Below are 72,089 nucleotides of genomic sequence, written 5' to 3'. Positions count from 1 at the left end.
TATCAGCCCATTCCAAATTACCAAACACCCACACCCTCTTACCAAACTCCACCGCTCACTTATCAATCACCTCCCACATATCAACCCACTTCACCCAAATACTCCCAACCAGCACATGTTTACCAAGCCTACAACACCCAACCATCCCACTATCAATCACCGCCGTCAAAACTTCCCTAGACCTCGACCAAATTTCGACCGTAGACCTCCCAAACAGTAACCGCCATTTCTGAACCAATTGACCAGCTGTACGAAAGACTCAAAGCTGCTGGTTATGTCACCCCTATCCTGCTATAACCCCTGAAAACCCTTCCCAATGGGTCAACCCAAATAAAACCTGTGCATACCATTCTGGCATGAAAGGGCATACCACTGATGAATGCCGCTCCCTGAAAGATAAGATCCAGGCTTTGATTGATAACAAGACCTTCGTGGCAAAGGAGCCTACTCCGAATGTCCGCAATAACCCTATACCAGACCACAAGGGTGGAGGTGTTCACATGATTGAAATAGAGGATGATTGGGATCCCAAGGGATCAATCGGTTTGGTCGCAGAAGGTGACGATCCAAATAAACCAACAGTCACCCTTAATCCGATTGTAGTCCAGATTCAGCCTTCTGGAGGCGACGAGGTGAACATGTCACCACTTGAGTTTGAAACACCAACCTCTGCGAAGACGCCAACACCAATTGAGGTCGAGTTTGGGTCCCCAAAGGCACCTGTACCATTTGAAGTTGCTATATTACCTCCCAAAGCAAGAGTGCCCATTCCGGTAGCAATGACAGCCGTAACACCATTCCACACAAAGACCATACCATGGGACTACACAGCCAAGGCAAGAAGAAAAGGGAAAGCCAAGTTCGGGGAAGCAGTTGCGGCACAGGGTATGACGAGAACCGGTAGGGTTTATACCCCGGAACACTTGGCTAAGTCGAGTAAGCAGACCTCTGGTCGACAAGCCGTAACTGAAACTGGGCCTGATGATCTCTGGAGAAAGATACAAGCGAAGGAATACTCAGTCATTGATCAGCTGAACAAAACACCGGCACAGATTTCTATCCTTGCCTTGTTACAAAGTTCTGATGCACACAAGAATGCCTTGTTAATAGTGCTGAGCGAGGTATATGTACCGAGCAACATCACCGGCGGGGAGATGGCCAACATGGTAGGCCAGGTATTGGAAAGTCACAAGATCACTTTTCATGAAGATGAGCTGCCACCAAAAGGATTGAGTCACAACAAGGCGTTGCATATCACTGCGCAGTGCGAAGATTACTTTATCACCAGGATCCTGGTCGACGGGGGGTCCAGTCTCAACATTTGTCCGTTGGTAACACTCAGGACATTGGGAAAAGGGCTGCATGAAATCAAGGACGGGGCCGTCTATGTCAAAGCTTTCGACGGTTCTCAAAGGTCTACTATTGGGGAGATTAGCTTGTGTTTGCAAATGGGGCCTACTTGGTTTGATGTTGATTTTCAAGTGATAGACGTGTCGGCATCTTACAATCTGTTGTTGGGACAACCATGGATTCATGTCGTTGGGCCGTGGCGTCAACACTACACCAGGCAGTGAAGTTTGAGTGGAACCACCAGGAGGTGATCATTCACGGTGACGGTAGCAATCCCATATACAGTCGCCAGACCATCCCAGCAATTGGAGGAAGAAGAAGGATAGGCGGGGAAACTTACCACCACATCGAACGAGTCAACGCCGTCGATAAGGATAAGTGGTGGGATAACAAAATTGAAAGCATATTGAACTGGAGCGGGTATGAACCTGGCAAAGGACTTGGCAAGAATCTTCAAGGAATTGCTAAGCCTATCAAGCTCAAGAAACACGGCACCACCTTTGGATTGGGGTATGATTATACCTGGAAAGAATTCAACGAATGGTCACCACCTTGGCGCGTCCTTACTATCCATTGGAGTAGCCAATACCCCGTTTGGAGTAGACTTTCCAACCGGCCGAAGTTATCTACGGGTCAGAAGAAGAAGAAGTACTGGCAGCAGTGAGGAATTTGTTCCTGGAAGACGATGATATGGATTGTTGTGTCATTTTCGAGGAGGAGGGGGAGGAAGGCCCTTCCATACAGGCTGTAAGCAGAGGATCACGCCTCGGTAACTAGACTATCAGAACCACCAGAGCCCGGCGAGCCTCGGGGTAGCAAGGCTGAACAAGCATCATGCACTACTTTATTTTACTAGTTTACTTTCCTTTCGCATTTTTATTTTTGCAAGAAAGAGTTCCAATGTTCAAAACATTTATGGAATTTACCAAAGCATTTCAATTCTCTTATAAATCTTACTCTTATTATTCTCTCTCATTACTTCACTTATACAGCATTACTATTACTTATCTTGATGAACCAATGACTGTGACATGCAACGAGACAACGCAACAAACGGACATAGACTCAGAGGAAGATGATATACCGGAAGAGATTGTTAAAGAAGTTGAGAATTTTGAGAACAGACCTAAGTCCAACCTGGACGAGACTGAGATTGATAACCTGGGAGATGCAGAAAACATCAAAGAAACACGAATCAGCGTTAATTTGTCACCATCAGAAAAGAAAGAATACACACAGTTCTAAAAGAGTATGAGGACATATTTGCCTGGTCGTATGATGACATGACTAGGCTGAGTACATCGATTGTGGCACACAAACTGCCAACTGATCCGACTTGTCCACCGGTGAAGCAAAAGCTCAGAAAATTCAAGCCGGATATGAGTTTGAAAATCAAAGAAGAAGTCACCAAGCAGGTCAAAGCTAAAGTCCTCAGGGTAGTGGAATATCCAACATGGTTAGCCAACATTGTGCCAGTACCGAAGAAGGATGGGAAGGTCAGAATCTGTGTCGACTATCGGGATCTCAACCGGGCTAGTCCGAAAGACGATTTCCCCTTGCTGAACATACACATCCTGATTGACAATTGCGCCAAGCATGAGTTGCAATCATTTGTAGATTGTTTCGCGGGTTATCATCAGATCTGGATGGATGAAGAAGATGCTAAGAAAACGGCTTTCATTACGCCGTGAGGGATGTACTGCTACAAGATGATGCCATTCGGGTTAAAGAATGCAGGGGCCACCTACATGAGGGCTATGACTACCATTTTTCACGATATGATACACAAGGAGATCGAAGTATATGTAGATGATGTCATCATCAAGTCCAAGAAAGCCACTGATCACATGGAAGATTTGAGGAAGTTCTTCAATAGACTGCGAAGGTACAACCTGAAACTGAATCCCGCAAAGTGTGCATTCGGGGTTACAGCTAGGAAATTGCTTGGGTTCATCGTGAGTCGCCGAGGGATAGAACTGGATCCATCAAAGATCAAAGCCATTCAAGAATTGCCACCGCCAAAGAACAAGAAGGATGTAATGAGTTTCTTGGGGAGACTTAACTACATCAGCTGGTTCATAGCCCAATCTACGGTTATCTGTGAGCGATCTTCAAAATGTTGAAGAAGGATGCCGCCACCAAATGGACTGATGAATGCCAGAAAGCTTTCGACAGAATCAAGGAATACTTATCAACACCACCAGTCTTGGTTCCGCCTGAGCCAGGTAGACCTTTGCTACTCTACATCGCAGTGTTAGATGGTGCCTTCGGTTGCGTCCTAGGACAACATGATGAAACAGGGAGGAAGGATCAAGCCATTTATTATCTCAGTAAGAAGTTCACCCCGTAAGAAGCCCGGTATTCTTTGTTAGAACGCACCTGTTGTGCTCTAACTTGGGTGGCCCAGAAGCCGAGGCACTACTTCTGTGCCTATACTACATATCTCATATCCAGGATGGATCCTTTGAAGTACATCTTTCAGAAGCCCATGCCCACTGGCAAGCTAGCCAAGTGGAAAATCCTTTTGAGTGAATTCGACATTGTCTACGTGACTCAGAAAGCAATCAAGGGACAGGCGCTAGCAGATTACCTCGCTAAAAACCCTGTAGACGGAGAATACGAACCCCTAAAGACGTATTTTCCTAACGAAGAGGTATCGTTCATAGGAGAAGACATTGCAGAGTCCTATGATGGTTGGAGGATGTTTTTCGACGGAGTAGAAAATTTCAAAGGAGTTGGCATAGGAGCAGTCCTAGTATCAGAAACTGGCCAGCATTACCCAGTGTCTGCCAAGCTCAGGTTCCCCTACACTAACAATATGGCCGAGTACGAAGCCTGCATCTTAGGGCTCAAGATGGCCATTGACATGAACATCCAAGAGTTGCTAGTGATTGGAGATTCAGACTTGCTTATACATCAGGTCCAAGAAGAATGGGCAACCAAGAACTCCAAGATACTCCCATACCTGCATTATGTATAGGAGTTGAGAAAGAGGTTCACAAAGACGGAATTTCAGCATGTTCCTAGAGTCCAGAATGAGTTTGTCGATGCATTGGCTACCCTATCGTCCATGATACAGCACCCAGATACAAACTTCATTGATCCTATTCCTGTGAAAATCCATAATCAGCCAACTTATTGTGCTCATGTCGAAGAAGAAGCAGATGGAAAACCTTGGTTTCACGCATCAAGGAATATGCGGCAAAAGGAGAATATCCAGAGCTTAAAAATACTACTCAGAAGCGCACACTTCAAAGATTGTCCAACAATTTCTTTCACAGCGGAGGAATCATGTATAGGAGGACTCCTGATTTGGGGTTACTAAGGTGTGTCGATGCAAAGGAAGCATCCAAGCTACTAGAAGAAATCCATGCTGGGACCTGCGGTCCACATATGAACGACTTTGTCTTAGACAAGTACTCCGGGCAGGTTATTTTTGGATGACTATGGAGACGGACTGCATCCAGTACGTCCGAAAGTGCCACCGCTGTCACATACATGCCGACATGATAAAGGTACCTCCCAATGAGCTTAATGCAACAAGCTCGCCATGGCCGTTCGCCGCATGGGGAATGGATGTTATCGGACCAATTGAACCTGCCGCATCAAACGGGCACAGGTTTATCCTAGTAGCATTTGATTATTTCACCAAATGGGTTGAAGCAGCATCCTATAGAGCAGTGACTAAGAAAGTCGTGGCAGACTTCATCCGTGACCGTATCGTTTGTCGTTTCGGGATTCCAGAATCAATCATTACTGACAATGGCTCCAACCTCAACAGTGACTTGATGAAATCTATGTGTGAAACCTTCAGGATCAAACACAAGAATTCCACAGCTTACAGGCCCCAAATGAACGGAGCTGTAGAAGCCGCCAATAAGAATATCAAGAAGATAGTAAGGAACATGATAGAAAAGCATAAGCAGTGGCATGAGAAGTTATCATTTGCTTTATTAGGATACCGCACCACAGTCCGCACATCAATTGGTGCAACTCCTTACATGTTGGTTTATGGTACAGAGGCAGTCATTCCCGCCGAAGTAGAAATTCTTTCCCTAAGGATCATACAGGAAGCCGAGCTCGACGATGCAGAGTGGGTAAAAAGTCGTTACGAGCAGTTGGCTCTTATAGATGGAAAGAGAATGAATGCAGTTTGCCATGGTCAGCTATATCAGAACAGAATGTCCAGAGCTTTCAACAAGAGAGTCAAACCAAGACGGTTCACACCGGGGCAGCTGGTGTTAAAGAAGATTTTTACACATCAAGATGAAGCCAAAGGGAAATTCTCTCCCAATTGGCAGGGTCCATACATGGTTCATCGGGTTCTGACAAGAGAAGCCCTTATACTCGCAGAAATGGACGCAGAAGTTTGGCCAAAGCCGATCAATTCAGATGCAGTCAAGCGATACTATGTGTAACCATTTATGATTTCCTTATGTAATTTGAACTACGTCTGACCTGATTCCGGTTTAAGAGGGGATACGTAGGCAGCCTTATGGGTTCGGTCACAATTCAATAAAATTTTCATTTCCCCCGCAATTGGAAACTGGGGCAGAATTTTGAGGAGGACCCTCAAAATTTCGAAGTAACTTCAGCCGATTATCGCAATCGTCGCAAGCAGCCGTCAGAAGTATCAACCCATTAAACTGGGGCAGAATTTTGAGGAGGACCCTCAAAATTCCGTAACGAGAGAGGTTGCAATGTCCTGAACCACGTCACAGTCGTCGGTTCATCTGAAAACTATTTCTTAAATATATACTTATGTCATATCTTTACAAATTCATGCATGTTTATTGTCAAAATTGCTTTGTTCAGCAACGCTACCCCGATGATAGATACCATGTCATCAAATCAGAACCGAACAGGGCGAGCAAAGGTAGCGGGGACACGAACTAGCCTTTCCCCTTTACAAAACTCACGATTTTTCTTTGGATGCAGGCACTCAAGTCGTAAAATCATCAAATATATTATACACTCATACTGTTCAGGAATACAACTCTCAGAACTGTCACACCTATTCACAGTTGCTATCCGCACGCAATATCCCCAGCAGCCACAATATCATAATCAGCTATCAGCTATCAGCTAAGAATTTTATTACTATTCGCCTTTTATCTCTTGCATAAGGCTACCATTCGGCCTTTCGAGACTAAGCACTGTCTCCATCTGCATTTCCTGCATTGCATAAGGCTACCATTTTGCCTTTCGAGACTAAGCACTGTCTCCATCTGCATTTCCTGCATTGCATAAGGCTACCATTATGCCTTCCGAGACTAAGCTCTGTCTCCATCTGCATTTCCTGCATTGCATAAGGCTACCATTCTGCCTTCCGAGACTAAGCTCTATCTCCATCTGCATTTCCTGCATTGCATAAGGCTACCATTCTGCCTTCCGAGACTAAGCTCTATCTCCATCTGCATTCCTGCATTGCACAAGGCTACCATTCTGCCTTTCGAGACTAAGCTATGTCTCCACCTGCATTCCTGCATTGCATAAGGCTACCATTCTGCCTTCCGAGGTTAAACTCTACCTCCATCTGCATGGCTGAAATATCGCCACCTCTATTTACATCTTGCATCGGCTGAAAGATCGCCACCTCTATTTACATCTTGCATCGGCTGAAAGATCGCCACCTTTATTTATGTCTTGCATGGCTGAAAGATCGCCACCTCTATTTACATCTTGCATCGGCTGAAAGATCACCACCTATCACATTGCATGGGCTGAAAGATCGCCAAATTTGTCCAAAGGCGTCATTGTTTGGAGGCACCATTCGCATAGCCCGAGAACGCCATACCATAGCCTGAGGGCCCCTTTTAATCTCTTGCATATCATTATTCAAAGGCATCATCGCTCGGAGGCATCATTCTCATAGCCCGAGAGCATCATTTCATAGCCTGCGAATCCTTTATTATATGCTTCATGGCCCAGGACATCATGGTCTAAGGACGTCATCCTAACCGCCCAAAGACAGCATTCATGGTCCAACGGGAACTTGCATCATGTTTAAATTTATGCACAATATATGCGCATATTGCTTACCTGCAGGTAAATCGGCGAGCAACAGCCATCTCAGCAGGAGCGATCCCGCTCCGGTTCCCGCAGCCTTATTAGACTCTAACCATCCGCCCCGACCCAAACGTTGCATCCGTTCTTGGAAAACCTCCATCGGCATACTCCGCCGACGGATCCTGAACTACATATGGTCTGATTCCTGTAAGACCAGGATATGTAGGCAGCTCAGGAACCAGAGCACGGTCAATCTCTTCAAACCACTTCACTCGGTCAAAATTGGCCATCATTTTTTTACCCAACAACTCTTTCATCCTTCCCGGGTAAAGAGGAGCAGCTGTTGATACCCAATTTTTCCCTGTATATTTTTTTTATATGCAAATACCTTCAAAATAGTATATATATGCATATATAAGCATGTCCAAGTATTTTATTTTTCTAATTTTCAAAAAAGATTTTTAAACCGATTTTTTGCCCTATTTTAGCAATACAAAAGCCAATAAGTGTTCTTCAAATTATCATTTTGGTGATTAATCTATTTTATTCTTATAATTATGCCAATATATAGCTAAGGTAATTTGTACACATTTTTATAAGTCGATTTGGTATTTTTAAGCTAAATTTGCACTAAATTGCAATTCTAGCCTATTTTAAGATTTAAATAGCGTTTATAATTATAAAATTTATTCCAGTATTTTTAATTTAATGATTATATATTATAAATTAGCTTAGTGCCTTCAATTTGTTTCAAAAATCATTTTACTATTTTTTATAAATTAAAAAGGGAAAAGTGGCTATATAGCTGATAGCCTTATTTGTATTTCAATTATAGCCAAAATCAACCACCCCAATAACCCAATTCCAATTTCAAACGGACCAGCCCAAATCCTAATATATAACCCGATCCCTAACCCGTTAATAAAACCCGCCCAGTTTTCTTTTGATCCAGGCCGTTGATCATTTTGATCAACGGCCACGATTCCCCCTTACCATTTTAATTCACCCAAACCCCAACCCTAATTCATTTCCCTCCAGATACGCCGCCTTGAAACCCCTTCGTCTCTCAAACTCTCTCAAATGTTCTCGAAACCCTAATCGTCTTCTACTGTCTTCTACCTCAAGCTCACCGGAATCCATGGCCTCTCAGGCCATGGATGGTTTAAACTCATCTCCCTCTGCTCTTAAACACTTGGTACTCCGAAGGTTTTTGTTCAGATCTTTGCAAACTCAAGGTTCTATGGCCATCTCCGGCCTTGCTCCGGCGTACAATGGTGTTTTGAGCCTGGTTCTGACTTTCCGACCAAGATCGGACCTTTTCCAAGCCTTTCTCATTCTAGGGTTCTTCTCAAACCCTAACTAGTTGAGGTTTTCTCCGATTTTTTCTTAAATCTGTTATAAATCTGTGCTCTACTTGAGTTTTTGAACGATTTCCTCAACTTTTCTTTCAAAAATTACTTCTTTCTGATTTAGGGTTTCCTGAAAATGTTCAAATGTTTCTCTGACTTTTCTTCCTTTTTTTGTGTGTATTTGTCTCTGCTATGTTCATGTTTTCTTTTCTACCACGCATGTTCTTCTACTGTGTTCTTATGTTTTCCTTTTATCACGCATGTTCTTCTACTGTTCTTTCTTCTACTGTATTTCTATGCTATGTTTTCACATGCTTTCCCACTACGTTCTGCTATTTGCCTTCCACTATGACTTGATATGCTTCGCCTACTGTATCCTTCTACCACGTTCTTAAGGGTTTACTGTTTCACCTCTACTTTACCTTGTTTTAAGAAATGTTTAAGCATGTTTTTCTCTACTGTTTCTTCTACTCTCATTGTGTTTCGAATTAGTTTCTTCACTCTGTTAGCTTTGAACTTTCAACTGTACTCTCTTGCTTTCTCATGAGTTTCCGAAAGAAATCTCTGAGCCTGCTGCCTCCTCATCTCTGTATTTGACTCGAGGTAGAAACCCTAGAATTTGGGGTTCCTCCGAGTTTGGTCATATGATTGGATTAGGGTTCTGTTTGAGAACCCTTGACTCTTTCAGACTAACCTCTGAGTCTATGAACTAAGTGTGAATTTCTTTTGTTTGCACACAATTTTGATTCCCCTACACTAGACTCTTCTATGGAATAGCATGACAAATTTCTTCATGTTTAACGCGTCTGTATGCTTTTATATATGACGAATCTTTCTTCGAAAGGGTTTTCTAACATGTGATTGATTTAGAATTCCTTTTAATGAGTCTAATTGATTGTTACTGATTTTCCTTAAGTTAAAATCTTTCCCATCTTTCTGACCTGGTTCATTCATACAAAATCTTCAATTTTTGATTTACTAGCTGTTAATTGATTCCCTTGCCTTATTTGCACAAATCGTGTATTGTCAAGACCTTGTCCTTAAATAAACCTCTATGTATTTACCCCTCTTGTACTGCTTTAAAAAAGTGTTTGATAAATCTCTTTCCTTAATTACTTTTACCCGTTTGAAATCAGAATCCCTTAATTAAAGGAAAACCTTGTGTAATTGATTTTCAAACTATTTTTCTTACCTATTTCTGCTTGCTTTCTACACTATAAATACATGACCCTCTTTAACACAACACGATCAACACACATTACACACTTCAGACACTTATAATCTCATAGTTCTCTTCTAAACTCATAGCATTCTGACTACTTGTTTGCACTTTGGCTTTACAAGACTACTGTTTTCCTTTGCTTGTTTCCTTGAGACTGGTATGTTCTAGTTTTGATTTCAGCATCATCCCATTGTGCTTACTTACAGCCTTTACATCCATGTCTACTTTTGCTGTCTATATGGAGTTAAATGTTAACCAGCATGTTAATTTCCTTTTATCTGTTTCTGTTGTGAATCCCTGCACCCCTGTCTCCCTCTATGTGTTTTGAGTTGTAGTTCAGAACATGGCAATATTCCAGTTATTGTTCATGTTTGGACTTGATCCCTTAGGGGATCCTAACTCCCAAAACAATGTGTTCTAACAGGCTGGTGGGGTGTGCCAGCATTATCAATTGCTGGGTATGACCACTAGCCTGTCTTTGCCACTCCCCTTTTCCCCTTTTCAAAATTCCTTCTATGCACTTACACTCATTCCTAGTTTCTAAGTTCTGCCCCTCCCCCCCCCCTCCTGTGAGCCTTGCCTTGGGACCTTGAGCTCCCTCTGAACTTGGACACTTGAGGGCTGGCCCTTCCACACTGCACTATGACTCAATCCTGCAATATATTTGGGTTTGAGCACTGCCCGGAGTCCATTTGAGGATCTTAGGGAACTCTGACACACCCCAAATGAGAAAGGCTTTGGATCTTGATCTTTGGAGTTGATTTACTTCATGCTTCAAACAGGAAGTCTGAATCAGGCTATCCTTGGTTGTAATTTTAATTGTTTCTGATGTAGTTTTCTTTATTTATTTTTTGTACTGTAATAATTTTATAATAAACCTCTGGGGTGATTAGTGAAAAGGGAAGGGTAACCATGCATGCAAAAGGGTAGATATCATGCTCATAGGGAATTACTACACTTCTGTACTCATGTATCTTGTCTACAGCTTTGCACGTTTGTATACCGCATGTAGATACCATGTCTATAGGGAATTCTGCATTATCACATGTAGATACCATGTCTATTGTTTTCTGCATCATCACATATAGATACCATGCCTATAAGTTAACCAAACATCCAGACTCTACGTATGCACTGGTCACTAGGCAAACCTGTTTATAAGATTAAAACTAACAGTATTCAGATACATGCCCATAGGATTTCTGCACTCTTGCCACGCCCGTAAAAAATGTTTAAAATCAGTAACGCCTAGAGAGCATGCCTATAGGAGCTATCAACCAAAGCTGAACCGTTCGTTCGCTTATAAGTCTAAAATCAGTGGTAGCAATAACGTCTGTAGAATTTATGTTCCTGTAATTGACAATTTCTTTCTTTTAAAATCAGTATACTTCTTTTCTAAAACTAATAGATATCATGCCTATAGGTTTCATTTAACACTTAGGCAAGCTATAAGGTAAACCTATAAATCGAATCAGAATTTATTAACTACAACCAGCAGGCAGGCCTGATTCGGGCTTCTTATCTGAAATATGCAATAGATCAGTCTGCCACAACTTTTAAGTTTAAACAGGCCCTAATCACTACGTGTAAGATATGCTAAACTATCTGTTTCTCTCTGGTTTTTAAGGAGGTTTGTCTAAGCCTTTCTATCTGCTATGTGCTTCTCCCTATATTTTCTATTTATGTGTTTTAATTGTCGCCTTAGCATTTTGTCCTTTGAAACTATAAAGCCTCATACCCCTTCCCTGTAGGATTAGTAGTCCAAGTACCTCCGGGACTGATAGGATTGGGACGGATAGTAGCATGCAATAAGTAACGAAACTATTCCGCGCTTTAATACCTTAACGGGTGGGAAAGGGTAGATATGGATATGATGACCATGCGATAACACCACGTGTATAAACGGTTACCGGGTGTTGCATGGGGTGATCCATATTATTTATAAACCTAGGACTCCCCCCCCCCCTTTACTTGTTTATTTTATTCAAGATTTCAAAAACCGCTTCTTCTCAAATTCCAGCTTCTTCAACTTCTTTTAATTTTAATTACTTACAACAATTATGTGAAAACCCCCTCATATTTGTAATTCTTACTTATTGTTTGCACTTAAAGTCACAATTATAGTATGGCCGGGAACCACACTAGTGGATCTCGAGGGGTGCCTAACACCTTCCCCTCGGGATAATTTCGAGCCCTTACCCAATCTCTGGTTTTCTAAATCAAAGTTCTTCTTAGTGTCCTAATGCACTTAATCATTAGGTGGCGACTCTTCAATTCAAACCCAATTCCCAAAAGGGAACGAGTTGTCCTCCCAAATGTCATAAACCCGATTCCGCGGAGGAAAAAGGGGCATCGACACTGTAGCCTATCCGAAATTAACCCGAGCCCTCGGGGCTCCAAACCAATTATGCACACAAGTCCAATAACCTCATACCAACTCGTTTGCACGATCAAAACACCAAATTAACGCTTAGAACAACGAATTAGACACCAAATCAAATGAAATTTTCAAGAAAACTTTAAAACTTCTATTTTCACAACCGAACATTTGAATCACGCCAAACCAATTCCGTTTCTCACCAAATTTAATAGACAAGTCATAAATATAATAATCTGTACCGGGCTCCGAAACCAAAATACGGACCCGGTATCAATAAGTCCAAACATCAGTAAGTTCTTAAAAATCATTAAACTTTCAAACTTTCAATTTTCGACAAAAAATTAATAACTCAAGCTAGGGACCTCCGACTTTGATTCCGGGCAAACATCCAGGTCCCAAATTAAGATACGGACCCATCGAGGCCATCAAAATACAGATATGAGTCCGTTTACTCAAAACGTTGACCGAAGTCAACTTAAATAAATTTTTAGGGTAAAATTCTTATTTTTATCAGTTTTTAACATATAAGCCTTTTGGAAAAGCACCCGGACCGCGAACACAAATCGAGGAAGGCTAAATGAGGAATTTAAGGCTTCAAAATACAAAATTAGGTTCTAAAACATAAGATGACCTATCGGGTCATCACATTCTCCACCTCTAAAACAATTGTTCGTCCTTGAACGGACATAGAAAAGTACCTGGGCTGGTGAAAAGGTGTGGATATCTACTCCGCATGTCTGACTCGGACTCCCAACTAGCTACCTCGACGGGCTGACCTCTCCGTTGCACTCGAGCTGAAGGATAACTCTTTGACCTCAACTGACAAACCTGCCGGGCTAGAATAGCCACCGGCTCCTCCTCACAAGTTAAATCCTTGTCCAACTGGATAGAGCTGAAATCTAACACATGAGACGGATCACCGTGCTACTTTCGGAGCATGGACACATGGAATACCAGATGAACTACTCACAAACTAGGTGGCAATGCGAGCTTGTAAGCCACATCACCCGCTCTCTGAAGAATCTTAAAAGGTCCGATATACCTAGAGCTCAACTTGCCCTTCTTTCCAAACCTCATTACACTCTTCATGGGTGTTACCCAGAGAAACACTCTCTCTCCGACCATGAATGCAACATCACGAACTCTACGGTCGGCATAACATTTCTGCCTGGACTAAGCTGTACGAAGTTGATCCTGAATAATCTTGACCTTATCCAAGGCATCCTGTACCAATCATGTACCCAATAACCGAGCCTCCCCCGGCTCGAACCATCCAACTGGCGATCGGCACCGCCTACCATATAATGCCTCGTAGGGAGCCATCTGAATACTCGACTGGCAGATATTGTTGTAGGCAAACTCTACAAGCGGAAAAAACTGATCGCAAGAGCCTCCGAAGTCTATAATACAAGCATGGAGCATATCCTCCAATATATGAATAGTGCGCTCGGACTGTCCGTCCGTCTGAGGATGAAATGTTGTGCTCAACTCAACCTGCATGCCCAACTCACGTTGTACTGCCCTCCAGAAATGCAAGGTGAACTGCGTACCTCGATCAGAAATGATAGACACGGGCACACCATGAAGACGAACGATGTCGTGGATATAAATCTCTGCCAACCGCTCTGAAGAATAGGTAACTACCACAGGAATGAAATGTGCTGACTTGGTCAGCTTATCCATAATGACCTAAACTGCATCGAACTTCCTCTGAGTACGTAGGAGTCCAACAACGAAATCCAAAGTGATACACTCCCACTTCCACTCAGGAATCTCTATCTTCTGAAGTAAACCACCAGGTCTCTGATGCTCATACTTTACTTGCTGACAATTTAGACGCCGAGCTACATATGCAACTATATCCCTCTTTATCCTCCTCCACCAATAATTTGCCGCAAGTCCTAATACATCTTGGCAGCACCCGGATGAATAGAATACCGAGTACTGTGGACCTCCTCAAGAATTAACTTACGAAGTCCATCTATATTAGGCACACAAACACGACCCTGCATCCTCAAAACTCCATCATCTCCTACAGTAACCTACTTGGCATCACCGTGCCGCACTGTGTCCCAAAGGACAAGAAAATGAGGGTCATCCTGCCGCTCCCTGATGCGCTCAAACAAGGAAGACCGAGCGACTGTACAAGCTAGAACACGACTGGGCTCAGAAACATCCAACCTCACAAACTGATTGGCCAAAACCTGAACATCTAATGCAAGCGGTCTCTTACCGACTGTAATGTATGCAAGGCTGCCTATACTCACTGACTTTCTACTCAAGACATCAGCCACCATATTGACCTTCCCGGGGTGATACAAGATGGTGATATCATAGTCTTTCAATAGCTCCAACCACCTCCTCTACCTCAAATTGAGCTCCTTCTGTGATACAAGATGGTGATATCATAGTCTTTCAATAGCTCCAACCACCTCCTCTACCTCAAATTGAGCTCCTTCTGTTTGAACAAATACTGCAAGCCCCGATGATCCGTGAATACCTCACATGATACACTGTAAAGATAGTGCCTCCAAATCTTCAGTGCATGAACAATGGCTGCCAACTCTAAGTCATGAATATGGTAATTCTTCTCATGAACCTTTAATTACCACGACGCGTATGCAATCACCTTTCCATCCTGCATCAATACCGCACCAAGTCCAATACGAGATGCATCACAGTATACCGTATAAGATCCTGAACCAGTGGGAAACACCAACATTGGTGTCGTAGTCAAAGCAGTCTTGAGCTTCTGAAAGCTCGCCTCACACTTGTCTGACCATCTGAACAGGGCACCCTTTTTGGTCAACCTGGTCAACAGGGTTGCTATAGATAAAAACCCATCCACGAACCTACGGTAATATCCTGCCAAACCCAAGAAACTCCAGATCTCCGTAGCTGATGTAGGTCTAGGACAGTTCTGAACTGCCTTATTAAGGATCCACCCGAATGCCCTCTATTGATACAATGTGCCCCAAGAAAGCGACTGAGCTCAACCAAAACTCGCATTTTAAAAACTTAGCATATAACTGGTTGTATTTTCAGAGTCTGAAGTATGATCCTAAGATACTGCTCATGCTCCTCTCGACTGCGGGAGTAGATCAAGATATCATCAATAAACACAATCACAAAGGAATCCAGATAGTGCTTGAACACCCGGTTCATCAAATCCATAAATGCTGCTGGGGTATTTGTTAGCCCAAATGACATCACTAGAAACTCATAATGCCCGTACCGAGTCTGAAAAGCTGTCTTAGGGACATCGGATGTCCTAATCCTCAACTGATGGTAGCCAGACCTCAAATCAATTTTTGAAAACACCTTGGCATCCTGAAGCTGATCAAATAAGTCATCAGTCCTCGGCAATGGATACTTGTTCTTGATGGTGACTTGGTTCAACTGCCGATAATCTATGCACATCCTCATGGATCCGTCCTTCTTATTCACGAACAACACAGGCGCACCCCAGGGCGAGACACTAGGTCTAATGAAGCCCTTATCAAGTAAATGTTGCAACTGCTCCTTCAATTCTTTCAACTCTGGCGGGGCCATAAGGTATGGCGGAATAGAATAGGCTGAGTGCCCGGAGCCAAATCAATACAGAAGTCAATATCTCTGTCGAGTGGCATCCCCGATAGATCTGCAGGAAACACCTCTGGAAACTCGCAAACAACTGGTACTGAATCCATGGAAGAAACCTCCGCACTAGAATCACGGACATAAGCCAAATAAGTTAGACACCCCTTCTCGACCATATGTCGAGCCTTCACATAAGAGATAACCTTGTTGGTAGAATGACTAGAAGTCCCTCTCCACTCTAATCAAGGCAACCCTAGCAAGGCTAAGGTCACCATCTTGGCGTGACAATCCAATGTAGCATGATAAGGTGACAGCCAATCCATACCCAAAATGACATCAAAATCAACCATATCGAGAAGTAGAAGATCTATGCTAGTCTCAAGACTCCCAATAGTAACCACACACGGATGATAGACATGATCTACAATAATAGAATCTCCCACAGGTGTGGACACATACATAGGAGTAGTCACAGAATCACGAGGTACAACCAGATGTAAAGCAAAATAGGATGACACATAGGAATAAGTAGAGCCCGGATCAAATAGAACCGAAGCATCTCTATGGCAAACTGAAACAATACTTGTGATGACAGCGTCTGATGACTCAGCCTCAAGCCTGGCTAGGAAAACATAACATCGGGGATGGGAAAGCATAACATCGAACTACATCCCTAGGACGACCTCTATCTAGCTGGCCTCCACCTCTAGCGGCCTAACCTCTACCTCTAGCTTCCCGACACCTACCTCTAGCTGGCTGAGCCGGCGGTAGTGCAACCGGTGCCGGAATCATGGCACGAGAAATCGGTTGTGGCGTGCGGCTCAATAATCTCGGACAAGTCCTCCTAATATGCCCAAAACCACCACACTCATAACATCCATCCTAGTGTTGTTGCTGCTGAAACTGAGACTGGCCCGAACGGTCCGGATGACCACGGTACTAACTCTGAATAGGAGGTGCACTAACAGGAGCTAGCGGTGCACTGTAGACTGGCTACCCAGAATGAGGCACATAAGGACCACGACTCCCTGAAGCACTGTGGGATGCCTGAAGCGCTGACTGATATGGCCTGGGAGGATGGCCCCTACCAAAAGTACCATTGCGATGGGGCACCACTAAAACCTCCGGAATGATGAGGCCTCTTATCAGACTCCTGCTTCTCTCCTGTGAAAGAACATCCCGGATCCGCCTGGCAACACTAGCAGCCGTCTAAAAGAGATCTCACCCCAGTCTCTTTGGCCATCTGTAACTTGATAGGATGAGTGAGTCCCTCAATAAATCTCCTCACCCTCTCTCTCTCGGTAGGAAGTAGAAGAATAGCATGATGGGCTAGATCAACAAAATGGGTCTCATACTGCGGACTGACATACTGCCCTGCTGGAGACGCTCAAACAGCCTGCGGTAACTCTCTTTTAGTGTGATAGGGAGGAACTTCTCAAGAAATAGTTGCGAGAGCTGGTCCCAACTAAGAGCAGGCAAACTAGATGGTCTAGTATATACATAATCCTTCCACCATCCCTTGGCGGAACACGTCATCTAAAACACAGTGAAATCAACCCCATTGATCTCAACTATACCCATGTTCCGGCAGCACCTTATGGCAGTGGTCAAGATAATCCTGTGGATCCTCAGATGGTGCTCTACTGAAGTGATCTAGGAAAAGCTTGGTAAACTTGTCCAATCTCAATAAACCCTTAAAAGACATGGCATGTCCATCACCGGCCTGTGCCGCAACAACTGGCTGAACTAACCCAACTGGCGAGGGTAGCGGGAGTCTGTGCTCCTCCCTCATCCTGAGAGACGGCTGGTGCCATAGGAAATGTACCAGCCTGGGACACACTCTCCATAAGGCCCACCAAACGGACCAAAGTGTCCTGAAGTACTAGGGTGACGATGAACCCCTCCGGGACCTGAGTTGGTCCGACATTCACAGTCTTGGCTGGAACCTCCTCATCAAACTCCACTAGAGGCTCCACCGCTGGTGCTACTGCTCGAGCTCCAGGCTGAGCCCTGCCCTTGCCTCGGCCTCTGGCACGACCTCGGCCTCGACCTCTTCCCCTCGTAGGAGTTGCTGCTAGGGGCTCCAGCTGCTGTCCAGCTAAAGATGCGGTAAATGTTCTCGCCATCTGCGAGCGAAAAAGAATAGAAGGGTTTAATCAGCAATGATAGAATAAAATCGCACGATAGAGAAGAATAAAAGTGAAATTGTTCCTAACTCCATAGCCTCTAGAAGATAAGTACAGACGTCTCTGTACCGATACTCCAGACTCTACTAAGTTGCTCGTGACTCATGAGACATGTAACCTAATGCTCTGATACCAACTTGTCACAACCCAAAATTCCCACCGTCGGGACCGTGATGGGCGCCTAAAATTTCACTTGCTAGGCAAGCCAACGTTAGAACATTTTATCCATTTTTAACAGTTTGAATTAAATAATGAGAAAGAACTGAAATAACTGAAATAATCTAAAGTAATAATGCAGAAGTTAAAACAGCCAAACTTTTAATCCATCCCTGAACCCGGTGTCACAAGTGCACGAGCTGCTAGAGTAATACATACAAGGGTCTGAAATAACATAAAGTTGTCTGAAAAGAAGGTACACAACTAAATAAAATGAAGAGAAGGGGACTCCAGGAGCTGCGGGCGCTGAGCAGCTGTACATCAAGTCTCCGTACACTGTCCAATTCGAGCCCAATGATAACCGCTGCTGGGACCGACTCCAAAATCTGCACAAGAAGTAAAGAGTGTAGTATGAGTACAAGCGACCCCAAGTACTCTGTAAGTGCCGAGCCTAACCCCGACGAAGTAGTGATGAGGCTAAGGCGGGTCACCTACATTACAACCTGTACGCAGAATATAATAATGACAGAAAATGGAAATACGAAACAGGATAAAATAGTCGACTGAAAATAGTAACTACAGCCTCAAGAAATGCACCAGTGTCATCCAGAATTTACCAATCCTTAGCATTTCAAATGAGAATACCGAAAACCAACACAACTCAAGAAATGGAAACACATAGGTTGTTGCGGCGCGCAACCCGATTCCACCGTACAACACAGAATCCTCCCTTATTTCACCGTAGTAACATCAACAACAGAGATAATATTATAAATATTGCGACGCGTAACCCAATCCCACCATATATCAATATCAGCATCATAATTCACCCTTATTTCACCATATCAATCCGCCCTTATTCCACATGTTGCGGCGTGCAACCCGATCCCATCGTACAGTACAAGTTCACCCTTATTCCACCATATTAATCCATTCTTATTCCACCTACTGCGGCTTGCAACCCGATCCCACCATAATAGCACCAAATACTCAATGTGCACAGTCAAATTAACATTTCAAACCACGAAAACCTTTACGATCAATAAATACCAAACTGAACCAGAGAGGGAAACCTTGTACAACACAGGAATCTACATAAGTAATACTACACAGCGAAACCAATCCAGTAATTGACAATTAGAAGGTGCAAGCACGTCAATTTAGGCAAATAGCGGGAATCATGAAACTATGAAAAGAGCTAACACCATTAACAGGAGAAGATATTGATTATCATGCAGCAGTTAAGCATGGAAAGCATTTAGAGCATATAACAGTTAAGACAGGGAAGGAAATAATTAAAGAAAAGCGGAAAATCAGGGAAAAATAATAATTCGGCGACGTATAAGCACTCGTCACCTCGTATATACGCCGCTCACATGAGATTCATAGCACATAGTCCGAGGGTTCCTAATTCCCTAAAATCAAGGTTAGACACAACACTAACCTCACTTCGCAGTCAATTTAGAGCTCTACTGGGGCCTTTTCCCTAGAATCCGCCTCCAAACCACTCGTATCTAGCCACAATTGACTCAATAATTTCAAATATTGCTAAAAGAATCAATTTCAATGCATAAATTTAGAATTTTCAAACTTTCTCACAAAAAGTCAAAAATCGACCCCGGGCCCGCTTGGTCAAAACCCGAGGTTCTGACCAAAATCCATTTATTTATGTAATTTATTTCGAAATCCGACCTCAATTTGAGGTCTAAATTCTAATTTTACAAAAAAATCTCTAATTCTACCCAAACCCCCAATTTCCACCATGAAAATCCTAGATTTTAGGTTGAAAACTCTTGAAATGTAATGGGTAATTGGAAGAAAGTAGGTTAGAATCACTTACCAACAAATTGGGGAAGAAAAACTCTTGGAAAAATCACCTCTAGGGATTTCTAGTTTTTGAAATTTTGGAAGAATGGCAAAATCCCGTAATGGTTCAATTTTTAATCGCTGGGCGTCAGGTATTTATCGCGTTCGCGTGAATCCTGACGCGTTCCCGAAGAGCAATGCCTTAGTGGCTTACGTGATTGCGAGAGGTTACACGTGTTCGCGAAGGATTAGCCCTCCTAACCACCGCGTTCGCGAGACAAGACCCGTGTTCGCGTAGTGTAACCTCAAGTCCCCAGCCAGGCCTGGCTAACGCTACGCGTTCGCTTGACAGGTCGCGTTCGCATAGAGCAAACCCCTCATTGCTCCACGTTCGCGACCATAGTCTCGCGTTCGCGTAGTATAAAATCCTCCCCCAGCCCAGATCCCCTTCGCGATTGCGAGGGTCACTTTGCAATCGCGAAGCACAACGCACCAGATGACAGCTGAAGCACAAAAACCAGATTTCTAAGTTTCAAAAACATCCGTAGTGTATCCGAAATTCACTCGAGCCTCGGGGCTCCAAACCAATTATGCACACAAGTCCAAAAACCTCATACTAACTCGCTCGCGCGATCAAAACACCAAAATAACGCCTAGAACTACGAATCAGACACCAAATCAAATGAAATTTTCAAGAAAACTTTAAAACTTCTATTTTCACAACGAACATCCGAATCACGCCAAACCAACTCCGTTTCTCACCAAATTTGACAGACAAGTCATAAATATAATAATTGACCAGTTCTTAAAATCATTAAACTTTCAAACTTTCAACTTTCGACAAAAAATTAATAACTCGAGCTAGGGACCTCCGAATTCGATTCTTGGCATACGTCCAGGTCTAAAATTACGATACAGGCCCACAGGGACCGTGAAAACACGGATCCGGGTCCGTTTACTCAAAACGTTGACCGAAGTCAACTCAAATGAACTTTTAAGGCAAATTTCTTGTTTTTATCAGTTTTTAACATCTAAGCCTTCCGGAAAAGCACCCGGACCGTGTGCGCAAATCGAGGAAGGCTAAAATGAGGTATTTAAGGCTTGGAAATACAGAATTAGGTCCTAAAACATAAGATGACCTATCAGATCATCACATCACCATATAATATTATTGATAAAAGGTGAGATTACTTAATTTGCTGCTTCGATATTTGATTGAATTTTTATTTTTGATATAAATAATTGAATTAGTTATATCACAATTTTGATATGTATTATTCTTATTACAAATCAATGTAAATGACAATTTCGGTATTGTTAATCCCCTAATACAACATTCAAATGTCATTCTACAAAGCTCTTCATGTCCTTTTGAGGAGGCCAAAGTTAAAACATATTTTATATTATACGTGATATATTTTATTTTTAACGCCAAAAATAAATATTTATAAAAGATTATGCTCATTAATCCACTTTATAAACCCTATAACTTATTGTAAAAATAACAGTGTCTAGCCAGTTTTAGGACTGGTCATTCAAAAATAGCCAGCGTTTACCAAGTCAATGAAAAATAGCCACTATTTTGCTGCAACAGAGACCGGTCCAGCATAATATACTGGAGTTCGGTGCACCTGTGTATGAACTTCCAGCATATTATGCTGGACCGCTATACTTTGCTGGCTCCAGTATAATATACTAGAGACTGGAGCACCGGTGCTCCAAACTCCAGTATATTATGCTGGACCGGTATATTATACCGGAACTCCAGTATATTAGACTGGAGTTCCAGTATAATTTACTGGAACTCCAGTATATTATGCCGGAGTATTTTTCCGGATTTTGAACAGTGTTTTTGTTCAGATTTATCTTTACATAAAAAATGGCTAAATTTCGATTACTTTTGAAACTGAGCTATTTTTGAACGACTACTTGTAAATCTGGCTATTTTTTGAATTTCTCCCTAACTTATTTGCAAACCAAACGATCCAAAATAATTGCTTCAAAGTTTCCTAATCATAATCAATACCATCATCATACCATGCACCCCCCAAGATTTCAATTCTGTACAGAGGAATATGCTGCAGGTTCCATAATAAAAAAACAAAAAAATACAGAAAAGGTTTCTTGCAGACATCCTCAGATAACATGCTGAGTCAGTTCCTTAATCCAAACATTATATACAACTACTAAATCATGTCCAATATATATACATTACACAGACCCAGCTGCTTTTCTCTCTATCTCTATATTCGGTTGTCTTTCTTAATTAAGGTACAATTCTCTCCTTATTTTTATTCTAGAATTGTCTATTTCTCAGTTTTAAATCTATATACAGTTTTTGATAGTTACGTTGATGTTAATGTGAAAGATGTGTATATTATCAATATTCTTTTTCCAGCGAACCCTACCTAGTTTTGGGTAAAGAGTTTCTGAATTTGTTTTGGGTGTGGCATTTTTGTGAAAATAGGGGTTGGATTTGCTTTGAATTTTTTTCCTTTTTAGTAAAGATTGAATCTTATTATGGGGTACTAAACTTTCTTGATAAATTCTTAGAGGGTGCTACCTTATGACTAGTTCAATTAATGATATATGGAGTAGTTATGTTCTCAATTTATTGAGCTTTTTAGTCCTCTTAGAAGATTTTGCATTTGGGGAAACCTGTAATTATCAAGCGAGTTAATTGTTTTTTGACACTTACATCTATGTTCAGGTGGGATAAGTGTGAGTTTTTGAGGCCGCAGGGCTTAGTTCAAGTGGCAAAGGTTGAGGGACTTGTGACTTAGGTCACAGGCCCAAACCATGCACTATTCGAACTAAGCCTGGTATTTATGTGAAGGATAGAGGGGCAAGCCCATTCTACCCGAGTTTCAAAGGTTGCGGTTGGTCCTTAGGGTTGGCCCTAGGCGAATTGCTTAGTCATAAAAAAGTGTGAATTTTAGAGTACTTCTAGTTTTAAGAGAATCTCGAATATGCATTATAAGTCAAGTTACTTACTAATATTGGAATAAATATAAAACCGGATAGAGCTGAATGTATAGAGGATTCATATCAACGATCTAAACTTGTATGGTAATGAGGCGTCTTGATTGAGTTGGGCAAGCATTTTGTGGCAGATAATCCTGTCTCCCCCCCTCTCCCCTTTGTTTTATTTCTCGTGACTAAATGATTTGAAATTGGGACAATGTATGGAATTGTAAGTTAAATACATGTTTTGGTCACAATTATTTGGATTTAAAAGCAACATTCAAATTTAGTTCTCTGTTTTGCAGTTAGTCCCTCGGAACTAAAATCTATTGTCAAGAACTTTTTATCAAGAAAAGTGGCGTGAAATCAAGGCTGCTTAATGGGGTCTGATAGGCAGTCTAGTGGTCTTCTTGATACTCTGAACATGGAGACAGTCAGGACAATCTTAACTCACTCAAATCCTTACCCACACGAGCATTCACGTCATTTTGTAATTGCAGTGGTTGTGGGATGCTTGTTTTTTATATCATCAGATAACTTGCACTCACTTATTCAGAAGTTCAATATCAAGTGGTGGTCTATGTATGCCTGTTTGCTCGGGTTCTTTTACTTCTTTTCGTCTCCATTTATAGGGAAAACAATTAAACCAAGTTATTCTAATTTCAGTCGCTGGTAAGTCATCTATTTCTCTTTCTGTTGTAATAACACATCTGTGAGTAAAATCTAGCTAACTAAAAATGCTTTTGCAGGTATATAGCCTGGATATTATTGGCAGCTATATACCACCTTCCAAGTTTTCAATCTATGGGAGTAGATCTCAGGATGAACCTCTCTTTGTTTCTGACGTTATATGTCTCATCCATTTTGTTTCTTCTTGTTTTCCATGTTATATTTCTCGGGCTTTGGTATCTCGGGCTCGTTGCTCGTGTGGCTGGAAAGAGGCCTGAGATTATGAAAATCTTTCAAAATTGTGCTGTAAGTTTTGAGAATGCATCTTAAGCTAACATAAGGTTACTCCGGTCCTTATCTTATTGCTTCATCATCTTTTAGGTTATAAGTATAGCCTGCTGTGTTTTCTATAGCCACTGTGGGAACCTTGCCATAGTAACGGAAAAGACATTTGACTGGAGGAATTCTATATTGTTTTCGCTGTGGAATAAGCGAGAGGGGAACACATGGCTTGCGAATATCATCCGTATGAATGAATTCAAGGATCAAGTTTGCAAATCTTGGTTTGCTCCAGTTGGGTCTGCTAGTGATTACCCATTCTTGTCCAAATGGGTCATTTACGGAGAGGTATTATCTCTCATAATTTAAGGGTTTTCATACTTTCATGTTGAGAGATGGAGGATCTTATGCTGCTATTTTCCTTTTCACTTTTCAATTTCACCTTTCCAGTTGACTTGCGGCGGCTCATGTGCAGAATCATCAGATGAAATTTCTCCAATCTATTCATTGTGGGCCACTTTTATTGGCCTTTATATGGCAAATTATGTTGTTGAAAGGTCATCAGGGTGAGTAGCTCAATTTTTCGTTCACATGTTAGAACTTCTTTTCTCTTTCCCTGTTGTGGTGTGACCTAGTGGTCCATGAAGTGGTCGAGAAGGTCCCAGGTTTAACTCCAGCTGAGGCAAAACACCCGCGATTTCTTGCCATCTGTCCAAGCCTTGGTGGACAGAGTTATACCCCGTGGAATTAGCTGAGGTGTGTGCAAGCTGGCCCGGACACCACGGTTATCAAAAATAAAAAAGGGGCGTGGGGGTGTGGGTGTCACGACCATTCATAAGGGATTTAGATCTGAGTATAAACCATTTACGGGTATCATTCTGAAAAATGTGCTTCTCTTTTGTGCTAGAATCGGTTAGATAATAGATCCCATGCTGGATTGTATATGCTGTCAAAATCTACCTTCTTGTCAATTAGTTGATGTTCCATAATGGATGAAGAGATAGCTTGTAATCCACTAGGATTAACTGATCTCCCTTACGGGCTATTGTGGATATTCTATCGTTTACAGAGTAAAGATAGTTTTTCCTCGAGTCACTGGCAAATTCAATATGTTGTGCTTATGCAAAAATGCAACTGATCTATCTTCCTAATATAATTTATTAAATCCTGGCTAATATGCTTTAAATATTATACCCGGTTGGTTTCTATAAAGCACAGAAGGTTTAACAGCATATTAAGTATTTTAAAGGCTTAATATAAGCAATTTGTAATTATGACTATAATTTTATCAGTTCTATCAGTTAATTTGCCTGCATGGAGGAGATTGTTAGCAACTTAGCTCCATTGCACTAGCAGCCTTATGTAATATTCCTAGGTCTTTTTTTTAAAAAAAAAAAATTCTAACAGATCAATGTGTAATTATCAACAGATGGGCTCTATCACGCCCTTTATCACTCAAGGAGTTTGAGAAATTGAAGAAAAAGCAGATGAAACCAGAGTTTTTGGATATGGTTCCTTGGTATTCAGGGTATGCTATTTACTTGTATCTGTTTCTGACCCCTTCTTCAAAAAAAAATCCATTTAACTTCCTTATATAACATCATTGTTAACTGGATTACAGGACATCTGCTGATTTATTCAAGACAGTGTTTGACCTCCTGGTCTCGGTAACTGTGTTTGTTGGGCGTTTTGATATGCGCATGATGCAGGTAGGTTATAACGCTCTGACGCCATGCTAAAACATTCAGCCTTCAATGTGAGATTTCTCCTTGTAAAATTTTATAAGATACTTGAATGTGTTGTAAGAACCTCGACTTTTCAAAGGATCAAGGATATGTGTTTCCTCCTAATTTTGGCAAAGCATTTTCTTACGTTTACAAAGCATGATAAGTATATTTAAAATGGATTTTATATTTCCTATAATGAAATGTGCAGGGAGAAGTGTAGATAATTATTCGCTGAATTTAATGATTGTTTAAGAGGATATAAGTAGGTTCACCTTAATATCCTCATCTTTCCTATTGTCAGGCTGCTATGAGCAGGGTTGAAGATGGAGCTAAGCAGGAGGATCTTTTGTATGATCAGTTTAGTGAAGAGGATGGTATCTGGTTTGATTTCATGGCTGATACTGGTGATGGCGGAAACTCTTCCTACACAGTGGCACGCCTTCTTGCTCAACCTTCAATCCAGGTCCAAAATGATGGTTCCATGCTTACACTGCCACGTGGACGCTTGCTTCTTATTGGGGGTGACCTTGCGTAAGCTCAGAGTTTTTATTTCTTTTATTTTTTTTTACATTTTCTTATAACATTAGTGGTTTGTGCACTCTACATGAGTAATTGCATGTAATTTGTTCACAATTTGGCTCATAATAGCACCACCTTATGAGTCAAAGCAGACTTATTACCAACAGTGACTATGTTTAATCGCCATATCATTTGGCTGGATATAATGTGTCCTCTCTTAGATATTTTCTTAATAGCTAGGATTACAATCTCATGCATTTCTGTGGTTTCCACAAATTCTTCCTCAACTGGTGCTTTCTGGAGCGACTTCTGTTATTTATTATTCGGTCCATTGACCAAGTTGCTGAAAGAACTTTCTACAATAGAGCTATTCAGACATGAAAAATAATTGTTGAAGCTGGTGATTTGAGCTTCTAGTGTCAACTTGTTGATCCACCTAATATATATCATGTGTAGGAGCGGCAAACGGGCGGGTCGGGTCGGATATGGTTCGGGTCGAAAACGGGTAATGAAAAAACGGATCAATTATCCGACCCGACCCATATTTGATACGGATAAAAAACGGGTTAACCGGCGGATAATATGGGTTACCCATATTATCCATGACTTCTTGCATGTGATCACTTTTCGGAGAATTCTTAGTCCCCCTAACTTGAGGAACCCCCAATTTGAGGCTTTACAAATGTAAAAGTTAGACCCATTGGTTATCCATTGGTTACTCATTATCCATTTTGTAAATGGATAATATGGTTCTTATCCATATTTGACCCGTTTTTAAAAAGTTCATTATCCAACCCATTTTTTAGTGGATAATATGGGTGGTTAACTGTTTTCTTTGAACCATTTTGCTACCCCTAATCATGTGTGTTTGTGTGTGTCGATATGGTTATGCTTTCTTGTGTATCGTTGCGCTGATGGCCAGCTCGGAAGATTTGTGCTAAAATATTGATATCATCCTCTATCTTGTGTGGCTGTTGTCGCTTGTCAGGTTGATGGACTTCTGTGGTAATGATAAGGTGCTCTGTTGTCTCTGATGATGTTATACAAAGCAAGGTTTATTATGTGCCTACAAATTGCTAGTCAAATTATTGAGTCAGTTCATTTCTTAACTTTAAACCACAATATAAGATACACTTAGCATTTGCGACAAATACGTTATTTACCTAGAATGGATTAACAGAACTACATTAACATGTCAATATTTGATGCTTGAAATTCGTTGTAAAGAACACGCTTAGTGCTGATCCTTATTCTAATATATAGATTCCTTACCTTTTATCAAAAAGAAATTCATTGTGAAGAAATGTCTGAAAATAAGTAGGCATCATCCTCAATGCTGACACCAAGCCCAGGGCAGCCTTTTGAATGTAATGAGTGATTTAGTGTGGAAATAATTTTTTTTCCTCTGCATTGAATGCATAGATGTGCTATCTAATCACGCTTATGAGAAATTACCAAGCAGGACTTTTCTCTCTATAACATCAGTTCTTTGGCATATCAATTTGGCGGAGATGCATTTTGCTTCTCTAAATTTCAGAGCTTAAACTTGGGAGTATAATAGTGTTCTAACTGTGTTAGGTGATACACATTTTTTGGCTTTCCTGTAGGTATCCGAATCCATCAGCTTTTACATATGAGAAGCGCCTTTTTCGTCCCTTTGAATATGCTCTTCAGCCTCCAGTCTGGTATAGGGAAGACCATATCGCCGTTAACAAGCCCGAATTACCTTCCGGCATGACTGAACTCAGGCAGTATGAGGGACCACAATGTTTCGTCATCCCTGGAAATCATGGTTAGTCTAGTTTCTAGGCCTCTGGTCTTATACTTCTGTCTGTATAAGAGGGTTGTAGAGATCTCTTGATGTTAGATCTAGGTTTCAGTCAAGCAGTGTAGCTCATGTAGGGTCTTATTTCTTGTCTTAGTCAAAGTCTTTTTTGTGTACTTTTGCAGACTGGTTTGATGGACTTCAGACTTTCATGAGGTACATTTGTCACAAGAGCTGGTTGGGTGGGTGGTTTATGCCTCAAAAGAAAAGCTATTTTGCCTTGCAGCTCCCCAAAGGGTGGTGGATATTTGGTCTTGATCTTGCTCTCCATTCTGATATTGATGTATACCAGTTCAAGTTCTTCTCAGAGTTAATAACGGACAGGGTATCTTACTTTTACTTTCTAGCCATAGTTGTCGTGTTGCATTTTATGAGTCACCTAAGTCACTGGATATGTTCAAATCTGTCCTACTTGTGCAAATGTAGTTCTTCTTAACTGGATGTAACATTTTTGTGCAGATATTGACTGTTAATTGTTGCAAAACATCCTGGACCACCAGGCTAAAATGGTAAATGATTATGATTGAAAAAACTTCTTATGCTAGATAATGGTTTTCACATTGCTAAAATGAACAATGGTAGATTATGTTGCTCGGACTTTTCAAAAATGTCATCGGGTGTATTGGATCCTCCAAAAGTAGTGTATTTTTGCAGTTGATTGATTATATTTGGTGGATGTTAAAGAGTAGTATTGGAAGATGATATTTCCATGCTTAAATGGCATTGAGTGAAGCAAGATTGGTAAACCAGAATTCTCTTTTACTTGTTCTTCTACCTGTTAATGAATATGGAGGTGAAGCTAGTTAATTGCGCTTTTTTTGCAAATATCGTAAAGCTCAATTGCTACAAAAGGCCCGGTTACTCTGAAGGGATATTCTAAAGCACTATGATCAAGAAAATCTGGTCTATGGTTCCTGCTTCTATTTTGTGGTGCTTATGGACCGAGAGGAATCAAAGATGCTTTGATGGTATTTCAACTGCCAGATGTCAACTTAAGGCTAGATGTTTAGTTTTCCTTTTTAGTTGGGTTAACCATACCCCTGTATATAATCTTGACCTCTTTTTGGAATTTATCAGCTCCATAATCCTCTGATTGTTTTTGTCTACATTATGAGCTGATACTTGTCCTACTTTGTAATTCTGCATCCTCTGGATGCTTTTGTTATTAATATACCACTTACTTCATCAAAAAAAAAAAAGTGGAACAGTAGCCAGATTAATTCACGTGGAGAAGTATGATTTAACATGTGGGGTCTGAGAAAAAGTTATAGTAGATACCTTTGTGCAGATGTTATGGTATCTTGTAAGTGGAATATGTATAAGGATTTGGATTCACCACTCTCACCTATGAGTTAAGCCAAAAAAATAAAGCAGTAGTATTTTGATGAATGCAACCTTAGTAGGAGAGGATCTGCTCAATAAAAGCAAATGTAGATGTTTAAGTGTTAATTTGAAAGAGTTGTTATGCTCTAGTGAGACTTGGAAATCGTGAGAGGAGTTTATATTGTCCCCATGAGCTTATAATTTTGTTCTTGTGGTGAGTGGATTTAGAATTGCTGTAAGATACTCTCAAAGTTTTGGACTTCCCCATGAGACTTATGTGGTAATGCATGTAATATACAAGTTAGGCTGGAAGGTTTCAGATTTTGATCTCCAACCAACATTTCGGAAGCTTGTCCTCGTGAAGGATATCCCTCCCGGTAAACTGCTTTTGCTGATAATAAGTAAAATAGCACTTGCTAGGATGTCAGATGGTAGACTGTGAGTTGAACGATGTTATGGTTTTTCAGTAAACTGTTAATAGGACCTTACATTTCAAAATTCGGTAGCTAAGACCCAGATTGACTATCTACTCCTAAGGAGGTGTGATAGAGGGTTGTGCAAGGATTACAAGGTTATCATAAGTGAGACACTGGCGACCCAATATAGGTTCTTGGTGATGGACGTCCGAATCATGATAAGGAGGAAGAAGAACGTGATTCGGGGTCGTCCGAGGATTAGGTGGGGTGCCTTGACGAAGGATAAAGCTCAGGAGTTAGAGGCGAGGTTGTTGGATATAGGAGTCTGGAGGAGTAGTGGGGACGCGAGCGGTATGTGGAAAATGACGGCGAACTGTATAAGGGAGGTTGCGAGAGAGGTGTTAGGGGTCTCGAAGGGTTACTCGGGCGGTCATAGGGGCGACTGGTGGTGGAACGCCGAGGTCCAGGGAAAGGTGGAAGAAAAGAAAGCGGCATACCGGAGGTTAGTGGAGAGTACAGACGAGGAGTAGAGGAGGATGAACAGAGAAAGATATATACCGGAGGTTAGTGGAGAGTACAGACGAGGAGTAAAGGAAGATGAACAGAGAAAGATATAAGACAACTAGGAAGGTGGCGAAGTTAGCGGTTACGGAGGCCAAGACTGCAGCGTTTGGTCGCCTGTACGAAGAACTGGGGGACAAAGGCGGGGACAAGAAGTTATTCCGGCTTGCTTCTCATGAGATTGGGTGAGGGAATCAGAAAGGGTCTCAAAAACCGGGCGGGCGGGCCTTTGGGCACACGGAAAAATGGAAGTGGGTGGAGGGTGCTTCTCAACTAGAGTTGGGGGTGGGGTCGCTATAGTGGCTAGGGTGAGTCTTCACTATTAAGCCTACGCCCGTCCATTCCTTTCAAGCTTGATCCTTCCCTTAGACTCGTTACCTTGTTCGGGCTTATCATGAATTAGGTCGGGGTAACTAGTGGTTTCAGGATCCCGTGGCTGGCCAAGGCGAGAGAGAGGACAACTCGTGATCTAGACCAAGTGAGGTGCATCAAGGACGATGAAGGCAGAGTGTTGGTAGAAGATGCTCAGATCAAGCGGAAATGGCAGACTTACTTTCACAAATTGCTGAATGACGAAGGGATAGAGATATTGTGCTACGGGAATTGGAACACTTTGAGAGTCATCGAGATTTTAGCTACTGTAGGCGCATTAAGGTCGAGGAGGTCGTGGGGGCTATGCGTAAGATGCGCAGGGGCAGAGCAATCGGGCCCGACGAGATTCCGGTAGAATTATGGAAGTCGGTGGGTAGAGCGGGATTGAAATGGCTAACTGGACTGTTTAATATTATTTTCAGGACAAAAAAGATGCCAGAAGAATGGAGGTAGAGTACGATGATACCGTTGTACAAGAACAATGACGATATCCCGAATTGTAACAACAATAGGGGTATCAAGTTACTAAGTCAGACCATGAAGGTTTGGGAGAGGGTAGTGGAGGTGAGGGTGAGGAGGTCGGCGTCGATATCCGATAACCAGTTTGGGTTCATGCCTGGACGTTCTACTATGGAAGCTATCCATCTTTTTAGGAGGTTGGTTGAACTATACAGGGATAGAAAGAAGGATTTGCACATGGTGTTTATTGACCTAGAAAAAGCATATGACAAGGTCCCTAAGGAAGTTCTTTGGAGATGCCTGGAGGTGAAAGGTGTTCCGGTTGCTTATATTAGGGTGATTAAAGACATGTATGATGGAGCTAAGACTCAGATTAGGACAGCGGGGAGCGACTCTGAGCATTTTTCGGCTGTTATGGGTTTACATCAAGGCTCGACGCTCAGCCCGTTCTTATTTGCCCTGGCGATGGAAGCACTGACACACCATATACAAGGGGAGGTGCCATGGTGTATTTTATTCGTCAATGATATTGTTCTGATCGATGAGACGCAAGGCGGTGTTAACGAGAGGTTGGAGATTTGGAGACAGACCCTCGAGTCTAAAGGTTTCAAGTTGAGTAGGACTAAGACAGAATACGTGGAGTGCAAGTTCAGCGCCGTTTCGGGAGAAGCAGACATGGACGTGAGGCTTGAATCTCAAGTCATTCCCAAGAAAGAGAGCTTCAAGTACCTAGGGTCGGTTATCTAGGAGGATGGGGAGATTGATGAGGATGTTACGCACCGTATAGGGGTGGGGTGGATGAAATGGAGGCTAGCGTTTGGTGTATTGTGTGACAGGAAGGTGCCCCTGAAACTTAAAGGTAAGTTCTATAGAGCGGTGGTTAGACCAGCCATGATGTATGGTTCTGAGTCTTGGCCAGTCAAGAATTCTCATATCCAGAAGATGAAAGTTGCAGAAATGAGGATGTTGAGATGGATGTGCGGGCACACTAGGCTGGATAAGATTAGGAATGAAGATATCCGGGGGAAGGTGGGCGTGGCTCCCATAGAAGACAAGATGCGGGAAGCTAGGCTTAGATGGTTCGGGCATGTGCGGAGGAGAAGCATGGATGCCTAGTTAGGAGGTCTGAACGGCTGACCTTCACGGGTGCGAGCATTAAGGTTGTAGGTTAGGAAGTAGGAGGCTAGCGTGTGTTTGTCTTAGGCTGCTAGTGGCTTCGATTGTGTCCATATTACTTCGTTAGGACTGCAGGTTAGGTCGTAGGAGACTAGTCCGATAGTGTAGTGTCTTAGGGTGCTAGTGGCTCTTGTTGTATCCATATTACTCTATTGTGTCTATAGCACTGTACCATTGTTACTGCTTATTGTTATTGCTTTCTCTCTATTTTCTGGTTATTACGTTGCTGATGTTATTTCTCTTTCTTTCTTGCTTACTCTGGTATTACTGCGCCACAGTCTCTTTTCATCTTCTTTAGCCGAGGGTCTATCGGAAACAACCTCCCTACTTCTTCGGAGTAGGGGAAAGGTCTGCGTACACACTACCCTCCCCAGACCCCACTTGTGGGATTCCACTGGGTTGTTGTTGTTGTTGTTAATAGGACCTTAATTCTAATAACTTGGAATTTTCAGTTCCAACTCATTTACGTTATTTTCTTTTTTTTCTTTTTCAATTCAAGTTTCTAGTTAAACATAGAAAAGGTCGTGGTGATTTTGCAGTGAATTAATGATCCAATGATTTGATGTTAAAGAATTGGTATGATTCTAATGTTTAGATTTAGATAGCTACAGGTGCTTATGGGATTTGGACCAGTGCACTTCATTTTTTTGTGTAGGCTTTGTATCATTTGAACTCTTTCGTCAAGCATTACGTGTTGCTTTCCTGTAAATTTTGTGCATTCACCGTGTCTCCTTATATCCCCACACATCCCCTTTAAAATGATTTGAAAGGTTTAACCCTTGATTAATGATTTTCAGGTAGGTGAGAATGATTCTGTGATCATTATGACACATGAACCCAGTTGGCTTCTCGATTGGTACTTTAATGCAGTTACTGGAAAGAATGTCTCTCACTTGATACGTGACCATTTAAAAGGGAGATGTAGACTTCGAATTGCTGGGGATGTGCATCATTATTTGCGCCATAAATATGTTCCATCGGATAAACCAGCTTATGTCCAATATTTACTTGTTAATGGTTGCGGGGGTGCTTTTTTGCATCCGACACATGTCTTCAGGAATTTCAACAATTTATATGGAACATCCTATGAGAGCAAAGCTTCTTACCCATCTTTTGAAGATTCAAGCAGGGTATGGAATCAATCTCCTTTATGTTATATAGACTGATTATTTGGTGCTTAAATGAGGCCTGTGATATGCTTCACAATCAAAATGAGGCTTTAATATGCTTACAAATATCTGCAGATTGCTTTGGGAAATATATTGAAATTTAGGAAGAAAAATTGGCAGTTTGATTTTATTGGTGGCATCATATACTTCGCATTGGCCTTTTCTATGTTCCCGCAGGTAACTTTCTGTTTGACATTGAATGTATTTCTTATTAGGGTTACTTTGGATCCCCTTGGTGTACCCCATTTAAGGCCGTTTGATAAAATTAGTAATCTGACAGCTTCAGTTGAAGGTTGTATTGTATTTTCTAAATAATTCATTCTCTTATTTTTGGGTAATGCAAATGTTGTGTTGCATTGTCTGATTATTGTCATTGAAAAATCAGTTGTTTTCTTCTATATAAAAAAAACTAAATTATAAAAATTCTAAATTTAATGTATTAGACACTTATTTTCATACATGAAAATTTACGATACATTATTTTAAAACATTTACTAAATTAGCCATTTGAGTGTACAGAGTCATTGTTAGGTTGAGTTTTGACTATTGAATAAGAATTTTTGTTTTTTTAATTAATATTTTCAGGTGTGAGATGTAATTTTAGGGGTTGATGATTTTCAGTTGTATTTATTGTTTTCACTTAAAATAAAAAACATTTCAAGTGATCTTCTATTTTGTTGTTAAGCACATAAAATGTGTGATCATACTCAGTTTGGACATGTTCAAGTTACAGATTCAGTTAAATGTTGGATGTGAATTATTGAACAGACTCTTTGATTTAGACTTCACAATTCAAGTCTGATTGAGAGTGTCATGGAATCTTAAGCATTCCAACTAAGGTAGAAGAGTTCTAGTGCCTGAATAGATGACTGATCATACTCCATTTGCTTCTAGTGTCAGCTAGATCACATTTTCAAGGATGATACATTTTCGGGTCACTTGAGAACCTTCTTCAGCACAGTGTGGGATACATTTATGTATATGTTCGGAAGCTCATATGTCTCCTTGACTGGCGCAATGCTACTATTAGTAATTGCAATAACCTTTGTGCCATCCAAGGTGTCATGGAAAAAGAAAGTAGTTATTGGGATTCTTCATGTGTCTGCCCACCTGGCTGCAGCTGTGATTCTTATGCTCTTGCTGGAATTAGGCATTGAGACATGTATTCGGCATAAGCTACTTGCAACTTCCGGTAAGATTTTGCATTTTGTCTTCTATTGTGTGATTGTGTGTCTCCAACTAATTTACTTTTATTAGTATACTCTTTATTCAGTTTTCTTTCTTTCCTTTAACTTCCAGTGACAGTTCTGAACTTAATGTACAATCTTAAATTTACATGAAATGCACCTTTTGTTTTTAAATAACTATTCTCACCTATCTCTTAGAGGTCGTCTGGTTTGTGAACAAGTTGTACTGGGATAATAATGTGGGCATGTACAGTGTAGAATACAAAGATATATTTGGTTTTACACTAGATAAACCTTTATTTTCAATTTTAACCTTGGCTTCCTTGAAGACTTTGGAAAAAGAGCATCTTTGTCATTTTTGTTTTTTTTTAATCCTGGAATCCGGGGATTCTTATCCATATTGAGTGTGGTAAAAATAATACCACAATTGTGGTATAAATAATCCCGGGATTGCTTGTACCCGAATAAAAAGTTTCAACCAAACATGGGATAAAATAATCCCACATTTTATCCTGGGACTATTATCTCGTATCTTTGTAATCAAACGGCCCCTTAAGTAATAAGAACTGCCCTTACGCCCTTTGTGACTAGGGGTGTGCATTCGATTTATCGATTCGATTTTGACCCTTATCGATAATTACTTATCGATTATCGATTTGTACATATGCTTATCGTTATCGTTTCAATAAGGTTTCGATTTTTTCGATTTCGATTTATCGATTTTTGGGGCTTATCGATTCTGTTATCGATTACACCAATAAGAAAATTTGCGGGATTCCACGGAAAATATATCGCTATAAACACGCCTAACTAATATGGACCAAAAGAAACTAAAATAAGACGAACACCGTTTATAACATAAAAATTGTGTCAACAAGCACATGCAACGAAACTAAAGTAAGGGATCAAATGTATGCCACCAACACTCCAACGGTATAAAAAAAAAATACACCATCACGGCTAATTCTATTTTCCATTAATTTGAACTTCATTCCCTTGAGCTTTAAGTATGATCATTCCTTAAATGTGGTAGATGAAATAATAGGGTTAGGGACTTAAGGTAAAGGAAAGGGTATTATAGAATAAGGGTAAAAAAAAAAAATTAAATATATATATATATATATATATATATTTTAGTATTTCTTATCGGTTTATCGATAAACCGATAAACCGAAGAGGACAAAATCGAAATCGAAATCGATAACTCGATAAGGAAAATTTTGAAATCGAAATCGAAATCGATAAATCGATAAACCGATAACAAATAATCGATTCGATTTATCGACAAACCGATTCGAATGCACACCCCTATTTGTGACTTTGTCACTTATGATCCATCTTTCCGACTAGGGCACCATGAGCTGAGGCTGAGAATTTTTCGTCATTTTAGAATGATACAAGGATCTTGAATCCATCCACCTTTTGACTGAGATTACCTAACTTAGCTCTAATTTTCTGTTTCATGTTTTTTTGCACTTATATCCTTTGCTAACTACTGAATGTTGTAATTCAGGATATCATACATTATATGAATGGTACCGATATGTGGAGAGCGAGCATTTTCCAGACCCAACAGGCCTTAGGACACGTATAGAACAATGGACATTTGGCCTTTACCCGGCATGTATTAAATATCTCATGTCTGCTTTTGATGTTCCTGAGGTAAGAATATGCTCCATGAGAGTATTGCTTTATGATGATTCAATTGCTTAATTATGTAATATCTGTGTTTAATCTGATGCGTGTTTTCAGGTAATGGCAGTCACCAGGAATACTATCTGCAAGAATGGGATGGGTTTCCTATCTCGAGGGGGTGCTGTAATTTATTATTCGTCTGTCTTCCTTTATTTTTGGGTCTTTTCAACACCCGTGGTTTCTTTGGTGTTTGGAAGCTACCTGTACATTTGCATTAATTGGCTTCATATACATTTCGACGAAGCCTTTTCATCACTCCGTATTGCTAACTACAAGGCATTTACACGGTTTCATATCAACAACAAAGGCGATCTTGAAGTTTTTACCCTTGCAGTTGATAAGGTATTTTGCCACTTTTCTGTATAAGGAGGATAATAAAGGTCAAGATCTCGCTGTCATTGCTTTTACTTTGCTGTAGGAAATTGTGGCTGTTAAACATTTAGAATTTACTTTCCTTTCGAAAGTAGTTTCGATGACTTCATGATGAACTTCTTCTGCAATGTGGCTGCAAACTGCCCGGTTTACTTAATTTTCCAAAGAGTTACTACCTTTTATTTGACCCCTCAGGATCCCTGAATTATTCAGGAAAGAAAGAATACATTCCCAGAATTGACCTCGAGCTGTTTACACTTGGTGATTCATCTAATATCTGTCAATTTGTAGGTTCCGAAAGAGTGGAAACTGGATCCTAATTGGGACGGAGAACAAAAACAGCCGCAGGAGCCAAGTTACCTTCGGAAGTTCCCAAGCAAATGGAGAGCAGCATCCCTTAATCAAGATCCTGTAAATACTGTACGGATTATTGACCAATTTGTGATTGAACAGACTGAAAAACATGATCCAGAATTAACGAACGGAACAGTCAATCAATGACTCATTGATTACTAACTCATCTAGGGTCATTATTCTGTACAGATGATGTAGGCTTAAGTGTTTAGATGGTAATTCATTTCAGAAGCTCTCTGGATAGAAACAGAATTTGTAAAGAGATCTGATAAAGGTTCATTGAAATCTTAGTTGAAAAAATCTTATCTTTGCTTTGTCATTAGGGACTTAAAATATATACAGTAGTGTATATTAGGCGAATTGGACCACTGTCACATTTCATCTATAGAAATTTATTTGCTTCTGGCTGCTGGAGATAAGAAACCAGCATGAGTGGAACGATGAAAATGAACCTGTATTTTGTCCAATCTCTTTGAGACATGCTTGGTTATGTTGTGCATCAATTGTAAGAGATCTACTAGGGTGTGGTGGTATCGCTGGGATTCCGTCACCCTCAACTAGAGCTTTGGGGATGAAGAACCCAAGGTCTAGGGAACGAAGAATACCCATTAAGTTAGAAAGGTTTTTACCCCCTTATATCGGTGCAAATCTAGATTAGTCGGGCTAGTAGGTAGTAGATACCGAATGGGTAAACTGGACAAAAGAATTTGCAAGAGATATGATGCATTTAACTTCCTTTTATCTGGGAGCGGTCTTAACTAACTTTATGGGTAATCTCAACCAGGATTCAAGAGTTGGCATCTTAAACAACTTTAATCCTATTGAACCAAAGTAGTATCTTACGTGTTTGCTCAATAAAAAGAAATACATTCTTTTTCTACATTGATCAAAAGCCTGCATTTTGGTGACCATTCAGGATAATTCCATGTCTGATTGTTGGAGATTCTTGAGAAATCAGAGGTGATTTCAGGATTTGTAGTTTATGGGTTCCTATGATAATTATAAATAAATTTATAATCATAATTGGGTTCACAGTCAAATATTTATAGATATCTAGTGATATTTTAAACACATATACTGGGTTCACGTGAACCTGTATGTCGTACTCCACCCCTGCTTGAGATCTTCTTACTGTTGGGATATACTATTAACCATGCGGTTTAGACATAATATTATATTCTATTCTTGATGGAACAATTGTTTATTTAATTTATTCAATTCAATAAAGTGCTATTTTAAATAGATCATTTGTTACACGTGTGTCCTTTTAGTTATGTAGTAGACAATTTAGTGTATGGAGTCTTAGCTCATGCACAGAAGATTAAATTGTTGGTTCTCATAATTAATAAACTATGTTCACAATCAAAGATATTGTTGGACAAAATATCTTGATGATTGTAGCACAAGATTATCGTATAATTTGTCTTGATTATGGGAGTAGTTTTACTCCAACTTCTTGTGCTAGTATACTCAGTGTATATTGAACGGACCAAGTAGAGAAAAGATATTTTTGTACTGAATATATAAAATATTTTCTCTAATTTATTAAATGAGCTTATACACCTAATCTTGATATAATTATTATGATCAATGTTATTTGTTTATTGTTTGATTTATCAAAAGGTACGACTCTATTTAGAGTTAGTATATGCCTAATAGATTGGACAATAACGAATAACATTTGTGAATAATAATTAGTTGATAGAATCCATGACTCGGTTTTGGGTTTGATGATACCCCTTTATGTAAACCTATAAGTTTTCATGTGAAAACCCGGCCGGTGGATTTTGTATCCGTCACATGAAATAGTTTAAGCGGAATTATAAAGGACTTAATTAGTTAATTGAATTAAATTTTCAGTGATTTAATTTAATTAACTGGTATTTGAAATCTTAACATGGGGAGTTAAAATAAGTGTTAATGAATTTTCGAAATTCATATTGAGGAGTTCAATTGCAGTTTTTTAGTGGAATACATTGCAATTAATTATAGTAAGAATTAATTCATGCTAATTTCGAATTAATACTATAATTAGTAGCCTCTTATTATTTCTGTGGTCCCTGCTATACCTAGTAAAAACCTGGACAGACTTGGGTAAAAAGTAGCTTGGGAGAAAAGTTATCCTTTTGAGTTAGAGTAGGATTCTACTTGCAGAATCCTACACGTTTTTGAGCCCCTATTGTGGCTTAATTTCAGACTAGTTTCACCTAATAACTCACCTTTTCAGTTGTATTGTTCTTGCCCACCCAAGAGCAAAATCGTCTAAGGTTTTACTAGGCAAAAGCAGAAGACTGCAGCCCTGGACTCTTGCTGTTTGGAAGGTTTGTGCAACTACTTCAAGAGGTTAGTGCTTCTAATCTCGTTATTGTTGGTTGTCTAGTTTACATGTATTTGATACCTGGTTTGTATGCTTGCTTCCGCTGCGCATGGTCTAACACTTACCTCGTTTAACTTTCAAGATATTGAATAAGAAACAAAAATGTCCTACAAGCAATGTGACGAGTATTTCTTCCGAATTTGATAATTGAGGCTGTTATTTACAAGATAGAACTGGGCTGGAATTAGAGAACAAATCAATGTATATATATGTCCAACAAGATCCCGTCGTTCTTTTCTCTATGATAGATGGTCAAAACTTCATCTGGATTCGAATTCTACTGAGACGTCTGCCAGAGAATGAGAAATTGTTGAAGTCCTTTTCATCTGTATTAATTTCTGACTGCGCGGAACCTTCATAGCCAATCTATTTTAATAGAAGGTGTTGTCTTTGGTATTACTATATATAGTAGTATAGTTAGTCTGCATTAAGAAATGTCTCATAGGGTGTTCCCTTGAGCTTTTTCTTCACATCATCCCAATTCTGTATTTGTTGGGACAGAGGGCCACTATGTATCTTAACCTGACCACTTTTGAGTTCTCTTTGAGGCAGCCCTAGAAACTCTTGGACATCAGCTAGTTTCTGCACAAACAAATAGACAAAATATTGCTGTTATTCATCAAACTTGTGTAATATGTCAAGTTTAAGATAATTAATCAAAGTACGCCTCAATTTCAAACTAGTAAGGAGCTTTACAGTGCGATTTTGGACTATATCTTCGTAGTAAAGAACAATGTGTCGAGTGCTCTTAAAGCATTCCAAAGCTTTAGCAGCCTTCCTCTCTGCATGCCTCAAATTTGGTATTAGTAATGTCATATTCACCACTGGCTTGTATTTTGCCAATACTTCAGCCTGAAACAGGTTTAGAAACATCAAGTTAGAAACCTGAGGAACTTCATTGAATGCTTGTGTTTTTGCTACGACGAAGGTCATTTTTCATGGAAACAATATGTTCTTTTTCATGGAAAATGTTTTCAGTGTTTGGTTGGTGAGCGAAAAATATTTTCTGGAGAAAGAATATCGTAATATTAGCAAATCGGAGAGTGTTCTAATGAAAATTTTGGGTACTATAGATTAATATTATTGTCAAAGTGTTAGTTGGAGCGTCATCATAATTGAGAGAAGTCATTTTACCATTTTGATTTTGTTAATCAAACACCAGAAAATGACTTCCTCATCGAAAACATTTTCATGAAAAATGACTTGCGTCGTGCCAAATAGACCGTTAGAGTGGGGGAATGAAGGACCTCATATGGAGAATGGACGTGGGATTTGTGTGTTCCATTCAATGGTTTAGTATCCTTGTCATAGGAATTAGCAAGTTGAGAGATCAGTCTGCGTAGCAGATTTCTTCTGAATAGAAATATTGCAGAAACACCTCTTCTGTTGAAGTAATCCACTATCTCCTCATGATACTCGAAAGCTCCCTTCAAGTTTAAATAAAAAAGTTGAGCAACATCTAGCAGTTTTGGAAGTTATCAACTAATGAAAATACTACTAATATAGAGTTTATCAGTGAGATTTGTGAAAGTAATCCTGCCTTTATTTCTATTATAGTATTAAAAAAAGGCAGTCCGGTACACTAAACTCCCGCTATGCGCGAGGTTCAGGGAAGGACCGGATTATCGCAGTCTTACCCTACATTTTTGCAAGAAACTGTTTCCACAGTTCCAAAACAAGATTATGAGTCTCAAGTATCCAATTAATTAATCTCACAAACCGGAGAAGCTTAACTGGAACCACAAGCAGATTAAGCCAAGAGCCCTCTATTACCACAAGCAAAAGGTAGCTATTTAAGGGCTATCCTTGTATCATGATTGTGATATAATTATTAGGTGTTTGTCATGATTTTCTTACTATAATTAGATTTCTTATCTCCTGAAGAAAAGTACAATATATTTACCATAATTGGGTTTTCCTTCTTGTAGAAGGAAATTATAAATCTCTCATATTTTCTTTTAGGAAATAAATTGAGGATCCTTCTCATTCATCAGCATCCACAATGTAGCCATATGAGGTTTGAGAGTCTTGTTTAGGGGAGAACTTTTCGGACAAGTGTTAATGTGTCACTTGTATTTGCCTCTTTGAGAGGTTGTTCTCTCGATATTTTGTACTCTCTTTTATATAGTGGACTGCTCATCTCCGTCGTAGACGTAGATCAATTGACTGAACCACGTTAATTGTTTGTCTCTTTTGGTATATTTCTCTTCTGTTGTCTGATTTATCGTCGTTCAAGTATGCTTTACTAGCTTCCGCATGACACCTAACTTATTTCGGTCCTAACAATAATTTCATTTAATCATGCATTGTGTTTCACCAAGATATTTCATTCGTTTTCTACTTCTTTTTACTCTGTTGAATGTGTGATTAACTCGTCTTAAAAGCTTAACTGTTAGAGAAAGGACATTGTTTGATCAACTCGTCTAAAAGCTTAATCTTTGTTTATGATAATGTGTGGCGACGAGACTTGTATCCAGGACCTCAACCTAATCTAATTCCATATTTATGTATCCCACTCGTCTAAAAGCTTAAGCTGCTAGAGAAAAGTACAATTTTATCTACTTAATGATGTCTCCAACACACTTAGAGTTTCCAACTGTAGATTTGAAATAGTGTCACTTACCTGATTAAGCATCCACTTAAATCCAACAGCAGCAGAGCACTCATTCTTGGATGAACTGCTATACCAATCAAGATTAAAGACTTTATCCATAATTTCCAATACTACTGAAGCATTAGTCCTTCTTGACTTAGCACCAAAGATTTCTCCATTGGAGCTCACATTTATATGACTATTTAGCAATGTCTCAAACCATCCACTCCCTGATCTCTGCATCGACAAAATCGCGAAAAATCGAACAGGATTGCACGCACATTCCTTCCTATAATTCAATCAAAAACATGTCAATTAATTTTCTTCAATCATCTAAGTTGTACTAAAACCATAAGAAGGATATTTATATATATTTGCAGCTACCTGTTAAAAGTTTGAGGCTTTGGAAAATGCAAGTAATGGATAGCTTCTTGTTGAAAAACAGGATAATGACAATTATGCCGATTAATCACATGGATGCTTAGTGAATTAGCTTGTGAAAGATAATTACTTGTTTGGTTTATACACATTGAGAAAATATAAATTCCACAAACCACTGCAAATACTACAAGTACCACCCTTAGCGATTGCTTAGATGTCTTTATGACAAATAAATCCTGAAAAAAAAAAAGAACACAAATCACCAAGAAGTTATTTTTTGTATTAAATTGGATCATAGAACTTAATGAGAAACTGCAGTTCTTGAAAAGAGAAGCTAACCTGAGGCTTCCATAATTTCAGAATCTCCATAAAAAGTAGAGGAAAAAGAAGTAGAAAAAGATTTGGGTTTTGTAGTTTGGTTTCTAAATATTGGTTATCTACCTTCAAAAGTTTAGAGAAAAATAAGGAGAAAGAAATGGTCTGAACTTAGAAAGATTCAAATCTTGAAAAATCATAACATATGTAAAGTACTTAGTAGTATAAAATAGTAACAATGGTGACAGTGAAAACTTTAATGTTAGATGAAATTCATATATAAATATGGAATCTTTTTGTTGTCTCTCTCATGCTTTATTTTAATCACTAAATTTTCTTGTTCTTCCCAATAATCAAACTAATGTTTTTCTTTGGAGGAACCGAGGTGGCGGGGAATTATTATTATTTTTTTTTTCTTGGCTGGTAGTTGTCACCCATTTTCAAAGGTGACAAAGAAAAGCGTGTTTGTGTTATGACAGTTGTCCTAAGAAAATGTGTCAAAAGACAAAAGGTTAGAGCTAATTTAATTAGAAGTATGTGACTTGTTTAATGTCGGTCGCGTTGCCTAGGCGAGGATGAGTTAATAAGGTAAAACAAGACGGGGTTGAAAGGTAGTTCACTCAGCAAGGTTTCCGCATTTTAGTGTTGAGATCATGAAATGTAGAGTTTAAATCCAATCGGTAGTGTAGTATTTTACTATTTTCTTCCCTCTTCCCCGCCACCTCCTTTGATGTAATTAAATAAAAAGGTAAACGTAAAACAAGATGGACACTTTGTCGTTTTTTTTTTCCGCCACGTGTTCAGTATTCGCATTAGAGCTCGACTATATCCGAATTCATATCGCGTAGGGACTCATTCGAAGGAAGCAGTCCCTATCAAGAATTTTTCCATACCAAGGTATCGAACCCGAAACCTCTAATTAAAGGAAGAGCAACCTCATCCCCTGCACGACCACATCCTTTGGTTGTAGATGGACACTTTGTCAATACAACTTTTTTTTCCTTTTTGCTTTCTTTCCTTTCCCCCCTCATATCATAATAATGTACTTTCTACCGTCTCAAATGAGAATTATTTTTATGTACGGACCGAACATCTTGTGGCGGATCCTACGGGGTTCCCTGAGAGATGGAACTTCGCCCGTAAGTTTCTATGCTTTCTGTCGGAATGATGTTTGACTACTTTCTGTTGGGTAGTACTAAACTGTGTTTTTACAGCCGCGGAGCTACCTCCTGCACCTGTTGATGGTATCCGCGAATGGGTGAGCGCCATTCTTCCTCATACGGCGGGTGTCCGTACATGGTCGTCGTTCTATGAGAGATATGGACGCAAGCCCCTTACTGGTGAGTAATACCATCTCTGTTTGCTATTCCTTCTCCTTCTCTTTTTACTTGGTTTCATATGTGATGTTTGTCGATTCCAGGCAGAGTGCGGAGAGATAGAGCTCCTCCGTTAGCTTTTCGTCAACCTGCCTCCTCCGCTCTCCCTGCTTCGGTATCTACTACCCGGCCGCCGTCGAGGGCCGCTTCAGTCGAATCTATGGCTACGCCGATACACGCGAAGGTTACCCCTCGTCCTGAGATTTCAGCCCCTGTCGCCTCCCCAGTGAGGAAATCTTCCCATGCCGAGGAAAGGAAGGGGCCATCAAAGAGGCGGCGAGTGGAGTTCGAAACGGCTCCTTCAGCCGTGATACATTTAGAGGAAGACCTTCCCTTGACGGGATCTGAGGCGGGAGTTAGTGTCGTTCCGCCCATAGAGACGATGCCAACTGTTGTGTCTGACCTATCGATGGAGATTCCCGCCGCTGTTATTAATCTGCCACCGGCCATGACGGGGGGTCAAATTTCTGAGGCCGCTGCTACTACTTCAGACGGGCCTTCGTCCTCGGTACCTGGTCGTGCTTCTTCCTCGGCCGCAGAAAGAGGAAAGGGTGTCGTGGTCGACGACTACAAATCCGAGTCTGATCTTGATCCCGATGATGTTAGGATGTTTAAGGAGGGTCTTACTCATTCGGTCGTTCGGGCGAGAGGGTCGTCCCGTATTCTTGAGATTCTGTCGGATATCAACCTTCTGGGAGATACGGAGGACCTGGTGCCGCAGTTTGACCTCTTATGCTCCGCCACCGAGAGCGAGGCTCTTCGGAACGTTCCTGATATTGATTTGATGCACGAAGTGGCCGCTATGGGCTTGAGAGTACGTTTCACTTTCCTTTCATGTTCCTTCCGTTTTTCTTGATGGCCTGGCCTTAGCCTGTTTTTTTTTTTGTTTTTTCAGACGTATATGGTGGAGATTGAAAGTGTTCGCAGGGCTGATACTCGGGCCAAGATTTTTTTGACGATGTTGGGGAATTATCGGCGCTATCACGACAAGTGCCGCGAGATGCACGAGCGGCTGAAGGCGAACCCTAATGCTCGATCCCTCGGCGAGGAGCTGGAGAAGAGGGATCAGCAACTGATGGAGGCTATCCGTAGAAGTAATGCACTCGAGGAGCAACTTCGTGCAAAGGACGAAGAGCTCGAGCTGGGCAAAGGGGTTGTTGCAGAGTGCGAATATCTTCGAGAAGCTTATCACGGTCGAGGCGATGAGTGCGGAGGGGATGGGGAAGTTGTCGAGTTGGAGAGAAAAGTTGTCGGCTTGGAAAATATTGAGAGTGCTTGGTCATCGGCTTTGGCGAGGGCTGCGGCCTTAGAGAATACCATTCGCGTCCTCCAATCTGAGCAGGAATCGGAGAGGGTGACGGCCACACTGAGGGAAGCGAGGCTTGAGGAGCGCATCGATGAGATCGACCGAGAGGCATCGATCCTAGGGGATCGGGTCGCTGCTCTTGAGGCCGAAAAGGAGCAACTGTTGGCTCAAGTCGAATCCTCCTCCAACACTGTCCCTCGTCATTTGCACGAGCTTTGGGTTCATGCTGAAGCCCAGCAGGACATCTACAAGGGTTTGTGGGAGTCGGGTAGCGTTACTGAGGCCGTATATGAAGGAGCACGGGCGAAGACGCGAGAGGCTCGTGTTAACTGTGGATATGACTCTGCAACGCCGGAAGCTGATGAGGGTGCGGGTGATGAGGGAGGATCTCTTGGAGATGGTGCCGATTGAAAGAATTGCTATCTTTATTTTTCTTCTTTTTATTATTGTTTATCGTTCTTTTCTTGGACTCCGTTGGTTTTAGCTGTAGGTAATTTGCGGCTGTTTGCGCAGTAGCTTTGTATGAAGAGGATTTATCATTGTTACATGTCTTCTGCACTCCTTTTCCTATTTTGCTCTTCGTAATTTTAATGTAAAGAAGGTTTTTTCATGTTGACCTCCCACTCCTTAGGGGACTTCAAGGTCACTCGAGTTGAGTAGAACCTTGGTGACGGCTTTAGCCGACGAGACGGTGCTTGTCACCTTGTGTCGAGATGCTAACCTATCAACGTCCGAATGGTATCGGATTCCTTTTCTAATAGCGGCCTTAGCCGTAGGGATTTTATTTTCGATCTTATATCAAAGTATCATCCCATCGCGAGTCCCAGTTTTCTTCGGCGATGGCTTTCGATCTTAGGGGTATCATTTCGAATTCACGTTGAAATGCTGACCCGTCGTTGTTCGATCAAGGTCGAACTCTTCTTTTTGACAGAGGCCTTTGGCCTTAAGGGTGTCATTTCGGGTGTTCGTCGAAATATTAACCCGTCGTTGTTCGATCGAGGTCGAACTCTTCTTTTTGGTGGAAGCCCTTGGCCTTAAGGGTGTGATTTCGAGCTTTCGTCGAAATATTAGCCCGTCGTTGTTCGACCGAGGTCGAACTCTGCTTTTTGGCGGAGGCCCTTGGCCTTAAGGGTGTTATTTCGAGCTTTCATTGAAATATTTACTCGTTGCTGTTCGATCGAGGTCAACTCTGCTTTTCGGCGGAGGCCCTTGGCCTTAAGGGTGTGATTTCTGTAACGACCCGATCGGTCGTTTGGAGCTCTAGCGCGTCGTTCAGCAGTTTGAGGCCACGAGCCGCTTCATTTCAGGTATTATGACTTGTGCGCATGGTCGGAATTGAATTATGGGAAGTTCGGAGTTGATTTGGAAAGAGAATTCTCATTTCGGAAGCTTTAAGTTGAAAGAATTGACTAAGATTGGATTTTAGAGTAAACGACCTCCGAATCGGGATTTGAAGGTTCCAGCAGGTTCGTATGATGATATTGGACTTGGGCGTATGCCCGGATCAGGTTTTGGGTGACCTGGGAGCGTTTTGCCGCCTATTGTGGAAGTTAGCATTTTGGAAAAATTTCATAAATTTGGGTCGAAGTGCATTTCAGTGTTATCGATGTCCGTTTGGGATTCCGAGTATGGGAATAACTCCGTATGGTAATTATGGTATTAGGAGCACGATTGGAAGTGAATTCGGAGGTCTGTAGGTCGTTTTGGAGTCATTTGGCTAAAGATAGAAATTTGAAGGTTTTCGAGAAGTTTGACCGGAAGTGGACTTTTTGATATCGGGGTCGGATTCCGATTCTGGAAGTTGGAGTAGGTCCGTAATGTTGAATATGGCTTGTGTGCAAAATTTGAGGTCAATCGGATGTGATTTGATATGTTTCGGCATCGAATGTAGAAGTTTGAAGTTCTAAAGTTCATAAAGTTCGAATTGAGGTGTGATTCGTGATTTCGGCATTGTTTGATGTGATTTGAGGCCTCGAGCAGGTCCGCATTATGTTTTGGGACTGGTTGGCATGATTGGTTGGGGTCCCGGGGGCCTCGGGTGGATTCCGGATGGTTAACAGACCAAATTTGGAGTTTGAAGAAGGGCTTCAGCAGCTGGTATCTGGTGTAACCGCACCTGCGAGGTTTTGGCCGCAGGTGCGGAGCCGCAGAAGCGGCCAAAGGAGCAGAGATGCGGTTGAGAAGGGAGAAGGTTGGGACCGCAGATGCGGTCAAGTCACCGCAGAAGCGGGACCGCAGCTGCGGAAGGAGGAGCGCTGAAGCGGAAATAGGGGGCCTGGGAAGGACCGCAGATGCGTTAGTGGGGCGGCACCTGCGGAACCGCAGAAGCGGTCAATTGACCGCAGGTACGGAAAGGCTGGAGGCAGTGTGTTCTTTTAAAATCGGGAGATGGTCATTTTTCTCCCATTTTCATTTGGTGGGGGCAATTTTGGAGAGCTTCAAGGGGAAATGTTCTTCAAGTATCTCAAGGTAAGTTGTTCCCGCTCATTACAAGTTAAATACATGATTTAGATATGGATTTGAACATGGAAATTAGTGGAAAACTTGGGGTTTGAGGAAAAACCTAGAAATTTAGTATTCTTGGATTTTGACCACGATTTTGGGCATGAAATTGAGAGTAAATTCTATATTTGATTTCGTGAGGTTATGGGCAAACTTTATCTTCGAAAAATTTTGAAATCTGGGCACGTGGGCCCGAGGGCGTTTTTGTCAACTTTTCGATCGGGGTTAGGAATTATTATAAATTGGATCATCAGGAGTAATTGAGCATATATTAATGGATTTGCATCATTATTGGCTAGTTTTGGAGCATTGTGTATCGATTTGAGTCTTCGGAAGGGCGTGGAATGCCGGTTATGGAACTTCGAAGCGAGGTGAGTCTCCTTTCTAACCTTGTAAGAGGGAATTGTCCCCAAAGGTGAATTAATCGAATACGTGCTGTTAATTGTGGGGGCTACGTACGCACGAGGTGACGAGAGTCCGTGCGTAGCTACTATTATGCTTATGTCCGGGTAGTCTAGGACCCAAAAAACATGCTTTACTTGTAATACTTGTAACCTTATTGTTAGTTTATATTTCTTAAATCATATCGAAGTGGCAAATGACTTTCTAAAAGAGTTAACTTCATTTTCTTGACTTGTAAAAGAGAAATTTACGCCTCCTTGAATAATTGTTTCCCTGATGAAGTCTTGATTAACTGTAAAAATGTGTGTTTCTATGTGTACCTGCATCACATATATGATTCGCAAGCAGGGTGATTGTTTATTTCATTTGACCGCGTCGCATGTATGATTCGTGAGCGGGGTAATAAATGTATCTATGGTTCGCGCCATTCGACCCTCTGGCAGTGCACATTTTAAACATTGTTAGATCGGGTCGTACAACCTCGACATAAGTTGCGCATGCTTGTATTGCTTGTCTTGAAATTCATTGGAGTTGATATTGTCACTCCCCGACTTGTGAATAAGTGTATATTTGATGAAAACGAAATTTGGAAATTACCCTTTGAATAAAGGAATTGATCACTTGTTTCATTCTGTTGAGTTACAACCATGCTTTATAAAAATCCTTGATTTATTATATTAATTGTGTATCATTATTGGACCACTAGTAAGTGTCGAAGTCGACCTCTCGTCTCTAGTTCTTCGAGATTAGGCGAGATACATACTGAGTACACATTGTTTCGTACTCATACTACACCTGCTGTGCATTTTTGTTGCACAGGTTCAGGTGTGGCTAGCAGCTTAGTGGCATAGCGGCATGGTTGGTACGGAGACCTAGGTGAGCTGCACTTATCGAGACGGCCCACAGCCCGTAGAGTCTCCTTTAGAGTTTTGTGCTGTATTTTCATTTCTGTCCACCTTGTATTCCGGATAGTTGTTGTATTTTATTTTATTCCCTAGTAAATGCTCATGCACTTGTGACACCGAGTACTGGGATGATTATAGGGTAATTTGTATTGATTTCTTGACTTTCATATTTAATTTGAAATGAGTATCTTTTACTAGTAAAATTGAAGGAAAATCAGAGTTTTCACAATTATTTGAATGAGAATTTAATTAAGTATTTATGGTTGGCTTGCCTGACAACAGTGTCCGACGCCATCACGACCCATTTTGGATTTTGGGTCGTAACAACATGGTATCAGAGCACTAGGTTCCCTTAGGTCTCACGAGTCATGAGCAAGCCTAGTAGAGTCTCGCGGATCGGTACAGAGACGTCTGTACTTATCTTTGGGAGGCTACAGGGCTGTTAGGAGTACTTCCCTTCTTGATTCCTTATCGTGCGGTTTGATTCCTTTGAGGCTTATGCCTTTGTTTCCTTCCCAATCGATCTTATGCGACGTGAAGCGCTTATTATAAATCAGGAATTGAGAAACTTTAAAGGTACTACAGAGGTGGTGCGGGATGCTTCTCCCGGCGTAGTAGATTTGACTATGGGCGTCGCCTTGTGGAAGGATATTCTGTCGTTTCAGCTCTGTGGTCGTACTTCCGGGATCTCTAAGGCTAGGCACAAGTTGCCATGGTACTGATAAATGGTTGTCGTGCATTATTGATGTGATGGTAGGATGCTTGCCTACGTATCAGGGCAGTGAATGACTCGAATGGAGGTTTACTCAGTGCATGATTTAGAGATTCGGTATTTTATTTCCGTTAGGGGAAAGGCAGTCGGGCTAAGAATGTTCAGGTTTGGGTTGATGGAGTAACAAGGCTTGGTATTTGTGAGCGTGGTGGAATTTTCATCTGTGATGAGGTGCCGTTGTCCTTGTTGAATGTACTAAGTTCGTCGGTGTTAAGACCTTCTACAATTCGCCTTTGGGGTAGGATATTGTAAGATAGTATTGGAGAAGCGGCTGTCAGAGATCGCGGGGTGCGGTGGCTCAGGATTGAATGTGCATTTCTAATACTGACGGCTCGAGAAAGATGATCTTCGGAAAGGGTTAGAAGTTAGTAGCGGTCTATTGGTTCAAGTGCTACCAAAATAGATTTTGATCTAAGGCATCAGCTGAGCAACAAAGGATGAGGAAGGACGTGTGGAAAGTGTCATGCGGTGGTTAAATTTCTAGTAAAGAAGAGGGTTTGGCCAAAGTGGGAGAGTGGTAGAGCAGCACGTGGATTCAGTGGCAGGATGACTACACCCTTGAGGAAAGTTTGGAGTGATTTGGGGGAAATTTTTAGCGGACGGTGATTGGGTCTGCGAGCTTAATTGGAAATATTGTCTAGCATAACGGCGGGAGATTTGATATGACGGAAAGGAGCTGCTTGATATGAAGAAGGATACAACATAACTTTGAATTGGAAGATATTGTCGCACATTTAGTTAATGTCCACGATGAGTAAATGGACTTGTGCAGCGGGTGGATGAGCACGTGCTCAAGATGAGGTTATGGATGTCGTAGTAATTATACACTGTGCAGCGACATTGGAAGATGTCGGCGCATAGTCTCCACATTTGGGGATATCTCCTATGAGCAGATCAGCGGTCGCGTGGTTAGCAAAGCGTCGGCGAAGGATTTTATTAACTATCCGGTAAGAGGTCTAATATGTGAATGTTGCTAGAGATTCAGAGTGTTCATGAAAGGCTAAAGGAAGGATTTCGGGGAATCTGGCGGTTTAATTGCGCAAGGTCATGTCAATAAGAGATAAAGGATCTTGGTGGATTCCAAGGTCGTGTAATGGTGGCTTCAAGCTAAGTGGGAGAGTCCCACTGCCTACGATGGGGTTGTATGATTATTTTCTTGTGAGGTTTCAGGTTATCGGCGTATTGGTAAGTTGTTTCGTCTAAGGAAAAAGAACATCATTAGTAACTTGATGCAAAGGAATTGAAGAATGTGTTCTATAATTGGCATCATCAATTCATGTTCAGGCTGGGAAGACTCAGGAGTTATGCTTCACGTAGAAGTGACTTGCAAGGAAGGTGATTCGGCCGGGTGCTTCTTTGAGAGGGTGGCCACGTGCTAGCGGAGCCTTGCAGTTGATTATATTCGGGACCATGCCAGAGTGGGTGACTCTCAACAACGGTACTAGTGAATTCACAGGTTAAAATGTGGTGCCTAAGGATTCAAGCCCGCGGTATGTTTAAGAATCGAGCTTGCAAAGCAGTTTATGATAAGAGACGTAGAATGTTCTATGATGTTTTGACTTGCAGTGCAGCATTGGGAGGAAAGGGAGAAAAAGGACTTAGGATTCGCAGGGGAATTATCAGAATGGATGTACCAGTCGGGATGCGAATATGCGCACAAGGAAGGTATGAGGTGGTTCATGGGATTTGAGACAACATGGTCTCGTGTTACAAGGCCACTCGGGATGAGTGCGGGTTGAGTGTGTTATGTGTTGAAGGAAGATATTATTATTTTAAGGCAATTAAGGATAAATTTGAAGAGGTTGAATTGGTTAGCCATAGTTGAATTGGCATATTGGTGGCAGTGGTCAGTTCCTTCAGTGTGATTAAAGTATGCAAGTGATTTGTGATGGTACGTGTGAGGCTTGTCGACCGCCATAATTGATTTTATTCGAAAGTATTCTAGTATTATGGCCTGTTATGTGTAGGCGGATCCCGGAAGGTCTATGGTGGCTTAGACTACTACTTGAAGAATTGCATCTTCTGCGGTTGCGAGAATTCGCTCGTGTGTTGTTATGGTTCTCTTGGAATGAGTAAGTGCTTACCATGTTAGTAGTTCAGGAGTGGTGATGAAATTCTTGTACTATCGCATGTTGGCATGTTAGGTGCCGTGAGTGGTGTGGAATTTGAGGGTGAGGAACGAGGTTGCGGTTTGGCCTTGACAAGGACGTCACGAGCTCGGATGAGCCTGAAAGGGATTTGAATGTTTAGAGTAAGCTGGCATTGTCTTCAGCGTCACCTGGATCGGTGTTTTGTGAAAGAGGCTTTGCATCCTCGTTATGGATTCTTGATCGTTTTTCAGCGTTGGTGCAGCCGATGGTATGGATGTGCAGACTTGTTATCTGATACGGAAGTTCGTAGGGGAGTGTCCCACGAGAAGATTGTATAAGTGTGGCATGTAGTCACTTGATTGATTGGAGAATGAAACCAAGTATGAAGATTGTGGTGATATCGTTAATTTGAGAATTTATGCCTGGCGGGCACTCGGTTTATTGGGTGGTGGACTGTAGATGATTACTTCGGTTATGATGGTTATTCTTGCGTGTTATGGGAAAAATGGGTTATTATGGACCCAAAAAAGATTATTGTCCTGGTTCGGTACGATCAGGATTGGTTTGAGGTCTGTAGAAGGATTTAAATATGAATATGGGCTCTATATCAGGCCGAATGTGTTCATTTCAGCATAGCTCTCCTTATGGAGGAGTATTCGGGCGTTGGATGTTATTTCGTCGTCGGCAATTTCATGTAATGCTATATTGTGCCGTGTGAGTTGCGAAACGGCTTGGTAAATTTCTTATGTGTTGAGGTTCCACGTAGCGATAGTGTTATGTGAACAGGATGGCTCTTTAGTTTCAGAACATTTATCGTACCTCAGTTGTGCTTGAGTTTGTTAGCTTATGGCGCTATATGTCCCCTCAGGGATGGTATTATGCACTTAGCGTGCTTGTCGCCGATATTCGGTATTGTGTTGTAATGAGCAATTTAACTCGATGTGTATCTCCTTATGTGAATTTTATGTGTGGATCGGGTGGCACGCCGCCATGGGTATGTTGTTTGGATCGGGTTGCACGCCGCAACAGTGTGATGATGATTACAGTCCCTTACATTCTATTCTGTGTGTTTTGTTTCCATTTTCTGAGGAAAGTTCATATTAGCTGCGTGAGTGGAGTAGTCCCTTCCAGAGTTCGTCTTTCTTATGTATCACGTTTTAAAAGAGTTAAACTTCATTTTCTTGACTTGTAAAAGAGAAATCTACACCTCCTTGAATAATTGTTTCCCTGATGAAGTCTTGATTGGCTGTAAAAATGTGTGTTTCTATATGTACCTGTGTCGCATGTATGATTCGCGAGTAGGGTGATTGTTTATTTACATTTGACCGCGTCGCATGTATGATTCGCGAGCGGGGTAATAGATGCATCTATGGTTCGCGCCATTCGACCCTCTGGCAGTGCACATATTAAATATTGTTAGATCGGGTCGTACGACCTCGGCATGAGTTGCGCATGCTTGTATTGCTTGTCTTGAAATTCATTGGAGTTGATATTGTCACTCCCTGGCTTGTAAATAAGTGTATAATTGATGAAAACGAAATTTGGAAATTACCCTTTGAATAAAGGAATTGATCACTTGTTTCATTCTGTTGAGTTACAACCATGCTTTATAAAAATCCTTGATTTTATTATATTAATTGTGTATCATTATTGGACCACTAGTAAGTGTCGAAGTCGACCTCTAGTCTCTACTTCTTCAAGATTAGGCGGGATACTTACTGAGTACACGTTGTTTCGTACTCATACTACACCTGCTGTGCATTTTTGTTGCACAGGTTCAGGTGTGGCTAGCAGCTTAGTGGCATAGCGGCTTGGTTGGTACGGAGACCTAGGTGAGCTGCACTTATCGAGACGGCCCGCAGCCCGTAGAGTCTCCTTCAGAGTATTGTGTTGTATTTCAATTCTGTCCACCTTGTATTCCGGACAGTTGCTGTATTTTATTTTATTCCCTAGTAAATGCTCATGCACTTGTGACACCGGGTTCTGGGATGATTATGGGGTAATTTGTATTGATTTCTTGACTTTCATATTTAATTTGAAATGAGTATCTTTTACTAGTAAAATTGAAGGAAAATCAGAGTTTTCACAATTATTTAAATGAGAATTTAATTAAGTATTTATGGTTGGCTTGCCTGACAACGGTGTCCGGCGCCATCACGATCTATTGTGGATTTTGGGTCGTGACAATTTCGAGCTTTCGTCGAAATATTGACCCGTCATTGTTCGATCGGGGTCGAACTCTGCTTTTTGGCGGAGGCCCTTGGCCTTAAGGGTGTGATTTCGAGCTTTCGTCTAAATATTAACCCGTCGTTGTTCGATTGAGGTCGAACTTTGCTTTTTGGCGGAGGCCCTTGACCTTAAGGGTGTCATTTCGAGCGTTCGTCGAAATATTAACCCGTCGTTTCACTGTCGGATTTTGGAGAACCGCAGGTCGCCGTACTGTTCGTGCATATATTGAGGTGAATCTCGGCGTACTCGATTTTGTTTTTACTGGAGAATATTGGGTTCACTTGCCCTTGTGACTTGTTTTCTTCGTAGAACTGTAAAGCATGACCAACAATAATAGGCACTTCTCCTGATACCGCTTTTCAGATGATATCTCTTCCAAAGCTTTACATATTACTAGCTGAATCTCTTCTTCTAGAATCTGTACCAATAGCAATCTAGTACGTCCATATAAAGTTGCTAAGCCATAAAAGCAAGTCGTATCCTGAGCATGACTAAAAAAGATGGCAAATCGAATCAACAGCGAAAGTGAGAATATAACCATGCACATCCGCTAGCTGGACAAGATATTACTGACGAACAACATGCGTTTTCCATGTAAGTTACTTCCCCGAATAGGAAATGCAGTTAACTATAAGGAAGCTAAGATTCACAACTATAAGCCTCTAACAAGACAATGTTTAAAACCTGTAGCAACGGAAGCAAGAATTGAACCAAGAAAACTATAGCATTAAATATCATAACTAGAACTAAAAAAGAAGGGAGTCCCATTTTTGCTTAGCTTCTGCGTTTCTTGGGTGAGTCCCAGTTTGCTTAATTTTGCGTGCACCAGGGATCGTGATATCGGAGAGCAGGAAACGTTGCTGCTTTGCTCACACTCGTTTCACACACATATTGGAGTTTTTCTGTCTAACCTTTTCGTTTTCCGGTCTTGAGATGTCATTGGTGGATGGGATGATGAATTACACTTTGACCTCAGGGGTTTCCCCCTTGTTGGCCCGATCTTTAAGTCCCCAGGAAGGCTTTCTTGGGACACCTTTTTGGTGAGGGAGAGGAAGTATCATTTGAAGGGTATCACTTCCGAGGCGTCGAGTTCGTCTGGTGGACGATATTTCGGTAGTTTCGTAATAATTTCCCATTCTTCAGTTGGGATGTTTCCTTGCTTGCTCGCCCGTGCTGCGCTTGCGTTCTTGTTTGGGCAACCAGCAGAAGGTCAGTTAGGATGATATCCTCCTTATCCCGATCTGATGAGTTGGTGAACGAAGGTGGATCGGTGGCGTTACTTGATCTGCTTGGCGCTTCGATAGTTGATGGGGATGGTGTTTTCGGAGTTTGGTAACCGTATTCGGTTCTCTTTCCCTTCTTTTTTGTGCCTTTATCCTGTGCGGGCTAGGCTTGTTTTGACTGGTTCATGGGCTGCCCGGCGTGCGGGGGATGATGTTGGTTGCAACTTTTGCTTGTATATAGCATCATGATCTAGGTTGGCGCGTGAGATTCGCTTACCGTTCCTCTCGGTGGGTGATCATGTTTCCAGTTTTTGATATGGAGGAGATTAGGAAGTTTTCACTAAGAAATCCCCACAGACGGCGCCAAATTGTTTGACCAAAAGTTATCGAGATCTTTTTGGTTAAATCAATTAGAGAAGGATGAAGAGGTAAATCTTAGTCAAACATAATAACCTCCAGATCCATAAACAAATCAGAAAATAATGCATAAGGTGAAATATGGGTGATCAATCTTATTGATATTTCCATAAACAAACCAGAAAATAATACATAGGATGAAATAGGGGTGATCAATCTTATTGATATTTTTCATTTCTTCTTTTGTTAATCGATGGAGATGACTGTTTTTCATCCTCCATAGAAGATCACTTTGCCTTCCTTTTTGCTAAGAAGATTACAAAAGAGAGGGAAGAGAGAGAAAAAGATCAAAAGCCCCCCCCCCCCCCCCCCCCAATGAAAGGTTCCTTCCCTATATATAATTATGGAATCCTTACTATGGGCCAATACACTTTCACCCCACGTCCGCTTTCATCGTTCCCTGAGTGTCGTTCTTTGTCATGGCGGGTATTGTGAGTACGGGGTTTTGGAGCAAGCCATGTCGTCTTCCACTATCTCGTCGCTTGGACGAGATCTCGATTAGGCCGACCGCAGCGGTCAGATTTTGACCAATACACCCGACTTAGTGTATTTGGGTGTATACGAAATTTACGACCTTTATCAGTAGCTTTAGAGACGCACACACAACTTTTGGATTTCGATGACCGTATTCACTCAAGATTATATGGATAATATACCCTTAATCTCCAAATTAGCTCATAGTATGTGAACAAAGTCGCACATGAAAAGTATAAAAGAAAAATGATATACTTATAAGATATTAAATACTCTTAATGTTTATTTTGGAAAAATCATACGAATTTGATCCAAAATACACAATATCAACCTATATTAAAAGTAATTTTGGTTTGTTTTAGTCCAACACATTTTAGAAGAATGAGATTATGAAGCTTGAATAATATGGGAAAATGTGGATAGGATTGGAGATGGGTAGGTGACAAAAGCAGATAGATGAAGAATCTTGAAAGTTGCAGAAATCTTAATTTTGATTTAAAATTCCAAATTTAATACTTGTACTAGTAATATTTTATAGGACAAATTATCATTATTATCTCTACTTCCTTCTTCCTCTCTCTTTTGTCTGAAACCTTTTTACTACTACTTGTCCAAAGAACTCTTTTTTCTTCTCTCTCTCTCCCCCCCTCTCTCTCTCTAGAATCATCCTAAGAGAAAAAAAGCAACCATGTCTTCTCCAAGCAAACGCCGTGAGATGGACTTAATGAAATTGTGAATCTCTAATCAGTTCTTATTAAAAAACTAATCTTTTATTGTTGTTGTTAAAATTGGAGTTTCTATTTGTTTGATTCTTTTTTAAATTTCTGTTTATTTTGCTTGACTGAATTAGGATGATGAGCGATTACAAGGTGGAGATGATTAATGATGGCATGCAAGAGTTTTATGTGCATTTCCATGGACCTACTGAAAGTAAATTCTGCTCTACCCTTTTCTCAATGTCTTTCTTTTTGCCTATTTATTTAAGTTATTAGCTTTTTCCTTAAGAGTTTTTTTTTTTGGTTTCTGATTATTGATTGAACCATGTGAATTATTTATTGGATTGCTGTTCTTATCTTCTGGTGATGTTTTCTTTTGGTGAGGTAATGGTTCCTGATCAAAATTGTTTAAGGGGTATGCGAGAAAGAGTGGAAATTAACTTGGCTAATTAATGTACACACAGATATTTAATCTTTTGCTTCTGTTGGGCTATTTGTGAAAGTGAATTAGGAAATTGTTGTTATAATTAGTTAATAGTTGTGTTTTTTGGCACTTAAAATCCACTTAGGCTTCTTGGATTTGGGACTTTAGTTGCTATTTTTGCATATATCTGCTGACTGGTTCTTCACCAGTGAGTCTTCAAGTTACATCTTTGCAATTAGTAGAATTCAATTTGATTTTCTTTTTTGGAAAAAAAGTAGTCTTGGATGTGGCGTTTTCTTCAGTTTTTGCTGATACTTGAGGTGATTTTTGCAGGTCCATACCACGGCGGTGTATGGAAGATAAGGGTGGAACTTCCTGATGCTTACCCATATAAATCTCCGTCCATCGGTTTTATTAACAAAATCTACCACCCAAATGTTGATGAGATGTCAGTGCTGATATGCTTCATTGCTATAACTATAGATATTTCATCGTTCTCCTTTCTATAATGAGAAGTCTAAAATTTCATTAATTATCATTTTTCAGGTCTGGCTCAGTTTGCTTAGATGTTATCAATCAGACTTGGAGTCCCATGTTTGGTAATCTGAAATTACAACACTTATAAAGCAGAATTAGATACTACTTGCTTGATAATTCTTATTAGTTTTTCTAGTATTATCATTATCAGAAACTTATCTAGTATTAAACAACATGGCAGATCTGGTAAATGTGTTTGAGGTGTTTCTACCACAACTTCTCTTGTATCCAAACCCATCAGACCCGTTGAATGGAGAGGCTGCTTCCCTAATGATGCGAGACCGGGCTGCATATGAACAAAGAGTTAAAGGTATTGACTCCTAATGCTTTCATATTACTTCAACCAATTGCAGGTCCAAGGGAGGATTGGATTTCTTGCCAGTCTGTAGGTGTATGCATGGTCGCTTATTTGGGGTGGAGTAGATTAGGCTTAAAATCACAATCTTAATGGTTGGTCAATTCTCTGGAAATTTGAGTTATTTCCTCAATATCTATTTGCTCTATAATTTACATTCTGTTATAGACAGCGTATTCTATAAGTAACGTCTGTCAACATTTTCATGTTTAGTGCAAGTTCTGATGAGGTATCTCAATCGACACGCTTCAAATATTAGGAAGTTCCCTTATTTAAGCTGTAGAAGCTATTTGATATTCGAATTGAAATTTAGGTTAGTTGCTGTTGCCTTGAAACTAGTTAATGATACTAGTTTACACTGGAAGGATATAGGAGCCAATTGCCTGAGAACTACAAGCAGATGGAAGTTAATGGCCCATGAATCAATTTTGTCCCCACGAACTGCTTAAAGCAAGGCTAGCCTTTGTATTCAGGGCGCATAGTATTAGGAACCTTGTCCGTACTTACTCTGATTCAATGAAGAATTCCATTAAATGTAGGAATAATGTTCAACTTGGTTAGATCTCTTACCTTCTCACAATAGGGTTTACTCTGTGTGCTGTTTGGGAGAAGCAAACAAATTCATCCATTCTGTGTGCTGTTTAGGCACAACCTCATTCAAATCTATTGTCTGTGGTGTCTAATGATGGAAGCATCTCAAATGACATCTAGAAATGCACCAACTATTGGCTTAAGAACTGCCTTCACTTTCTTCAGTGAGGAAAAACCATCTCGGTGTGTAAAAACAGAGGCTAGTCCAATTCCAATTGGACATTATTTGTTGAGCATATTCTCCTTTGATCAAGTGGCTAAATGCTCTTCTTCTTTACTATTCTGTGTTTGAAAGTGGAGAAAACAATGGAATATGGAAGTGCAACTTCCTAAAATTGATGTGCTTGTTTTATACGGATTTTTATTTGCTTATTAGTTTCCACCCTTTCTCTCACCTATGACTGGTAAGAATTTATGGGCCGACTGCATCTTGATGTGTCTCGTATACGTTGTCATGGCTATTGATGAAACGTAAGTTGCAAGGTTAATGTATTTTATTGTTTTAATAATGCCTTGAGTGGAGAAAGCTTATTATTTTTAGCCTTTAAATATAATGTTTATGGTATAGGCGTGTGACATGCCATAATGCTAAAATTTGACATGCTTGTTTACTGGTGAATGTCTCCAGCTTACCCATAAACATCTGCTTTTGCCTTCTCCTTATATGTGATTTACTTCATAATGCAGTATTCCTTGCTTCTGGATATAAAAGATGCAAGTTATGACCCTTAAGTCCTAATTAATGCCACAGTTTCTACTTAATAGTGAAGGGCATGAGATTATTTCTTTCTTTTTAAAAAAAAAAGTTGAAGGGGATGAAAATGAGATACTCCTTGAGCATTATCTAAGCAATCTCACTTTTTTTTTTAAAATCTTAAACAGATAGCATCAGTCGCTCCTGATTTTCTTGTATCCGTTCCATTAGAGAACGGGAGGAAGGAAAAAGAACCTTTTACTCATAAAAATGGAAGTTGATGCTGTTATTGTCACAAGTCATTCTCCCTTGAGAGTATTAGCTTGAATAGATATTCTTTTGATAAGTGGATTAGCTGAATAGAAATTTGGCATCTTGATGAAAGTTATATCTATCTAAGCGTTGCGTTCTCTAATGATGCACGAAAATTTTCTACGTTCTCTAATGATGCATGATATTTTTCTACGTTCTCTAATGATGCATGAAACTTTTCTACATTCATACTCATGTCCCATAGGTAAAAGTGGTGATTAATATGTTAGGAGGTTGAACCTTTACATTAAATTGTTAACTATTTTGCATTTTCCGAAGAGTTCAAGATATAGTATTAATATGGCGTTTACGTGCTTGCATCCAGAATATTGTCAGAAATATGCCAAGCCTGAAGATGTAGGAGCTGCCCCTGAGGAGAAGTCAAGTGATGAGGAGTTAAGTGAAGCTGAATATGATTCAGCTGACGATGCAGTTGCCGGCCCTGTTGATCCATGATGATCCTCTCTGTTGATCTTCATTCACTTTCTGTATCTGTAAATGATGTTCTTAGTTCTGTTTAAAATCAAGTTGAACTACAAAGTTCAGACTATTCATTGGGGAAAGATGCAAAACAAAGTTCCCCTTGTTTATTAGTTTTTAGCTTCAATGTAAATAATTTCACCTTTTAATTTCTGTGTTCTTGATATTGCTGTTATTTGTGTTCTTACTTTCCTTCTTTTTGGGTCTTCCGGGGGGTGGGTGGGGGATAATTAGGAAATGGATGGAGAGGAAAAGCCTTTCTTGTAAAATACATGGTGGACCAGAAAGCTATAGGAAAGGCTATAAGCAATTTACTTCAATTAAAAATAAAGCCTTATAACTACTACAAAAGTCAACTTATAGTTTAGATTTTGTATTTAATTTCTGCGGAAAATAGTAAAATAGGATCTAATGGAACTTTTCTATTTTTTTAGTTTTCTCCTCGAAGCTGATTTATGACCATTCTTAGAGGAAAAATCAAAATAGAACATCCAAAAGTGCAAGTTATGTCTCTGTCTCTGTCTCTGTCTCTCAGCAACAAATTTTTCCTATACAAAAAGTGAACCATAAGTTAAATGAATCTGGGTACAGTCCTCACGAGTGTACCTTTCATCCTATATAAGTAACTAGTATGAAGTGCTGCAATATCAACAAGGAATAACCAGATAAGAATGATTCATATTAACTCTAAGGAAACTTACAACCTTACCCCCTTCAGTAATGTGCCCTACCTTAGCCATGTTACCACACAAAATCTGACAACCTCTTTTTGGGCTGTTTTGGTCTTTGGCTTCTTCTAAGCACAACCCCAGGCTCAATTGCATTGACATCCTGTTGCTCATCAGAGCTCATAGCAGGGTCCATGCTTGAGTCCATAACAATAACACGGGTTAACAGGCGGCGTTTGAAACGATGTATAACAACATCAGTTGGAGGTTTACATAGTAAAGCTTCAAGAGAGTCGTCGTTGTATATTTCGAGACAAGATATTTGAAAACATTCAGGAGAAACCATACCAGGAGACTTGCCAATAACAAACCTCTGAAACTTTTCAACAGAGTGATCATAAGAATAAATAGGGATATAACAATCATTAGATTTAGGATTAGCCAGCAGTATCTCACCAGTTGGAAAGTTGCCAAAACTGCACCAGCTTTCCCTATTACATCTAACCAGTTCTTCAGGTAAGGTAATGGAATGGTTGATCCACCTACTGCATTGTCCATCTTTAAGTTCCCATAGTTTCAACTCCCTCAGTTTCCATGGTCTGGTAGTGGCCGAATCCAGACATCCCACGGCCAAACATCCGTTGAACTGCATCAATCTGACTGGTTCAACAGTTATTAAACGAGTAGCTGCAAAATCTGCTGGAAGGAAGATGTTACCAAACTTATTCTCATTCAGGTAGAATGCAGATATAGAAACTTCCATTTCTTTCCCTAGGAAGCGTGTATACACATACCAATACAGAATTCCATCAATACAAACACTTTGCGGGGGCAATAACTCTAGATTTACTTGAATATTCCTCATCCGATTCCACGAGCTATTTGTCATGTCCACTCCTATGCTAAGAATCTCTGCTATAACAAGAGGTAACCTGTTATTGCAGTAACTAAGGCTGAGCAGCTTGTACGAGCCACTGATGGGATCAAATCCAAAATGGAAACGAGTTGATCCATTATTGCAGTAAAACCGAGGGAGTGGGAGCTCAATGGTTTCACCAGTGTACAAGTTGCAGAGAGAAAGGCCAAGAGATGGGGTACAGAAACACAACAGGCCATTGATGACTTGTGTCAATTTAATTGGTTTATCTTCTCCACATTCATAATCAATCCGCTCGATGAAAGGAGGTTCACCTTCCCACCCAATGGTCTTCTCCTCAAGGCAGAGCCTTGCTTGCAACAAGCCCGATCTAAAAGAATCCGAAGACACAATGGAGATGACAATGCTCAAGTTGCGAACGTGATGCAGTTTCATGAATTCGGGGTCAGAGATGGTCGAGCACCAGCCCTTGGAGACGCACTTGCATTGGTATAGAGACTTCAATGGCAGCCACAACAGAACCTCAAGTGCCATGGCTTCAGGTAATCCCTCTAGCAACAATTGAGCTGCAATAGACGCCATTTTCTTTGCCAATGCTCACACGAACTCTTGCCGAGGGTCTTTCGGAAACAGTTCTCTACTTCCCGAGGGTAGGGGTAAAGTCTACATACACACTACCTTCCCCACACCCCACTTGTTGTTGTTGTTGTTTGCTCGCACGACTTCTAGGGATTTCTCCTACAAGTGGATGCAAAAATTAAAACACTTAACTTGGGACATAAAAATATGTTTTTCCCTCCATAGCAATATTTTGAGAATAACCTTATAATTATAATGAATAGGGTAACCTAGTACAAGAACCATCTCAATACCATCTAGAATGAAAAAAGTGAGAAATTAAAATGAGTGTTTTAAAAGCAAAAAATAAAAAGGCAACATTCCTCCTGGGCACACTTCTTAGAAGTAAAACACACAACTTACAGAAAATACCAAATTTACAGGACAAATCGGATAGTACTTATAACACCAAAATTACGATTAACTTCATTAATTTCACCATCAAATAAACAACAATGACAAAGCAATCCTAACAACTCAAATTAATATCATTAAGATGTACTGTTTACAGGTCCATGAACAGAAATTTCCAAAAGGAAAAATGATTTTCAATTGTCAAAAAATCAACCATACAAAAGAATTAACTTGTCATTTAATTGCTTTAGTAACTGTACTGATATTTGGCATTACTTGCAAATGTCATATATTTATTTTCCTAACAATCAACTTTTAAACAAAGAATTCGAGGATAAACAGAAAATAGATCTCTGTTACTACATCTTCTTTATTTTTCTTTTCAACTTCTAAAATCACATACAGAGAAGCGATTGCTTTTGGCTTGCTTTACCATTCACTGTTCGAAATGCATGCCTTTTTAAAGTCGATGACACTGATAAAAATATTCAAAGTTTATATTTTTATTAATTCTTTGTTAGAATTTTAACCATAGAGTTTTAGCGATAACATGAAGTTGACACCTTAAGAGCAGGGGTCTATTTTTTACTTGTATATATTATGTTTTGAATTCCCTTGACATAGTCATTGGTTCTATTACTACTAGGTACAACCTTTTTAACTTGCTTAAGAGCATTTCAAGAGTAAAGTAAGAGGACCCTCAGAGGCATCGACGTGACTGATTGTAGCCTAAGGACTGAACATGAGATTATTGAGTTTTAAAAAGCAGCTAAAGCTTCTGGAAATGTCAATGCAACAATATAAAATTTTCATAGTTAGCTTTTCATATAACTATGTATCACAAATTACAAGTCATCAAAATAGCTAATGCTCAAAAACTGGTCCAATTCCAAATTCTTAGCATAAGTTCCCGTACATAGGCTTACTTCTAATCTTGATCGATATTGACAACCTCACAGTAGTAAAAGTTTTAAGCCATAACTCCCACACAATGTACATTGAAGGGAGACAAAATCAGTGTAAAGAAGAAAAACCTCAGAAGCAACAGTACTGAAGCTGGCAACTCTTTTTCTTTTCAATTTTCATTGGTAAATAAACAAACACAAGAGTTAGGGAAAGAGAGAGGGAAATAAAAAAGTGGCACAGCGATATCAAATGCGACCCGCGTTTATTCCTACGGACAGAATCCCATTCGCTTGATTTTTTGTCTCAATTTGTTTAATACTATACTATTTTAATTGCATCTCTCAAGTATTTTCTTATTATTAGAAAAGTTTTTGCTAGTTTAAAATTTTATTTTTTCACGATTCCTGTTAAATATAATAATCATAGTTTATTAAATATTTGACGAAAATAAATATTCCACGATTCATGCTTATTTTTTGACAAGCTTAGAGGACCATAACTAATCAGAAAGTATATAGTTAAGCAATCATTTTGAACATGAGGAACCATTTTTGTCATTTTCTCTAGTGAACTATATGTCCCCTTTTATTTCACACTTGATCATTTCTAGTGGATAAAATATCAGTTTAGTATTTTTTAAATATATATGTATAATTAAATATTGCTGGTATTTTAATATGATTCTATTGATGGTACTAATATATCGTCTCTCGTTGCTTTCTTGAGCCGAGGGTCTCCTGGAAACAGCCTCTCTGCCCCTCGGGGTGGGGGTAAGGTCTGCGTACATATTACCCTCCCCAGACCCTACTTGTGGGATTATACGGGACCGTTGTTGTTGTTATTGTATGTATAATTAATTTTCTGGTGTTTGGTTGCCATTTGCTAGGATAAGTGCCTTGTAACTGTGCTCGCCAATTCATAAAACTTGTGTTAGCCTAACTTCTAAACCGAAAAAAGAAAATCTCATAGTAGTAAATTACAACAACAACAATAATATACCCAGTGTAGTTTCACAAGTGGGGTTTGGGGAGGGTAGAGTGTACGCAGACCTTACCATTGCCTTTAAAAAGGTAGAGAGGCTGTTTCCGAAAGATCCTCGGCTCAGGAAGGGGAGAGAGGAGGGGCAATAACAAGCAAACCGAACTGACAAACAAAGAAAAATACGAAACTAGCAAAAGGTAATGCAATCAGAAAACCAAAACACAAGACAACAACAAGTAGTAATAGTAAACTAGGGGTACGAAAAAAACACGGAAGGCACCAAGTGGTGTATCAAAGCTACTACTACAAACAAAGACAACACTCGACTACCTAACACTTTACCTTAATTCTCAACCTCCACACCTTCCTGTCCATGGTCATGTCCTCAATGAGCTGGAGCAACGCTTCACATATCCCCAATATTTCTTCAGCCTGCCTCTACCTCTCTGTTGGCCCTCCCATGCTAGCCTCTCACACCTCCTCGCCGGAACATTAATGCCTCTCCTCTTCACATGCCCGAACCATCTAAATCTTGCATCTCGCATCTTGTCCTCTATAGGGGTCACACCCACCTTGTCTCGAATAACTTTATTTCTAATTTTATCTAACCTGGTATGCTCGCACATCCACCTCAACATCGTCATCTCCGCCACCTTCATCATATGGACATGGGATGTCTTGACCGGCCAACACTCCGCCCCATATAGCATAGTCGGTTTGACCACCTGTAAGGCCCCGTAAAATCTTACCCAAAATCCCGAAAATTCGTGGTGCTGAGATAGGTGTATGGGTTAAAAATTTCGGACCTTTTTGGGTTGCGCAGTACGCTAAAGAGTTAAAGGAAAATGTGCTGCAGAAGTGTGCGTTTCAGCGACTCATTATGCGGCCGCATAATCACTCCGCGGACCCCAGAATGGCCGCAGAGTGAGTCAGTATTTTTGGCATTTGATGTCATTTTTTGCAGCCCATTATGCAACCGCAGAACCATTTCGCGGGCCGCACTCCAATCCCATATCAAACCTTGAGATTTTTCAGATGGTAGTTCTGCGGCGCATTATGCGATCGCAGAACAGGTATGCGGACCGCAGATTGGTCGCAGACCGAAGCAGAAAATGCCAGTTCCTGAGGGCCATTATGCGGCCCATTTTGCGGACCGCAGAAGCATTATGCGATCACACATGTGACCGCAGATCAGTGTCAGGGCTCCTATTTTTCTAATGTTACAACCCGACCCTGCTTCGATAAAACAAATGCATGGGGTCATTTTTGAGCTTATTCCTAATATTTTTAGAGTGAGAGAGAGAGTTCTTGGAGTGAGAGAATAACCTTCACACTAATATCCAACAATTCTTGCTCAATCCTTGAAGATTATCAAGAAGGTCCTCATATTGAAGGTAAGAATCTATACCCTAGCTTTCAATTCCGAAAATCTAATAAAAGAGGGACAATTAGAAAGACAATTATTGGGTGTCGGTGGTGGATATCTTGCATGCATGTATTCTTAAAGTATGTGGGGAGGTTGTGAGCTAAAGATAGTAAAGAATGGGGTATGGGATGGTGAAGACTTTCATAAAAGGGGCCTTAAAACCTTAATGCACACTTGGTGGTTGATAAAATGCTCCAATGAGCTAGAACCATGATCATTTCCATAATTCTAGTTCAATTTGTCATATTTCTAATATAGATTGGTGTTGCTAAGATTCCCGGAACATTTTAGAGTGTAGGGGAGCTCAATTGAGGTATGTATGGCTAAAACCTTCTTCTTAGAATGGAATCCCACGGTGTTCACGTAATTGGTGTAAGACCCCCATTGATCATTATAGAGTTTGCTATTCTGAATATGTTTGTGTTGTATGATATATGTTCAATGTGTAACCCAAATACCTTAATGCTTCATCATGTTATCTTATCAATTGAGGATGTGTTCAAAATATGAATATGTGTTAAAATGTTAGGACTTCAAGTCAAATTCTGCTATGCCAAAGTGTATGAAAAACCTCTATGTGCTTAGGATTCCTAAATTTCTCATATGTGTACTATTGTCTTAAATGATAGGCCTTAGTGTTGTTGATGATGATAATAATGTTGAATGTAAAAAGGTAAACTGGAATTATGAAATTCGGCCAAGTGCCATGAATGACTTTATAAATGAGGCCACTCGTGCCAATGTATTGAAGAGATGGGAAAGAAACATGAAGTGAGATGATTGATTGAAAGGATGATGTCTCGGGTGAGATGGCCTAGCCGATCGGGCCGTGATCGGAAGCCATGTCGTACACATGGTGGTAACTGTTCCGGAAAAGATAATTGAAATTGAGGATATGGTTGATGTCTCAAATGAGATGACCTAGATGATTGGGTAAAGATCGAACTCCATGTAAGAACACAGTGGTATTGCGGATTGTGGCATATCGGCACTAAAGATTCCCCCAACCTAATAAGATGGAAATTGGCTTGAGAACTTATGTGATCCTTACTTGATGTTTTAGTATTGTTTGAAGCTCTTATTGTACTTATGACTGTTTCCCCTTGTATTATTGTTCATTCTGTTGAGATGGTGTTTTAGCATTATATACTAGTTCTATTCGACGGTACTAACGTCACTTTTGCCGAGGGCGCTGCATCTTTAAATGGATGCAGTTGGTTCCATAGCAAACCATGTTGATCGCAGTTGGTGGTGCATCCTCTTCCCAGCAGACTCGGTGAGCCCCATTTCATCCTGGGGCATGTACTGTATCTGTTGTTTATATTTTTACCATGTTTTGAGGTATAGCCGGGGCCTTGTTGCTGACATTATCATAACTCTCTTTTGTATCTTTAGAGGCTCTATAGACACTATGTGGGTTGTATATGGGTGTTAGAAAGGTCAACAGATTATGTTGTGATTTAGACTCTTGTTCCACTCAATCATAAGAATGTGTATATTTTGAAACCTAACAATGATGTAATTAATGAAATAATTTAGTAATGTATATGCGAACTTCCTATTGTCTAATTAATGAAAACATGCCTTCTCTTGATCATAAATGAGTTGGGTAGAAAGTGTCTAACAAGCTTGCTCGATCGGGTCCAGTCGGTTGAGCGCTGGCGTGCTCCCCGAGGTTGGGGTGTGACAAACTTGGTATTAGATAGGTTTTAAAGTATCCTAGGATGTCTCGGAGCCGTGTCTAGTTGAGCCCTTCTTCTCAGTGTGTTTTCCACCACATATATAATTAGGGGGCTACTTGGACATTTAGGAATAATACCCTTCTTTGTTGTTCTATATCGTGCGATAGAGCTGAATGTGAGGTTGTTCTCCTCTACCTCGTACATTGCTCTAACTTTCAGTAAATGGCGCCTAAGAAGAAAGAAAGAGTTGGCCAAGGAGCCAATGCCACCCCAGGAGTGGCTGTTGATTCTGTACTTGATGATGCAGGTGAGTACCCGAGGTGTGAGGATATTCCCCCGAATATTACACTGCCTGATTCTATTATACCTGAACAAACTACACCAGTTCCTACACCTACTGAGGGTGCAACTACCCCTCCTACTGATATTCCTGTTCCACCTCCAGCCCCAACTTCGAGTTCTGGTATTTCAGACGGGGATCTTAGGGGAGCCATCTAGATGCTGACACAGATAGTTGCTTCTTAGGCCCAGAGATCAAATGTTGCCCCCACTACTTCTAGCCAACAAGGGGATTCTAGTGGTTCTAGGGTAAATATGTTTCTTTAGTCGGATCCTCCGGTGTTCAGGGTGCTAATCTCGAGAAGGACCCACAGGACTTCATTGATGAGATATATAATACTCTCCGAGTTATGCGCGCTACTGAGACAGAGGGAGTGGAGTTGGTCACCTACCCCCTAAAAGGGGTGGCTATTCTTGCTTTGAGCTATGAGAGGACTCTCGGCGGGAGGGGAGCCCTCCAGTGAGGTGGAGTGAGTTTGTCGACGCTTTCATGGACCATTTCTTGCTAGCCAAGACTAGGCCGCTCGTGCCACAGAGTTTGAGAACCTTAAAGAGGGTAGTAGGAGTGTGTGGGAGTATCACATGGAGTTCGCCCGCCTATCAAAATATGCTATTCACATGATGCCCACTATAGAGGCCTGAGTGCGCCAGTTTGTGCAGGGCTTTAGCCCTTTGGTTATTAATGAGGCTACCATAGCTGCCTTAAATTCTGATATGAACTATGGAAAGATGGTGGCGTTTGCCCAAGCTACAAAGACCCGTAAGTTGAAGAACAAGATATAGAGAAAGGGTAGCGGCAAGGCCCAATCCGTGGCAATCCTTCAGATTCATTTGGTGGGAAAATATAAGCTTTTAGGGGAGGATCGTCAGGTCCATCCCAGTCCTATGCTCAATCTTCATCCAGTGCACCGCCAGCAGGGCACAGTCAGCATCAGGGGAGCCGTTTTAGGCCAAATCAGGGCAGTAGGGGGCCCCAACAGCAAGGCCGATCAAAAGGGAGATTCCAGCAGCAGCGGAGGCCCCCATGCCCCAAGTATGGGAGGATGCATTTGGGAATCTACTACATGGACCTGCCTGTATGTTATGGGTGCGGAATGAGAGGTCACATTCAGAGGGAGTGTCGTTCATCCCGCCAGGGTGCGGGTAGGGGCACAGCACAACCGTCCAGTTCTGCAGCTGCTACCTCTTCAACACCCCCTCCAGCTCGAGGCACTCCAGCACCAACAGGGCGTGGTACAGCCAGGGGTGGTGCGCAAGGTTCAGGAGGAACCAAACGTTTCTATGCTATGAGTGGTCGCCAGAGTGCAGAGGCTTCTCCAGATGTTGTCACAGGTATATTGACTGTCCAATCTCATGATGTATATGCTCTTATTAATCCCAGTCCCACCTTGTCCTATGTTACTATGTATGTTGCTATGGAATTCAGGATAGCATCGGAACAACTCCATGAGCCATTCTCTGTATCTACTCTAGTTGGTGAGTCTATTATGGCCGCACGGGTTTTTAGAGATTGGGTTGTCACGGGACGGGGTCGGGATACCATGGCCGATCTCATTGAATTGGGAATGATCGATTTTGATGTAATAATGGGGATGGATTGGCTTTACTCATGTTTCGCCAAGCTCGATTGCCGAACTAGAACTATGAGGCTTGAATTTCCAAATGAGCCAGTTGTTTAATTGAAGGGGGATAATATGGCGCTAAAAGATAGGTTTATTTCTTACCTTATGACCATGAAGATGATTAACAAGGGGTTTATCTATCATTCGGTCGGGGTGACGGACACCGATGCTGAGGCACCGACACTTAAATCTGTGCCGGTTGTGAATGTTCCAGATGTCTTTCCAGATGAGCTCATTGGGATCCCACCAGACAGGGAGATCGGTTTTGGGATTGATGTGATATCAGGCACGCAGCCTGTGTCTATTCCACCCTACAGAATGACTGTGGCAGAATTGAAGGAGCTAAAGGAACAATTGAAAGATTTGTTAGATAAGGGCTTCATCCGACCGAGTGTGTCACCTTGGGGAGCACCAGTTCTCTTTGTAAGAAAGTAAGATGGGTTGCTACGGACGTGTATTGACTACCGACAACTCAACAAAGTCACAATAAAAAAATAAGTACCCCTACCAAGAATAGATAACTTGTTTTATCAACTATAAGGTGCTAGGTACCTCTCCAAAATTGATTTATGCTCAGGATATCACTAATTGAAGATCAGGGAGCAGGACTTCCCAAAAACAGCCTTCAGGGCCCGGTACGGGCACTTTTAATTTCTGGTAATGTCTTTTGGGCTAACAAATGCCCCGACAGCTTTCATGGATCTTATGAATCGGGTTTTCAAGCCTTTTATTGTCTCCTTTGTGATAGTTTTCATTGATGATATCCTTGTATATTCACGGAGTCGAGAGGACCATGCCGATCACCTCAGGGCAGTTTTGCAGACTCTTCATCAGCAACAATTGCATGCGAAGTTTTCGAAATGTGAATTTTTACTTGAATCTGTCACATTTTTGGGTCATGCTTGCTTACCTATAGCTCTCTTGTCTTAGTGACTCTTCCTCTTTTCTAGGTTTTTTTTCTGAGTGTTAAAACGATAGATTTTTCTTTTGCCAATGAATTGGATCCGCCCTGATTCGATCAATAATGGGATTCTTGGCTAGAGAAAGGTTCTGTGACATGGACGCCCAGCCCAACTCGGTCGGTCGGTTGGCCCACCTAACAGATGATGAGATTCGTCTCCAGCGAAGGAATTAAGGTTGATCCTCAGAAGATTGCAGCAGTGAAGAATTGGCCTAGACCTACAACTCCAACCAAGATTCGCAATTTCTTAGGTTTGGCCGGGTATTACAGGAAATTTGTGGAGGGGTTCTTTACCCTTGCCTCTCCGTTGACTAAATTGACGTAGAAAGCGGTTAAGTTCCAATGGTCCGATGCCTGTGAAAGGAGCTTCCAAGAGTTGAAATCAAGATTGACTACGTCACCGGTGTTGACTCTACCGGAGAGTACATATGGGTTCGTGGTATATTGTGATGCTTCAAGGATCGGGCTTGGGTGTGTATTAATGCAACACGGCAAGGTTATAGCTTATGCTTCTAGACAACTCAAGCTCAGAAGCAACAGTACTGAAGTTGGCAACACTTTTTCTTTTCAATTGTCATTGGTAAATAAACAAACACAAGAGTTAGGGAAAAAGTGGGAAAAAAAGTGGCACAACGAAGCAGACGACGGTGAAATGCGACCCGCGTTTATTCGTACGGACATAATCCCATTCGCTAGTATTTTAATTGCATCTCTGAAGTATTTTCCTAACATTTCTTATTATTAGAAAAGTTTTTGCTAATTTAAAATTTTATTTTTCACGATTCCTGTTAGATATAATAATCATAGCTTATTAAATATTTGACAAAAATAAATATTTCACGATTCATGCTTATTTTTTGACAAGCTTAGAGGACCATAACTAATCAGAAAGTATATAGTTAAGCAATCATTTTGAACATGAGGAATCATTTTTGTCATTTTCTCTTGTAAACTATATGTCCCCTTTTATTTCAGACTTGATCATTCCTAGTGGAGAAAATATTAGTTTAGTCTTTTTCAAATATATATGTATAATTAATTTTCTGGTGTTTGGTTGCCATTTTCTAGGATAAGTGCCTT

At 40.8% G+C, this 72,089-nt stretch overlaps 3 protein-coding genes across 3 annotated transcripts; 2 read left to right on the top strand and 1 right to left on the bottom strand.

Annotated features, from left to right (window-relative positions):
• Positions 1-22,059: 22,059 nt before the first annotated feature.
• On the top strand, positions 22,060-37,551 carry LOC109211723. The gene is made up of 16 exons (XM_019375291.1): positions 22,060-22,308; positions 23,307-23,673; positions 23,751-23,976; positions 24,052-24,297; positions 24,400-24,515; positions 25,379-25,477; positions 25,571-25,658; positions 25,978-26,207; positions 27,803-27,987; positions 28,146-28,345; positions 33,125-33,457; positions 33,572-33,673; positions 34,391-34,688; positions 36,197-36,345; positions 36,436-36,720; positions 37,042-37,551. Exons 2-16 carry the CDS (start codon positions 23,381-23,383, stop codon positions 37,249-37,251), a joined length of 3,060 nt encoding a protein of 1,019 aa, XP_019230836.1. The 5' UTR covers positions 22,060-22,308; positions 23,307-23,380; the 3' UTR covers positions 37,252-37,551.
• Positions 37,552-39,573: 2,022 nt separating this feature from the next.
• LOC109211725 (nodulation protein H-like) lies at positions 39,574-43,180 on the bottom strand. Its single transcript, XM_019375293.1, has 6 exons — positions 42,795-43,180; positions 42,459-42,691; positions 42,105-42,363; positions 40,729-40,908; positions 40,178-40,333; positions 39,574-40,063 (listed from the first exon to the last, which is right to left on the bottom strand). The coding sequence occupies exons 1-6, from the start codon at positions 42,822-42,824 to the stop codon at positions 39,899-39,901; spliced, it is 1,023 nt and encodes a 340-aa protein (XP_019230838.1). The 5' UTR covers positions 42,825-43,180; the 3' UTR covers positions 39,574-39,898.
• A 13,782-nt stretch (positions 43,181-56,962) lies between these two features.
• Positions 56,963-60,750, top strand: LOC109211724 (ubiquitin-conjugating enzyme E2-23 kDa-like). The gene is made up of 6 exons (XM_019375292.1): positions 56,963-57,198; positions 57,317-57,396; positions 57,940-58,054; positions 58,153-58,205; positions 58,325-58,453; positions 60,421-60,750. The coding sequence occupies exons 1-6, from the start codon at positions 57,155-57,157 to the stop codon at positions 60,549-60,551; spliced, it is 552 nt and encodes a 183-aa protein (XP_019230837.1). The 5' UTR covers positions 56,963-57,154; the 3' UTR covers positions 60,552-60,750.
• The last annotated feature ends 11,339 nt before the right edge of the window (positions 60,751-72,089 follow it).

This window comes from Nicotiana attenuata, unplaced genomic scaffold (assembly GCF_001879085.1).
Source record: "Nicotiana attenuata strain UT unplaced genomic scaffold, NIATTr2, whole genome shotgun sequence".
Taxonomy (NCBI): domain Eukaryota; kingdom Viridiplantae; phylum Streptophyta; class Magnoliopsida; order Solanales; family Solanaceae; genus Nicotiana; species Nicotiana attenuata.
This window is presented reverse-complemented; position numbering and strand designations above follow the sequence as displayed.

Bases quoted from the DNA above. Each gene is read 5' to 3' on its own strand.
- LOC109211724 (XM_019375292.1), top strand. From the start codon at position 57,155: ATGTCTTCTCCAAGCAAACGCCGTGAGATGGACTTAATGAAATT. The intron at 57,397-57,939 runs GTAAATTCTGCT...TGATTTTTGCAG, and splicing joins TTTCCATGGACCTACTGAAA to GTCCATACCACGGCGGTGTA. The intron at 58,206-58,324 runs GTAATCTGAAAT...ACAACATGGCAG, and splicing joins GACTTGGAGTCCCATGTTTG to ATCTGGTAAATGTGTTTGAG.
- LOC109211725 (XM_019375293.1), bottom strand. From the start codon at position 42,824: ATGGAGATTCTGAAATTATGGAAGCCTCAG. The intron at 42,692-42,794 runs GTTAGCTTCTCT...TTTTTTTTTCAG, and splicing joins TGAAATTATGGAAGCCTCAG to GATTTATTTGTCATAAAGAC. The intron at 40,334-40,728 runs GTCCTTCATTCC...AACCTGTTTCAG, and splicing joins ACGTCCATTCTCCATATGAG to GCTGAAGTATTGGCAAAATA.
- LOC109211723 (XM_019375291.1), top strand. From the start codon at position 23,381: ATGGGGTCTGATAGGCAGTCTAGTGGTCTTCTTGATACTCTGAACATG. The intron at 25,659-25,977 runs GTAGGTTATAAC...TCCTATTGTCAG, and splicing joins TTGATATGCGCATGATGCAG to GCTGCTATGAGCAGGGTTGA. The intron at 33,674-34,390 runs GTAACTTTCTGT...ATTTGCTTCTAG, and splicing joins CCTTTTCTATGTTCCCGCAG to TGTCAGCTAGATCACATTTT.